Raw genomic sequence first — 72,089 nt, forward strand, 5'->3', positions numbered from 1 at the left:
AGACCGTTAAAAAAGTCAGAATTGACCCATGCTTTTAGAGATGGTGAGAGGGGCAGATTGAAAAATGAGGAATGTGTGAGTGGCATCTCCTGGCTAGAACAATCTTTCAGGAGGTGATACATATAACAAGGAATAAAAATTGAGGAATAGGGGTACAAATATATTAAATGTGAATAAAGTGATTTTTTTCTCTAAATTTCATTAGTTTGGATTTTCATTTTTTTTCTAAATTTTCATTAGCTTGGATTCTCATTTTAATAAGTAAACTAATTAAAGGTAAATGTACTATTTTTAATTTTTTATTACATTTTAATAATTTAGGATTTCCTTATTATAGTAAATTATCTTCTTTTCTAATATTAGTGAATACCAAAAGAAAAATGTATCATCCTCATTGAAGATTAACTCAACATATATAATTTTTCTTCATCACTCCCACATATATCAGCAATCCTCAAACTTACAATTACAACTATACATGTAGAGAGAAATAAATTTGGCACATGCGACGCACAAAAATAAGGTTTTTCTTGGGTAAAGTTATTTGAAAAAAATATACAAAAAACTAATCAACCTTAATTCCTTGAGCAATTCCATGTACAAGCCTCTGGAACGGAAGTTTTAATATCAAAAGCTCAGTAGTCTTCTGATACTTACGGATTTCACTATAAGAAATTACTGTATGATTAGCCTTGGGCAACAACCAGGAAATGATGTTTCAATAATAACATGAATTGATAAATATATAGCGAAGGGCAACTGTTCCAGGGCGGTATCTATGTGGCTTCCTATAGGCACCAGTTGTTAGAGTACGCATACGAGCAACCTGTGATAGAGAACAAGACACAGAAAAGTTAGGAGAAGATATATCAAGTTAGGAGAAGATAGATCATACTGTATTCTATTATAGGCATTTAATAAGATGTAACCTTGTGTGTGAGCTGCTTTTCAGGAACCTTTCCTCCACTAGATTTAGTAGGAGTTATCTTGGTACCGGCCATCTAAAAATTAAAAAAGAATGGTTTTCAATCAATACCTTTGATGAATACTAGATGATATACATATTGTTAGAATTCAAACCCTCGCAGCTGCTTGTCATCTGTAAGTTCTTAAATGAAGCCCTGCAAATAAGGTAGGTTGAGTTGAAGGTTGCACAAAACACAGATGCAGGAACCTAGATATTGAAATTTGATATGCTTGTATTAAATGTATGTCTATGTAAGCAATTAGGTCAGCAACAATATTACTTAAGCAATTAGGTCATCATCTCAGAGCCTATAAATAAGGCATCCCTGCATTCTTGTATACTACACCAATAGTGAAATTCATAGAGAGAAATAAAAAGAGCTGAAGCTCTTGTGAGAGGAAAAAAATAGAAGTGTGTGTAAACACTTATATTTATAAGTTGTATTTCTATTATTAAGAAATAAGAGTAATCTCCTATTACTGTGTAGTTGTATTAATATTATTGTAATATTTTGGTATAAAGCCCATCTACGTTTCCAACAAGTGGTATCCGAGCCAAGGTTACGTTTCTGAAAAATGGCGAGCATGATACAACCGCAAATTCCGAAGTTGACGACAACAAATTATGGAAACTGGAGCATACAAATGAAGCTGTTACTCTGGTCTCAAGATATTTGGGATCTAGTTGAAAGTGGGTATACTGAACCAGATGCAGCTGCTGAAGCAGGCTTATCAAATGACCAGAAATCAATTTTAAAGGAGACACGGAAAAGAGACAAGAAGGCTTTATTTTTAATTATTCAAGGTGTTGACGAATCAACCTTTGAAAAAATCTCGGAGGCAAAAACATCCAAGCAAGCGTGGGAGATTCTGCAGAAATCATTCCAGGGTGTCGAGAAAGTCAAAAAGGTGCGACTCCAGGTGTTGTATGGTGAGTTTGAAAATTTAAACATAAAATCCTCAGAAAATATTGGTGAATTTGTTACGCGTTTGAAAATGGTGACAAATGAGATGAAAAGAAATGGTGACAGTCTTGATGATGTACGGGTCATGGAAAAGTTGCTTCGTTTGTTGATAAGAAAATTTGATTATGTTGTTACTTCTATCGAGGAGTCAAAAGATTTGTCAAAAATTTCGATTGACGAGCTGGTTGGTTCGCTTCAAGCTCACGAGCAGCGGATGAACCAGTATGATGATGCAAGCCATCTGGAGAAGGCGTTGCAAAGTAAAGTATCCATTGGCGACAGTTCTGGCAGTAGCGGTTCTATACGTGGCAGAGGTGGCTTTAGAGGTGGCTACCGAGGTGGACGAGGACCTAGAAGGCAGTCTTTCAACAGAGGCTAGAATTCTGAAGGTTTTTAATCATCTGGTCGTGGTCAAAATTTTAGAGGCCGAGGACGAGGTGGATTTCAACGAGGTGACAAATCTCAATTTCAATGTTATAATTGTAATAAATTCGGTCACTTCAGTTATGAGTGTAGAGCCCCAAAGGTGGAAGAAAGAAGTCATTTTGCTGCAGCAAAAGAAGATAAAGACGTTGGCACTGCTACGTTCCTCACTTATAAAGGAGATGAGGAAAACAAGAAGAATGTTTGGTATCTTGACTCAGGAGCCAGCAATCATATGACTGGCCATAAAGATTTATTTACGGAGATAGACGAGACCATCAGTGGAGAAGTTACTTTTGGTGACTCGTCAAAGATTCCGGTCAAAGGGAAAGGTATAATTACAATTGTGTCAAAGAATGGTGAGAAAAAGTATATAAATGATGTTTATTATATACCTGCTTTGAAAAATAATATCATCAGTCTTGGCCAACTTGTGGAGAAAGGGTATAATATTCAGATGTAGGATAATTCTCTCATCATCAGAAATCAGGTTCGAGAATTAATTGCAGAGATGTCAAAGAATCGCCTGTTTACACTTGATATGCAGACGAAAGTGCAGAAGTGCTTGAAATCAGTCATTAAAAATGACTCATGGTTATGGCATTTAAGATTTGGTCATCTTGTATTTTCTGGCTTAAAATTTTTGGCAAAGACAAAGATGGTGGACGGTTTGCCAGAAATCGACGAACCGGAAAATTTGTGTGAAGCATGTGTCAAAGGGAAGCAACATCGACAAAGCTTTCCGGTTGTAAAATCGTGGAGAGCCAGGAGGCCATTGGAGATTGTTCACACATATATAGCTGGTCCATTTATATTCCATCACTTGGAGGTAATAGGTATTACCTAACTTTTATTGATGATTTTAGCAGGAAAAATTGGGTCTATATCATAAAAGAAAAGTCGGAGGCTCTTGATAAATTCAAGGAGTTCAAAGCACTGGCAGAAAAGCAAAGTGCTCATTATTTGAAGGTACTCAGATTAGACAGAGGAGGCGAGTATACTTCTAATCTGTTTAGAAGCTTTTGTAGAGCACATGAAATCAATCATCAGTTGACAACGACCTATACTCCTCAACAAAATGGCGTTGCAGAAAGAAAGAATCACACTATTCTTGACATGGCAAGGAGCATGGTAAAAGTAAAGCACTTGTCGAGAACCTTTTGGGCCGAAGCCGTTTTATGTGCAGTTTATTTGTTGAATCGCTGTCCAACAAAAAGTGTCAGAAACAAAACTCCAAATGAAGCATGGAGTGGTAGCAAACCATCAGTGGGACATCTCAGAATTTTTGGGTGTATTGCATATGCCCATGTTCCTGATCAGAAAAGAAAGAAGTTGGATGATAAAGGCGAGAAGTGCATATTTACCGGATATGACAAAAGGAGCAAGGCGTACAGACTTTGCAATCCCCTGACGAAGAAATTAATCATTTCTCGAGATGTTGAGTTCGATGAATCAGATTACTGGAGTTGGAGCGAGGATGAAAGAAAAGTTGCTGGTTTATTTTTCAATGGAGATGACGATGATGCTGATAACCAGAACATTGAAGATGACGGAGATGATGATCAAACTCCTCTACCAAGTCCAAATCAACAAACTCCTGGATCGACACCATCCACAGGAGGAAGCAGCAGTTCTGGGGAAGAACCACGAAAGATGTGGAGTCTGGATAATATCTACGAAGCTACAGGTCCGGTACAAACATCCTTTGATTATTCCTTATTTTGCTTAATGGCTGAATGTGATCCAGTTACATTTGAGGAAGCTTCTAAAGAAAGCAAATGGAACAAAGCCATGGATGAGGAAATTGGTGCAATTACGAAGAATGATACTTGGGAGCTCACATATCTTCCAAAAGGACACAAAGCAATTGGTGTCAAATGGGTCTACAAGACCAAGACGAATCAAGATGGAGAAGTGGAGAAATAGAAGGCAAGGTTGGTGGCTAAAGGCTACAAGCAATGATACGGAATTGACTATGATGAAGTGTTTGCTCCAGTTGCACAAGTTGACACAATCAGACTTCTTACAGCAATTGCCGCTCAGAATCAGTGGAAGATTTATTAGATGGATGTGAAGTCAGCGTTTTTAAATTGTTATCTCGAAGAAGAAGTTTACATCGAGCAACCTCTAGGATATGTTCAAAAAGGCCAGGAGAATAAAGTCTACAAACTAAAGAAAGCACTATACGGGTTAAAGCAAGCCCCGAGAGCGTGGAACACAAAGGTTGATGAATACTTCCAGAAAAATGGTTTTGTGAAGAGTCCATATGAGCATGCTCTCTACACGAAAACAAATTCAGGGGGAGATATAATGATCGTTTGCTTATAAGTGGGACATGATCTTTACCGGAAATAACCCTGATATGTTTGATAATTTTAAGAAAGTTATGACTAATGAATTTGATATGACAGATATTGGTCAAATGTCATACTTTCTTGGAGTCGAGGTGAAGCAAAGTAAAGAGGGGATTTTTATGTGTCAGAAAAAATATGCGGAGCAGATTTTAAAGAAGTTTAGAATGGAGGAATGCAAGCCAGTGAGCACGCCAGCAGAAGCAAGTATAAAGCTCAGAATTGATTCAACGATAGAGTCGGTAAATCTGACATTGTTCAAGAGTTTGGTTGGAAGTGTGAGGTACCTAACTTTCACTCGTCCAGATATTATGTATGCATTTGGATTGGTTAGTAGGTACATGGAGAAACCGAAGCAAGATCACTTTATGGCATCTAAAAGAATCTTGAGGTACATAAAAGGTACACTTGATCATGGTCTGTTTTACATGCATTCTCAACATTCAAAATTAGTTGGCTATTCAGATAGTGATTATGGTGGTGATTTGGATGATGAAAAAAGCACTTAAGGGTATGCTTTTCATATCGGTTCAGCGATATTTTTATGGTCATCAAAGAAGCAACAGACAGTTGCCCTCTCAACATGTGAGGCGGAGTACATTACAGCAGCAGCGTGCACATGTCAAGCTATGTGGCTAGGCAACATATTGAGCGAATTAACTCTCGCATATGAAGATCCGGTTACTATTTATGTGGATAATAAATCCGCTATTTCCCTCGCGAAAAATCCAGTATCCCACAGTCGAAGTAAGAACATTAATATTAAATATCCTTTTCTTCGAGAAAAGGTAAACGATAAAATTGTGAAATTGGTGCACTGCAGAATAGAATAAAATTTAGCCGATATTTTCACAAAGCCATTGAAGCCAGAGATATTTCTGAAAATGAAAAAGAAACTCAGAATGCAGAATCGGGTTTGAGGGGGAGTGTTAGAATTCAAACCCTCATATGTATAAGTACAAGTTGGCATCTAGAATTTGCAAAATAAAAAGTCAGCTATTAAATAAGTATCCAGCTGTGTGTACCAGATAATAAGGAAGAGTACGTAAAATGTAATTGCAGCAGCACAACTATATATTTTCAGGATAAGAGTTGAATGAGGAAGAGTCGAGCAAGATGTCAAACTATTCATATTGTCTAGAAGGATGGCAGCTGCTTGTCATCTGTAAGTTCTTAAATGAAGCCTTGCAAATAAGGTAGGCTAAGTTGAAGATTGCACAAAACACAGATGCAGGAACCTAGATATTGAAATTTGATATGCTTGTATTAAATGTATGTCTATGTAAGCAATTAGGTGAGCAACAATATTACTTAAGAAATTAGCTCATCATCTCAGAGCCTATAAATAAGGCATCCCTGCATTCTTGTATACTACACCAATAGTGAAATTCATAGAAAGAAATAAAAAGAGCTGAAACTCTTGTGAGAGGAAAAAAATAGCAGTGTGTGTAAACACTTATATTTATAAGTTGTATTTCTATTATTAAGAAATAAGAGTAATCTCCAATTACTGTGTTGTTGTATTAATATTATTGTAATATTTTGGTATAAAGCCCATCCACGTTTCCAACACATATAATTAGATAGATTAGAATTCCTCGGAAGAACTTTAAACTGTGCTTCATATAGAGGAAAAAAATAAAGAGAAATGGTCACTTAATAAATTACCTAACTATAATTCTTCTTCAAATATTTTGAGGTTTATTTTCTCTTTATCACTTTCTAGTGAAGATGAATATAAAAGTTTGAAGAAACAAATGGGGAGGGGGAAACTGTGTTTATACATCGGGCAGGGGGATTATGTTTTGATTTAACAGTTATAAGTTGCTAATGATGTGCCTTGTAGTTTCTACATGAATTGACGGCTCTTAGGTGTAGTTTTGTGAGTTCCTCGCAGTTAGGTGCTGATCATAAACCCTACTCAACGTGTTCTTATTGGAGTGTTCAAAAATATTTGGATTGAGGATTTTTTATACATAAAATAGTAATAATTCTAAAATTAATAAAAATCTAGTTGATTGTGTGCAAAATATGCAAATATTTAAAAAGAATATTTTAATTTCTAAAAATAAGAGCAGATTTTTACAAATGGGCTTACTAATAACTAGACTAAATTCATCTGAGTAATCACACTCTACCAATAAATTTTGATTATAAAATCTTGTACAAACTTTTTTATGTACAAACTTTTTTGGTTATTACATATATCACTGGAATTTAACATCATTTAACAATAAATGAGTAAATTTTGGTTATTACATATATCACTTGAATTAAACATCATTTAACAATAAATGAGTAATTTTTTTAAAAACATTTACTATATACCTACAACATTTTCATAACATTACATAATTTATGACAAAGTTGCAAAAATTTCTACGAAAGCCTCATATTTTCTTATAGCTATGCTCAACAAATACAAAACTAGAGTTCAAACTAGTTATGCATGTGTTAAAATCATATAATATATATCATTTTAAATTGATATTATTAAAAAAATCAAAATAAACTAACAATATTTTATAATTTTTGTACCCAATATTTTTTGGGTGAACTGATAAAGAAAATTGAAAAGTATATAATATTAATTTAACAAAATTTTAGTAACGGCTAAGCACACTTCTATATTAAAGAAATAAAATTTTGGTTTTTTGAAGAAAAATAAAATATCATATTATGTGCCCTAATTTAATATTGGTGAATGAGAAGGATATCGAAGAAATAAATTACGTTTATTTATTAAAATTTAAGTTATTAGTGAATAAATGATGTTTAACCCAATTATATAAGTAGAATCAAAAAAATTGTAATCTTGTACTTAAAAATTTTGTATTTGATGTTGAACCTATATATTCATATATAGATATATATATAGTTGCATGCAAATTGTCTTTAACTATAAAATTATAAAAAAAACTCATATAAAACTTTGGTTAACACATATATTTAACTTAAATTAAAATGCAATTACATATATTTTGAGGCAATTAATTTTAAAAATTCATCAAAAGCACGTGTAAATTCATATGTATTTATGTTCTAATATGGTACAAAGACTATAATCTTACTATATGATAGGGAGCTTAGTAGTTACATTTGCAAATCAACTCAAACTCATCTATGTGCAAACAAGTCAAGTTCTCTCAACCAAGGCGAGGTTAATTATTTTTAAAAAAATGAAACTAGCTGATCAGAGTTTAACGACCGAAAGAATAGTAATGTTCAATATCGATTAATAAACTTTTTTCTTATAATGATATCAACATTGTCGATCTACACTTGTTTCTTAAATCTATATATATTTATTTTTGACTTCGAGGTTTAAGAATATGTTCAATTTTATTTTACACTATTTAGAAAATGCTAATTTTAGAAATCGTACATTACTTTTTAAAATATAGATGTCAAAATTTTATTATATTCTAATATTTTACTAAAATCGGGTGTATGTAAATTACATGTTATTTAATGATATTCATGAAATTATGAAAAAATTGGAGACAAATAAATCATGATGACAATGTTTGATAGTTCTCTTATGAAAAAGTTAAGCATTAAATTTTGAAATATTAACGACATTTCCATAATAACTAAATTATTAATTAACGACGAGAAAAATATATTTATAAATATATTAGTGATTAGTAATAATTTATCATTTGTAATATATATCATTATAAATAATTTATTATAACCAAATTTTAACTGAGTTCGAGCTTATTCCGAGCTCAATTATTACCGACACCGGACTGAGTCCAAGCGATTTAGAGTTTAACGAGCGGAGTACTAGTTTAAAAGAAAAAAAGCTTGGCTTCACTCGTTTACTCATCCCAACTCATTTTCATGTTTAAGATAGTTTTGACTAAGGAGACCAGACGAACTGAGTTCACTTCAAAGAGCTGATCTCCACTATTGTTCATATTAACTCTGTTTATTTGTAGCCCTACTCATGAATAACTATCGTATCAAGTTTTTCTTTTGTTAAGGTGGTTAGTGTGTGTGAGCAGATCTTTAAAAATTGACATTTGATTGCATGAGCAATATTGTGCTAAATTCAAAATTAAACTATTTAAGTTTACTAACTAAGACTCACAGATCCAAAATTTTTTTACTTTATTTCTTCTCTAAATTATATTGTATTTTTATATTTATAAAAGACTATTTATAAAAGACTGGTAGTAGTAGACTCGGTCAAAAACCCAATTTTTCACCAAATAAAATCTGAAGGAATAATAATTTGAAAAAATGTTCAAAAAATATTATAGTTCATGTCCAAATTCTAAACACAACATATGTTTTCAAGATCGCCATCCTATGTTTTCATATTTGAACCATGCTTCTATTAGAGATGCTGGTGTAGGAGAGGGGCAAATGGGAAAATAAGAAATATGTAGTGCCAGACCAAAGAAAGGAGGAGTAAATGAATGGCATCTCATGGCTGTAGGAGAAGAGGAGCTAGAACAAGCTTAGAGTAAGGAATAAAAATGGAGGAACAAGTGGGAAAAATATATTAATTAGATCTGAATAAAGTGATTTTTTTTTAAAAAAAATTATTAGTTTGGATTCTCATTTTTCACGTGTCTCTTATAAAAAAAACTTATTTAAGGTAAATATACTATTTTTAATTTCATAATACATTTTAAAAATTTCAGATTTGGTGATTGTGATAAATAATCCTCTTTCCTAATATTATTGAATACCAAAAGGAAAAAACATGTCCTTATTGAAGATTAAGTCAACATATATATTTTTTCTTCATAACTCCCACATAAATCATCAATCCTCAAACTTACAATTATAGAAAAGTTAGGAGAAGATAGATCATACTGAATTCTATTATATGCATTTAATAAGATATGTAACCTTGTGTGCGAGCTGCTTTCTTTTAACCTTTCATCCACTAGATTTACTAGGGGGTTTGCTTGGTATCAGCCATCTAGAAATAAAATAAGAATGGTTTTCAATCAATACCTCTTATGAATACTAAATGAAATACGAATAATTAGATAAATCAAAATGCCTAGGAAGAACTTTAAACTGTACTTCATATACACCAAAAAAATTAAAAGATAAATAATCACTTAAATTACCTAGTTATAATTCTTCTTCAAAAATTTTGAGATTTATTTCTTGTTTATCACTTCCTAATGAAGATGTATAAAAAAGTTTGAACGAACAAATGGGGATGGGGAAACCTCCATCTGACCGTCTATAATCAATCTTAAAGCTAGGGTAGGGATGATAAACTCCCTCCAATCAACGTGTTTTTATTGGAGTCTTCAAAAATATTTGGATTGTGGATCTTTTTTTAATAAAATGGTAATAATTCTAAGATTAAAGAAAATATAGATGATTGTGTGCAAAATATACTAAGATTTATGCATGGTACAAAGATTTTTGGTTATTACATATATCACTTGAGTTTAACATCATTTAACAATAAATGAGTAAATTTTTTAAAAACATTTATTATCAACAAATACATAACTAGAGTTCACATTTGTGTGTGTTAAAGAACAGTTATACATGTGTTCAATTCATATAATATATATAATTTTAGATTGATATTATTAAGAAAATTATAATAAATTAACAGTATTTCATAATTTTGTACCCAATGGGTGAGTTGATAAAGAAAATTAAGAAGTATATAATATTAATTAAAAAAAATTAGTAACGGCTAAGCACACATCTATATTAAAGAAATGATTTTTTTAAGAAAAATAAAAGATCATATTACAATACAAGAAAAACGGGTATTTCCTACCGAGAAATTGGTAGGAAATGCCCCAAAATCGATAGGATATGACGAAATTCCTAGGTAATGACGAAATCCTTTGGATTGGTTTGGTAATGAAAATTATGTATTGGTTAATCAAATGCAATACTATTGGTTGGTTTTTGATTTTATCTATTTTTTTGTATGTATATAATTTAATCAGCCAAATATTTAACATCAGTTAATATAACTATAAATTATGTATAAAATGTTTATCTACATAACAAATATTTTTTAAAAATTGATATAAAAAGCCCATTCTCTACAGCTACGAAAACATCAGTTTTTAAATAACCAGACATTAGTTTATAGTTGATGTATATTAACCAGATATCGCCTAAAACCGATGTTTATGTACATATTTGACATCATTATTTGCAAGGAGCTGATGCCTGGGGTGATTTTTGACAACGGTTCTGGACCGATGTGAAATCAAAGGAACTGATATCTGGGATAACATTTCATATCAGTTTTGGACCCATATGAAAAAAATACTTTTCTCTACACCCGTGTAGACATTTGTTTTGAAGGAAATAAACATGAGTTCAGAACTGGTGTATATTGACCTTTTTCTAGTAGTATTTCAGGACCTTCACAGGCAAGTAAGCTTTGTAAGTCAAATCCTGATTTAAAGCTCAAAGGCATAGTTCCTGACACTGATTTTGATGTTCCTGAGAAATCTTCTGGTGATGATACTGAGTCTGATGATTCTGATGATGATGATAATCCAGATGATGGTGCTCTGAAAGCTGGAATAGAAGCATCTAAATTATCTATTTTTGGTTCATCATCTGGTCATGCTCCGACTCTTAATACTCATAGGGTTATGAATGGAATCACTTTTGGGACTACCAAGTGAGAAGATCTCTCTGAACACTATAAGAAAAAAGGATAAAAGCCACCGGTTTAAAATCGGTTGCTTTTACCTATAAACAACTGAAATCGGTAGAATTTAGTACAAAGTCGACCGCATTCTATCGGTGGCTTTTAACCTGGTCGAAATTATTTTTTGCGGTGGAATTTATATAAAAGCGACCGCTTTGACGGTTGCTTTTAATTCAAGTCAAAGTTTCACACAGCCCCTTTAACATTTTGGTGAAAATTTAAACTTCCCGTTTCTTGATTGTCACTGAATTTTAAATTTCCCGCTTACTTATTAAAGCCACTGAAGACGGTGGATTTTATATGGTCAATTTCAAACACAAAAATGGCCAGGAGCCATATATTCTTAATTCTTTAAATTTGAAACCTGTCTCATTCATTTATCAATTTAAGTAACCATTCACATTTAATAACTTGCGTCAAAACAGAAAAAATGAACAACCAAAAATGAAAAGACATAATTACATTCCCCACAAATCCATTAAAAACTATCAAATAAGTACCAAACAGCAGCTGCTACACCAAATAGCAGCCGCTACATCAAGTTTAAGTTAACTGCTACATAGTTTGCTTAAAAGTATCAGCCAACAAAAGTAATTAAACTTATAAAAATTACTCATAAAGAGGACAATAGAACAAATTCGGGTCGAGATCGTGCTCGTCATTCATTTCTAGTAAAAGCCTGGTATGCTCCCCTGGAACTTTTTCTGGTGTATCATCCTACATAGACAAAAATTAACGTGTGTTTAACTAATTAATTAAGCTGTTGAAATTCAAATTTCATGTTCCAGAAAGTAGCTGCTTCTGTACAGGTAAAGTAACTGCCCCATATATATATATATAAGTTTATTTAATCAGAATCAAGTTAGCTAAGTTGAAGAAAAAATGTTAGCATAACTTCTTCACTTCACAACTTACATCAATGTCATAAAGTAGAACAAATACACTAAGCACAAAATGAGTCTGTTAACCTCATATCTCACTTAATAAATGTTTATAATCTTTCTATACAAGATAAAATACCAATAAAAAACATAATTGATATGTATAGAACCCCTCGCTTACGGGTGGAAAAGAAACATCTTTTGACAGTTTAAGCGTAAAAGCCTTGGGCAGGTCAGTAACACAGAACTTGGAAGATCAATATGGAAGAAAACAGACTCTTATCTAAATCAAGATTGTGACACTAAAAACAACAAATACAGCTTCCAAAAAGGCTCTACTTATTCTCGTGAATAGAAATCTGAAGTTAACAACACTTATCAAATCTACAATCCACAATTAACACTACCATTATCTCAAACAAGTAAACATCACTAGATTCATCATTGTAAATGTTCCATAACATTCCATGTACATAAAAAATATAATCCATACAAAAAATCAGAGAATTATCCCTCAAATCGGATAACAAAACCAGATGCAAGATCCAGCATCCAATTAACTTTATCGAGATTGTATTTCCAATTACACCTAAAAAACCTTAACACAATTGAAACAAAATTATCGAGAAATGAGAACATAGAGTTTCAAATTAAAGAGGAGTTAAATTTATAAAATATTTCAAACAGATGTGAAAATAATTAATTAACTAATTACACAAACCCTAATTTTGATTTAGCTGAAATTATTCTAATCACAACCACACAGAGCAAGAAATAAAGATTCAGATGTGTAATACTAAGAAATAAAGATTCAGATGTGTATTACTATAAACCCTAAATCTCCTAATCTGATACATCAATTGCTGAAATTAAACTTCACAATTAAAGTTAAAGTGTTACCTCCACAATAACTTTCTCAAAATTCTGCATCATTTGATCAATGATCTCATTTGCAATCCGCATATATTGGTCCCATGATGATTTTTGCACCCGATTGGTATTGTCTGGAAAAGCTATAGTGGCTGATTTTTCAATCAATTCATTAAGTTTTGCACGAGGAACTCGATCCATGCCGTCTAAAGACTTCACCATATTAGTCACTTCGGATAGAACCCTGCGGATAAGTGAGTATGCATTATCTGGAATGCTTGTTTGAGAGGCCTGAGCGGACTGAGATGTCTTTAATCTATCTGCCTCATCAGCTCCCAATAACTCCGATAAAGAACTTCGAGGATACAATACGACTCTGTTTTTCTTTGGCGTTCTTGCCTTTATAAGTAGTTCCAAGTCTCGCTTCCTTTGGCTAGCCGGTGATAGAGGTTCCTCATGGGCTGATTACTCCAATAAGAAATGGTTCAACGTGTTCTTATTGGAGTTTTCAAAAATATTTGGATTGAGGATTTTTTATACATAAAATAGTAATAATACTAAAATTAATAAAAATCTAGTTGATTGTGTGCAAAATATGCAAATATTTAAAAAGAATATTTTAATTTCTAAAAATAAGAGCAGATTTTTACAAATGGGCTTACTAATAACTAGACTAAATTCATCGGAGTAATCACACTCTACCAATAAATTTTGATTATAAAATCTTGTACAAACTTTTTTATGTACAAACGTTTTTGGTTATTACATATATCACTGGAATTTAACATCATTTAACAATAAATGAGTAAATTTTGGTTATTACATATATCACTTGAATTAAACATCATTTAACAATAAATGAGTAATTTTTTTAAAAAATATTTACTATATACCTACAACATTTTCATAACATTACATAATTTATGACAAAGTTGCAAAAATTTCTACGAAAGCTTCATATTTTCTTATAGCTATGATCAACAAATACAAAACTAGAGTTCAAACTAGTTATGCATGTGTTGAAATCATATAATATATATCATTTTAAATTGATATTATTAAGAAAATCAAAATAAACTAACAATATTTTATAATTTTTGTACCCAATATTTTTTGGGTGAACTGATAAAGAAAATTGAAAAGTATATAATATTAATTTAACAAAATTTTAGTAACGGCTAAGCACACTTCTATATTAAAGAAATAAAATTTTGGTTTTTTGAAGAAAAATAAAATATCATATTATGTGCCCTAATTTAATATTGGTGAATGAGAAGGATATCGAAGAAATAAATTACGTTTATTTATTAAAATTTAAGTTATTAGTGAATAAATGATGTTTAACCCAATTATATAAGTAGAATCAAAAAAATTGTAATCTTGTACTTAAAAATTTTGTATTTGATGTTGAACCTATATATTCATATATAGATATATATATAGTTGCATGCAAATTGTCTTTAACTACAAAATTATAAAAAAAAACTCATATAAAACTTTGGTTAACACATATATATAACTTAAATTAAAATGCAATTACATATATTTTGAGGCAATTAATTTTAAAAATTCATAAAAAGCACGTGTAAATTCATATGTATTTATGTTCTAATATGGTACAAAGACTATAATCTTACTATATGATAGGGAGCTTAGTAGTTACATTTGCAAATCAACTCAAACTCATCTATCTGCAAACAAGTCAAGTTCTCTCAACCAAGCCGAGGTTAATTATTTTTAAAAAAATGAAACTAGCTGATCAGAGTTTAACGACCGAAAGAATAGTAATGTTCAATATCAATTAATAAACTTTTTTCTTATAATGATATCAACATTGTCCATCTACACTTGTTTCTTAAATCTATATATATTTATTTTTGACTTCGAGGTTTAAGAATATGTCCAATTTTATTTTACACTATTTAGAAAATGCTAATTTTAGAAATCGTACATTACTTTTTAAAATATAGATGTCAAAATTTTATTATGTTATAATATTTTACTAAAATCGGGTGTATGTAAATTACATGTTATTTAATGATATTCATGAAATTATGAAAAAATTGGAGACAAATAAATCATGATGACAATGTTTGATAGTTCCCTTATGAAAAAGTTAAGCATTAAATTTTGAAATATGAACGACATTTCCATAATAACTAAATTATTAATTAACGACGAGAAAAATATATTTATAAATATATTAGTGATTAGTAATAATTTATCATTTGTAATATATATCATTATAAATAATTTATTATAACCAAATTTTAATTGAGTTCGAGCTTATTCCGAGCTCAATTATTACCGACACCGGACTGAGTCCAAGCGATTTAGAGTTTAACGAGCCGAGTACTAGTTTAAAAGAAAAAAAGCTTGGCTTCACTCGTTTACTCATCCCAACTCATTTTCATGTTTAAGATCGTTTTGACTAAGGAGACCAGACGAACTGAGTTCACTTCAAAGAGCCGATCTCCAGTATTGTTCATATTAACTCTGTTTATTTGTAGCCCTACTCATGAATAACTATCGTATCAAGTTTTTCTTTTGTTAAGGTGGTTAGTGTGTGTGAGCAGATCTTTACAAATTGACATTTGATTGCATGAGCAATATTGTGCTAAATTCAAAATTAAACTATTTAAGTTTACTAACTAAGACTCACAGATCCAAAATTTTTTTACTTTATTTCTTCTCTAAATTATATTGTATTTTTATATTTATAAAAGACTATTTATAAAAGACTGGTAGTAGTAGACTCGGTCAAAAACCCAATTTTTCACCAAATAAAATCTGAAGGAATAATAATTTGAAAAAATGTTCAAAAAATATTATAGTTCATGTCCAAATTCTAAACACAACATATGTTTTCAAGATCGCCATCCTATGTTTTCATATTTGAACCATGCTTCTATTAGAGATGCTCGTGTAGGAGAGGGGCAAATCGGAAAATAAGAAATATGTAGTGGCAGACCAAAGAAAGGAGGAGTAAATGAATTGCATCTCATGGCTGTAGGAGAAGAGGAGCTAGAACAAGCTTAGAGTAAGGAATAAAAATGGAGGAACAAGTGGGAAAAATATATTGATTAGATCTGAATAAAGTGATTTTTTTTTTAAAGAAATTATTAGTTTGGATTCTCATTTTTCACGTGTCTCTTATCAAAAAAAACTTATTTAAGGTAAATATACTATTTTTAATTTCATAATACATTTTAACAATTTCAGATTTGGTGATTGTGATAAATAATCCTCTTTCCTAATATTATTGAATACCAAAAGGAAAAAACATGTCCTCATTGAAGATTAACTCAACATATATATTTTTTCTTCATAACTCCCACATAAATCATCAATCCTCAAACTTACAATTATAGAAAAGTTAGGAAAAGATAGATCATACTGAATTCTATTATATGCATTTAATAAGATATGTAACCTTGTGTGCCAGCTGCTTTCTTTTAACCTTTCATCCACTAGATTTACTAGGGGGTTTGCTTGGTATCAGCCATCTAGAAATAAAATAAGAATGATTTTCAATCAATACCTCTTATGAATACTAAATGAAATACAAATAATTAGATAAATCAAAATGCCTAGGAAGAACTTTAAACTGTACTTCATATACACCAAAAAAATTAAAAGATAAATAATCACTTAAATTACCTAGTTATAATTTTTCTTCAAAAATTTTGAGATTTATTTCTTGTTTATCACTTCCTAATGAAGATGTATAAAAAAGTTTGAACGAACAAATGGGGATGGGGAAACCTCCATCTGACCGTCTATGATCAATCTTAAAGCTAGGGTAGGGATCATAAACTCCCTTCAATCAAGGTGTTTTTATTGGAGTCTTCAAAAATATTTGGATTGTGGATCTTTTTTTAATAAAATGGTAATAATTCTAAAATTAAAGAAAATATAGATGATTGTGTGCAAAATATACTAAGATTTATACATGGTACAAAGATTTTTGGTTATTACATATATCACTTGAGTTTAACATCATTTAACAATAAATGAGTAAATTTTTTAAAAACATTTATTATCAACAAATACATAACTAGAGTTCACATTTGTGTGTGTTAAAGAACAGTTATACATGTGTTCAATTCATATAATATATATAATTTTAGATTGATATTATTAAGAAAATTATAATAAATTAACAGTATTTCATAATTTTGTACCCAATGGGTGAATTGATAAAGAAAATTAAGAAGTATATAATATTAATTAAAAAAAATTAGTAACGGCTAAGCACACATCTATATTAAAGAAATGATTTTTTTAAGAAAAATATAAGATCATATTACAATACAAGAAAAACGGGTATTTCCTACCGAGAAATTGGTAGGAAATGTCCCAAAATCGATAGGATATGACGAAATTCCTAGGTAATGACGAAATCCTTTGGATTGGTTTGGTAATGAAAATTATGTATTGGTTAATCAAATGCAATACTATTGGTTGGTTTTTGATTTTATCTATTTTTTTGTATGTATATAATTTAATCAGCCAAATATTTAACATCAGTTAATATAACTATAAATTATGTATAAAATGTTTATCTACATAACAAATATTTTTTAAAAATTGATATAAAAAGCCCATTCTCTACAACTACGAAAACATCAGTTTTTAAATAACCAGACATTAGTTTATAGCTGATGTATATTAACCAGATATCGCCTAAAACCGATGTTTATGTACATATTTGACATCATTATTTGCAAGGAGCTAATGCCTGGGGTGATTTTTGACAACGGTTCTGGACCGATGTGAAATCAAAGGAACTGATATCTGGGATAACATTTCATATCAGTTTTGGACCCATATAAAAAATACTTTTCTCTACACCCGTGTAGACATTGGTTTTGAAGGAAATAAACATCAGTTCAGAACTGGTGTATATTGACCTTTTTCTAGTAGTATTTCAGGACCTTCACAGGCAAGTAAGCTTTCTAAGTCAAATCCTGATTTAAAGCTCAAAGGCATAGTTCCTGACACTGATTTTGATGTTCCTGAGAAATCTTCTGGTGATGATACTGAGTCTGATGATTCTGATGATGATGATAATCCAGATGATGGTGCTCTGAAAGCTGGAATAGAAGCATCTAAATTATCTATTTTTGGTTCATCATCTGGTCATGCTCCGACTCTTAATACTCATAGGGTTATGAATGGAATCACTTTTGGGACTACCAAGTGAGAAGATCTCTCTGAACACTACAATAAAAAAGGCTAAAAGCCACCGGTTTAAAATCGGTTGCTTTTACTTATAAACAACTGAAATCGGTGGAATTTAGTACAAAATCGACGGCCTTCTATCAGTGGCTTTTAACCTGGTCGAAATTATTTTTTACGGTGGAATTTATATAAAAGCGACCGCTTTGACGGTTGCTTTTAATTCAAGTCAAAGTTTCACACAACCCCTTTAACATTTTGGTGAAAATTTAAACTTCCCATTTCTTGATTGTCACTGAATTTTAAATTTCCCGCTTACTTATTAAAGCCACTGAAGACGGTGGATTTTATATGGTCAATTTCAAACACAAAAATGGCCAGGAGCCATATATTCTTAATTCTTTAAATTTGAAACCTGTCCCATTCATTTATCAATTTAAGTAACCATTCATATTTAATAACTTGCGTCAAAACAGAAAAAATGAACAACCAAAAATGAAAAGACATAATTACATTCCCCACAAATCCATTAAAAACTATCAAATAAGTACCAAACAGCAGCTGCTACACCAAATAGCAGTCGCTACATCAAGTTTAAGTTAACTGCTACATAGTTTGCTTAAAAGTATCAGCTAACAAAAGTAATTAAACTTATAAAAATTACTCATAAAGAGGACAATAGAACAAATTCGGGTCGAGATCGTGCTCGTCATTCATTTCTAGTAAAAGCCTGGTATGCTCCCCTGGAACTTTTTCTGGTGTATCATCCTACATAGACAAAAATTAACGTGCGTTTAAGTAATTATTTAAGCTGTTGAAATTCAAATTTCATGTTCCAGAAAGCAGCTGCTTCTCTACAGGTAAAGTAACTGCCCCATATATATATATATAAGTTTATTTAATCAGAATCAAGTTAGCTAAGTTGAAGAAAAAATGTTAGCATAACTTCTTCACTTCACAACTTACATCAATGTCATAAAGTAGAACAAATACACTAAGCATAAAATCAGTCTGTTAACCTCATATCTCACTTAATAAATGTTTATAAACTTTTTATACAAGATAAAATACCAACAAAAAACATAATTGATATGTATAGAACCCCTCGCTTACGGGCGGAAAAGAAACATCTTTTGGCAGTTTAAGCGTAAAAGCCTTGGGCAGGTCAGTAACACAGAACTTGGAAGATCAATATGGAAGAAAACAGACTCTTATCTAAATCAAGATTGTGACACCAAAAACAACAAATACAGCTTCCAAAAAGGCTCTACTTATTCTCGTGAATAGAAATCTGAAGTTAACAACACTTATCAAATCTACAATCCACAATTAACACTACCATTATCTCAAACAAGTAAACATCACTAGATTCATTATTGTAAATGTTCCTTAACATTCCATGTACATAAAAAATATAATCCATACAAAAAAGCAGAGAATTATCCCTCAAATCGGATAACAAAACCAGATGCAAGATCCAGCATCCAATTAACTTTATCGAGATTCTATTTCCAATTACACCTAAAAAACCTTAACACAATTGAAACAAAATTATCGAGAAATGAGAACATAGAGTTTCAAATTAAAGAGGAGTTAAATTTATAAAACATTTCAAATAGATGTGAAAATAATTAATTCACTAATTACACAAACCCTAATTTTGATTTAGCTGAAATTATTCTAATCACAACCACACAGAGCAAGAAATAAAGATTCAGATGTGTAATACTAAGAAATAAAGATTCAGATGTGTACTACTATAAACCCTAAATCTCCTAATCTGATACATCAATTGCTGAAATTAAACTTCACAATTAAAGTTAAAGTGTTACCTCCACAATAACTTTCTCAAAATTCTCCATCACTTGATCAATGATCTCATTTGCAATCCGCATATATTGGTCCCATGATGATTTTTGCACCGGATTGGTATTGTCTGGAAAAGCTATAGTGGCTGATTTTTCAATCAATTCATTAAGTTTTGCACGAGGAACTCGATCCATGCCGTCTAAAGACTTCACCATATTAGTCACTTCGGATAGAACCCTGCGGATAAGTGAGTATGCATTATCTGGAATGCTTGTTTGAGAGGCCTGAGCGGACTGAGATGTCTTTAATCTATCTGCCTCATCAGCTCCCAATAACTCCGATAAAGAACTTCGAGGATACAATACGACTCTGTTTTTCTTTGGCGTTCTTGCCTTTATAGGTAGTTCCAAGTCTCGCTTCCTTTGGCTAGCCGGTGATAGAGGTTCCTCATGGGCTGATTGACTAAAGATTCCTACATAATACAATTTATTACAAACAGTCCAAACACAAAGAAAAGAAACCATAATAAATATATATTAGTGCAAAAATTCAATTGACTGAATAAAGTTTGCAACAAACCATTATTTTTTTAATTGTTGGCTCATCGATGTTGTAGACATATTTAAAAAATTCCAGATCAGTCATAGGTGTCTCCAAATTAGCATCCAATTCCTACAATAAATAGAAAACAAGTGAAAATTATAAAAGGTGTAATAAAAAGCAAAGTTGACAATTTAATCTCAAACTAATATGTAGTGCTATTTTTCTAACTCCCTAACGGAAACTAATTTATGCCTAAGTATTGACTGACTTTCATAATTTAGTATAAATTTTTTATATGTCCTGACTTTTAATCAGTTGCTAACTAAAAAAATAGTCGATTTACTGCAATTTAAGTCGTTGCCATTTTTGGTATTTAAATGGTTCATAGTATTGAATAAACAGAGTATGATATAAACTCTCCTGAACGCTAAACTGTAACTTATAAGTCACTGAAATTTTAACCATATAGTAACAAAAGTAAAATTTCAATTTTAACTTTACTTATTTAACTCGGAAAATACTGATTCTACCACAAATATTACTGCAAGGACTGATACGAAATAAAACCAATTCCAAACTCCCTACTTATTTGACTATATTGGACTGCATTAATATGATTATAAAAAACATTCATATACGCCTATATTGGAACCAGGATTAAATACCAACCTTAATCAAATAATTAAAATCACAAAATAAAGCATCATAAAAATATTATGAATTTATAATCCATAATAATCTAAAGAGGATTAAAATCATAAAACAAAGCATCATAAAAATATTTTTATAAATATAATTCACCAAAAGTTAATTTTGCAAAAACTTTTAAATTGAAAAGGTATTTTAGAAAAAATATATATTTAGAATCAACTAGTGAAAGTTTAATTCAGTAAATTCATATTGCCACTAGAACTAATCATAATTTGGATAAGAAAATACAAACAATATTATGCTCTTATTTTATAAAGATATTTTTAGTTATTCAACTTACGGAATTTTTATTTTTTTTGAATATAATAGCAAACATAAAAAATTATTATTACCGAAAATATATTACTGTGATATTAAATATATTTTATTTGTTCATGATTTGAGTTTCTCTGTATATAATATTTTCTTTTTTACTGATACTAAATAAGTTGTAAAAAATATCTAAATTTTAACTTTTTTAGTTGTATTTAGGTGCTTGCTTATAAAAATATGGTCCACTAATTATTAAATTCAAAATATATGGCATTAATTAATTTTGCAGTACCATAATGCTATGCCATAAAATAGATTATTACTATCCACTCAGGCCAAATTGCAGAAGGCTGATAGTGCTAATTCGAGCTCGGTTCACCCAATGAGGACATTAGATAATGATCATGATTATAATAGTAATGCTAGTTCATCTAACTTTGAATTCCCTAAAGGCGAAAAAACCATTCACAATTCATTTGGACGGTCATTATCTAGGCCTACGTCTTCTAAATGGAATGATGCAGAAAAGTGGATAAGGAATAAGCAAACAGGACCATCTAATCATTCTAAAAGGAGCAATGTGCGAAGCCAGGTGACTCGCGTGCCAATAATGAATGGGATTAAAGTTGTTCCAGAGTATGTAAATTACGATAACAAGTCATCTGTTAAGCAAGTTGATTTATATCAACCTACACCTCAGCTCAGTTTGGAGAAGTTTTCTTTTACTTTAAACAGACCTCATTCCGTTGCTGATCAAGGGAATGATACTAATGTTGCGATTGATCTGTGTCCTCATAGTAAAGATTTGACAGAAGTGGATAGTGAGATCCATCTTGTTTAACGAGTTCTTTTGAAGAACCAAAAGGTATTCACTCCCGACAAATATATTTTCACTAATGCTGTTTCGTTTTTCTAACTATATATAGTAAATTAGATAAAAAATTATTATTATTATTTTATTACTAAATTTTAAGCAGGTATTCTAAATTTTATTACTAATTCAAGGTCGAAATAGATTCAAATTTTAAGGCCTGCATTTTAGAGCTCAAACCAAGGAAGACACTGTAAATTTTGTTTCCGCAACAAATTCAAGCTAAAGCCAATGTACCAACTTGTATGAAAAATTAAAAGAACACAAACAAAAAAAGTCCAAAATAAATAAGGCACACTGGTTTAAAACTCATTCCTCCTTGACATCATTGAAATCTATAGTTACATGACATCCACTCATCCACTTTTTGACTATAATTAAAATGTTGAATACAGATGGAGCTTTTATTATCCATTTTCTTGGCCTTTTCCCACCAAACTTATTGTTTACTAACCTCAAGATCACGAGTTTGACAAGCAGAGACAGAGCATGTACAAGACAGTGCATCAAAATGTACAAAATAGCTTGTAAAAAATTGCACATGTATAAATGCATAACAAAAGGGATTAGAGTGTACCCATCTTCTCACACAGAAGGGAAAACCCCACTTTTGTGATTGAAGTCCAACTTAGCACGATTATTTCTCCCTATCTCTGAAACCTTCTTAAATTTTTCGGTCTCCCAATGCTTAGTGATGCTTTCCCAAGCACCCTCGTTAAAATAATGTGGCTTCACCATAAGTCTGGTTGCATGAGTGTAACCTAGTCTTATGGCTAATTTCACTCTCTCATCCGCGCGATTCTTCTCCTTACTCAGAAGTTGCTTGCAGTTATTTTGAATATGAGCTTTAGTATATCTATCTCCTTCTTCATCTGTACACTCGTAGTTGTAATAAACCTGCCAAACAAAATAAACACAATTCTTAGCCTAAATTCAAACTCTTAATTTACCAACTCGTAAGTACTTAAATTCCCTGTAAAGCACAACTATCCAGAAAAACTTCTCTTGTTTTGCCACTTGTATTGATGGTATCTTTTCCAAAAGAGATCGAACAATGGCCAGTAGAGTCTTTTTATAATGAGCCTCGTTGATACTGTAATAGTTAAAATAACACAAAAATTCAAGTTCTGACCAAAAAAAACAAATAACAAGACTATAAAAATTTTAGCAAAATAAATATTAAGTTACATTACCATCCGTCAACAAAGTGAACAGTCCCAAGTTTAACTCCATTTACTGGTCTCTTGTGAAAATCGCCCTGTGAAGCTTTCCGCTGAAGACTTTCAACAATAACTGCTATATCCTCATCCTCATCAACTCTGCCACCATTTTCAATATGCATGGTATCACCGCTTCTGCCCTTCCCCTGTCCCCTACATCACTTCTGCCCCTCGCCCCTCCTCGTCCTCTTCCCCTTCCTCTTCCCCTTCCCCTTCCGCCACTACTAGTACATGTTCCCCCACTGCTAGTACTTGCGCCACCCAATGTCATGAGAACCATAAAAACAATCAACAACCAAATTTGACTCCCGATCTGTTACAACAATAAGAATTGAAAGGATCAACACTTCTGTGCCAATTATAAAGACAACTGAAAGGCCTCTATCTGCAAGCCACTGAAGTCTATCTACAAGTTTAATGCCAAATAAAATAGGTTAATATATCTCACAATACTTACTCTTGTTTCAGTATTTTCTCGCGCTTGAGCGTGGTTGAGCAAGCAGCAGAAAGAAAGTGCACGGACCACAAACCGAATCTTGTAGATAAACTGGAATATAAATATAAAAAATTAGAATAAGTTAAACCAGGCTGGGTGATTTGCGCTTAAGAGTGAATCAGTCTATATCAATACAAACATCACCAAGCTAGGAAAGAATATTGATGTTTTGATAATTAAATAGACTGGATCACAAGCAAGAGTTAAACATTCTACATTCTTAAAAGCAAACGAAAAAATTCAGCCAGTACATTAAGAAAGTTAAACATTTCACCAATTTTGTAGTAACTAAATGTAAAAGTTATGCATAAAAACAGCATAGCTAATTGATTTATTGAAAGGCACATTTAATGAGTTTTTCAGATATAAAGACAAAACCTACATATAAGAAATTAATTAATAAGAACCTCAATCCATCTCACATCAAGATTAATTAACTTATTTTAATTTTGATGTAACAATTAATTAATAAGTTAATTTATGCCCAGGCAGCCAGAAACATCAAGTTTGCCCACAAATTAGTCCTTACATAAGAGTAAATATTACTACAAACCGAACCCAAATCCTGAAAAAAAAAATTACAATGAAAGGTAGAAGCTTTATACCATAAATACACTGTTCAATACAAATTAATATAAAAAAGTAATACATACACAAAAGCACATAAAGAATTAAATCCTACCAAGAAAGATCAAAGGTTTAAGGCATAAAACCACTGTTTAATGCCAAGAAAATATGTAATTCATGTAAAAAAACAAATAAAGAATAAAAAAACCCACTGTTTATAAATGATTTTTTTCAAGTAATTTCTGTTCCGACAAGTTAATTCCGGTGAAAAAACACATAAAGCAAGCCGGGCGGTCATGATTGTACATGAGTTTTATAACCAAAGTTCAATAAAAGTTAAGAAAAACAACAAAGGAAAGCAAAGCAGAGAGAATCAAAGAGAAAAAAAAAACCTATCCCCAAATCTCAAAAACCCTAATCCCGAAATCCCAAAACCCTATCCTCAAATCTTAAAAAATCAATAGGCTAATTGAGATTTAATAAAAGAGATTTAACCTGTTGAGATGCAAGCCGAGTTGATATGTGAGAGTATAGAGAGGTGTGACCATTGATTTTTGTCGGATAGTTTTGACCTACCATTGCTGCTTAGCTGAGAGAAAGAGACGAAAGAGATGTAATAAAAGAAAAAGATAATAGTAAAAAGAAATGGGAGCCCGTATATACATTATGTGTAGATTATAAAATCGACCGCTTATGGTCATTTTTAAAAATATAATTTCCACCAAAATAAGTCGCTTTAATTTAATCTCGTTTCCCTCTTCCAGTAGCTACTGCTTCTCTTCCCCTGTCTCAAACATTAACTTTGAAACAACGTTATGTAAACCACATAAAATTAAGAAAAAAATATCTAATTAAATGAATATAATTCAAATAAAATGTTTTACATAAATTCATTCAATTTCAAATTTAATACAATAAAATTAATCATAAAAATTAATCATCATCGTCATCACTATCATTTTCTTCATCAACACTCATATCTTGGTCATTTTGTTGTTCAATATTTTCATATATGGAGTAGTCATCTTCAAAACTTCTCAAATCAATAAAAAAATTTGAAGGATCACGAATAACCACTCTTTCAACTTGTGATGATGAAGCATTTGAAACAATATTTTAAAAAATATCATCATCAAATATGTCATCTTCGATTAATGGAATAACTTCATTAATTTGTTGACTCTTTGTGGTGAGAACCGTATACCATGACGACTTTGCATTTGTTATACTTGGTGCATAATACACTTGATGAGCTTAACTAGCTAACACGAACACATCTTCGGCATTCAACTTTGATTTGATATCAACCGTAGTAATCCGGTTTCTATCCACTTTGACGTGTGTTGTGTGATCAAACCAATGACATTTGAATAAGATAACATGATGACCATTGTGGTAGTAGAGGTCAAGTACTTCTTGGAGTCGTCCATAATAATTTCCAAAACTTTCTTTGTAAGAACTTCCTATTAATCAAACATGGCAAAATTATATATAAATGTTACAAATTAATATAATTTCTATTTTAGGAACTTCTTTAATCTCTTACCAATGACAAGTACACCGGAATTTGAAGAAGTATGTTCATTAGAATGTTCACAATCAAATTTATAACCATTACACTTGCAACCCTTATAAGATTCCACTTCACATGATGGTCCTTTTATTAGGTCCTTGAATTTGTTTTTAAGCTCCATGTCATCTTTTACCTAAATTATTTTAGAAATAAAATATAAGGATGTGTAAGAGTAATAAGATATTGTTACAACAATACACACACCTACACATTTATATATTTATAAACGTACCCTTCTTTCAAACCAACCCGCGAATAGTTCTTTTTGTTTTCCTTCTCGTTGTGCATCATTGAAGTCCGGATGATGCCTACGTACCAACCTTTGAAACTCACTACAATTTAAAATTTTATTAAGTTATAATTCACTAAAATTAAATTTGTCAAATTTAAATTAATAAAGATAGTGAAGTATATAATACCGTAAGTATTGTGCAACCTCCGGTGAATTGATAAGGACATAGTATGTTACCAGTCTATGTTCAGCTCTACTTAAAAGTCTACGCCCATTACGTAATATAGGTTGTGTAGGATACCTATAAACCTCCAAAACACTCGGATCAAGAAACCTTGTAGGCACCTCGTTTCGACGAAGTCAATTATGCACTGTTTCAGCTTTGGATTCAAAATACAATTCACAAAAGTGTACAGCTTCCTCCTGAATATAGCGCTCTGCCATTGAACCTTCTGCCCGTGCTTTATTTTTAACTTTCAATTTCAAGCCGTGCAAGTATCTTTCAATAAAATACATCCACCGGTAATTAGATGGGCCTCCCAGCTTACACTCGGTAGCTAAATGTAAAGGTAGATGCTCCATGGGATTAAAAAAACCTGGAATATAGAAGGTTTCGAGCTTAGACATTATCTTCACTATATCTTTTTCCATCTTCTCCAAATCTGTGTATTTCAAATTTGATGAGCATAAATCTTGAAAGAAGTTAGACAACTCAATAAGAACATCAGCTACATTTTTTGAGAGCAAGTCACGACAAACAATAGGCAATAGCTTTTGCATGAAAATATGACAATCGTGTGATTTCATCCCGCGAATACATCTTTTTTCCATATTTACACACCTAGATATATTCGATACATACCCATCCGGAAGATTCAAACTTTTAATCCAATGGAATAGCTTATTGATTTGCTCTCTCCCAAGCACATATGGTGCATCTGGTGTTGGGCCATCATCTCGAATCCACAACTCACGGTGTACACCTAACTCCTTACAATCATTTCTTGCGCTTGAGTTGTCTTTGGTTTTTTTTCTTATCACCAAGCATTATGTAGAATATGTTATCAAATACATTTTTTTCAGTATGCATGACATCAATATTATGACGAAGGCTCAGTGTCTCATAATACGGTAGCTCAAAAAATGCAGAATAGTGTGTCCAATTATGTGTCACGCCATAATCCCTCGACTTTTGCCTAGTAGTTTTTCCCGGAAGAGGAAACTGTATTTGCTCACAAAGTATCTTTGCCCTTGATCCTGAATGTTGAGTTGTGACTGAATGTCTCTCACATCGTCCAAACTTTGTGCTTCTTCTTAATGGATCATCTTCTTCCAAAAAATAATGAGCTGTACCATAGAATGTAGGTTTACCACCATGCTTGAGCTATTTTGCCTTAACCAGCCCCGTACATACCGGACATGCCAGTTTTCCCTTAGTCGACCATCCACTAATCATACCAAGTGCTGGAAAGTCATTAATTATCCACATCAATGCTACTTTCATTATGAAATTTGAACGTGACACCCTATCATATGTTTCGACCCCGGTACACCACAACAACTTCAATTCATCAATTAGTGGTCGAAGATAAACATGAAAGTCTTTTGTCGGATCATTCGGCCTAGGAATGAGAAGAGGCATAAACATGTATGGAGCTTTTATACACATGGATGGTGGAAGATTGTAAACAACAATAATCACAGGCCACACCGTATAGTCCCTTGCATGTGCATCTTGAAAAGGATCAAATCCATCACTAGCAAGGCCTATTCAGACATTTCGTGTTTCTTTTGCAAATCGAGGAAATCTGTGATTGAATTGTTTCCATTCATCTCTATCAACTGGATGACTTAATTGACCCTCAACTACAGCTCTATCATGATGCCATGTCATACATTTGGCAGTCTTCTCGGACATGAATAATCGTTGTAGTCTCAATGTAAGAGGGAAATATCTCAAAATCTTCTTCGGAATCAACTTTTTCATAGAATCCTTCTGCGCCTTGTATCGACCTTCATCACATATATCACAATATGTTTTCTCACTATTTTCTTTGTAAAATAACATGCAATCATTTACACAAGCATCAATTTTTTTGTATCCCATACTCAACCCACTTACTAACTTCTTCACATCATAGTATCTCATGGGCAACTTGTGATCTTCAGGCAACACCGATCCAATAAGTTCAAGTAGCTCATCGAATCCCTTATTACTACAACCATGTCTATGTTTGAAATTAAGTAGCTTACTCACAAATGATAATGTTGTGAAACTTGTACAATTTGGATAAAGAGGTTCAGTAGCACTGTCAAGCATCTTGTAAAAAGTTTTTGTTGTTGCATTCGGTTCTTCATGCATATTCTCAAAATTATCATTTGCCTCGGCAAAATCTCCAAGCATTTCACGTGCATCATAAAAATCATCATGCGTATTATCAACATTCATGGAACTCGTCCCAATGTCAACCCTTGATCTAGCACTCTTCTCATGAAAATACCATATTGTATATGCGGGCATGATGCCATGTCGATATAAATGTAATATCATATCATCGGGATTTTTTATATAAAAATTTCCACATTCGTTGCATGGACATCTTATTCTCCCCTTTGAATCATCCGTATTTGCAATGGCAAATTTAATGAAACCATCAACACCAATTTTGTACTCTTCCGTTATATTTTTACTTGCATCAAATCGACGATTCATCCAACTACAATCCGACGTCATCTACAAAGTACATAGATAGTATAATAAATAACTTAATATTAATTAACAAAACATACTTAAATAAATTCACTATGTGTACAAGATATTTAGTGACAAGCAATGTACAATAATTATTTTTTTGTTTAATTATTTTGAACACTACATTTAAAATATTAACAACTATATTTCATTTAAATTATTTGAATAAATATTTAATGTATGTGAGAAATCAATAAGCAATAATCATGATAATCACAACATAAATAATTTAAGAATGGTACTTACTTGACTTGAAGTTAATGGATAGTTGACCTTGATGAGAAAGGAAAATGGTAGAAAATAGGAAGGAAAATAGAAAGAAGAGGAAAGTATGGACAGAAACGAAGAAAAAAGGATAAGGCAGGGGCTGTAAATTCTGAAAGAATAAATTCCACCGCAGGCGGTTGTTTTTATAAAAGCCACGAAAATCGGTCATTTTTATAAATTCAACCAACAACGGTCGTTTTTGTTAAAATGACCGTTATGGCCTTATTTAATATTTTTTTGATAAATAATTTAAAAGTGACCGATCGGTCGCTTTTGTTTTCTAGAATTAGACTTTGTTCTGGCGGCAATTTTTCCGCCTATTCTTCAAAATATAAAATCTACCGCTAAATATTGGCGGTTGCTTTTGTTGATAAAAGCCACCGGCTAAAAGCCACCGCTTTCAAATTCCACCGAACAAAAGCGACCGCTCATTAAATTCCAACGAGAGCGATCGCTTTTAATTATGTTTTAAGGACAGGTAAAGTTGACCTTAAAAGCCACCAATTTCGGTGGAATTTATAGTCGGTCGCTTTTATGTGGTCGCTTTTACTTCTTTTTCTTGTAGTGGAAATCTGCTCAGACTTTAGTTGATCATTCTGTTCATTTGGTTTCTAATTCTAATATGAAAGCATCTATCAAGGCCACAACAATTTTAGTTAAAAGATTGCATTCTTCTGTCTTTACACTCAAGAAAAAATATAATGGCTTGATCAAGAATGTTCAACATGGAAGCTAAGCAGAATCAAATTTCTGAGAAGTTGGCAGCTCTGGAAGCAAGTCAGACTACAACAAATTCTAAGTTGGATGTTATTCTCTCTCTTCTACAAAGTCTAGATTCCAAAAAAAAAGGAGATAGTACCAAAGATAAAGTGTCAACCTGAATCAGTTTTGAGGAGAATACCAATTCTGATGACGGTGATAAGCAAGCAAAGAACACCTTTTATTATGTGATAGTTCAAACTGGAACTGGAATTCAAAATTAAATTACACAGTCAACTCAAGTCTCTAAGGGTAGATCACATGGATCTAATTTAGAAACTGCTCTTGTTACTCCAAGTTCAATTCCTGACAACAAAGATACAAGTTTTGATTATTTTCCTGACACTGATAGAGTGATAGTAACTCCTGACTCTGTTAAATAAAGAAAAAGAAATTCTATTTTGAGTGGATTTACAGAGTCTTTCTGCTTATTATGAAACCTTTAATGCTGAAGACTTCAAAGAAGAAGAAATGGTTTTTAGCAGAGAAGACCTAAAATGCGTAAAAGACCTAAAATGAATAGATGGAGGAGTACAGATAAGAAGATGTTACATGAAAGAGCAGAAAGAAAAGCTCAAGTATTTCCAAAAATTAAGAACCAATATAAACTCTTGTTGATAGTCCTGGTCGGGAAGTAATTGTTAATAATCTGGATAGACTTAAAGTTGTGAAGATTATACTTGACAAACATGATGGTTTAGAACCTAAACAGAAGATCTTACTCTTATTGCAAAATGAAATAAATGTAAGATCTTACTCTTATTACAAAATGAAATAAGATCTTCTTTCACTTGATAAATTGATGATTATGTCAACAAAGGAACTGAAATACATTCACTATTTGCTAAGAGTTGAAGATAAAACTTCAAGGTTATGGTTAAACATGATTCTTCATAATATCAGAAAAAAGATATTGGACTATGGTCAATATTAATTTGGATCATATATTCCTATGTACATAAATTTCAAAAGGCAAGAAATCAACATGACGAAAGGAGGAGCTATTATTGAAAATGTTCTTACACATACACATAACCATAAATCCTGATGGTTCTAAAGCTTGTTATATGACACTCGAGGAATTGATGATTGAAAGAATTTACATCATAAACTTAAGGGCTGCTATCTATCAACTGTCAAATAAATCTCAATATGGGAAAAACTAGAATATCAGATTATAAGAGATACTGTTGAAAAAGTTTGATGATAGAGTTAAAGCTTTTGTTCAGAGATATTGTTGAAAAAGTTTGATGATTGAGCACTGCATTGGCTATTTGACCGATTTGATTTTCCAAGGTCTTGATAGAAACAGCCTAACTTTTGCACAACAGCTTGAGTTCCTCCAAATCAGCGCTAGAAGGTGGGGCTGCACCTCCTTGTTGAGGATATGATTACCTTTGAGCATAATGTTTTGGTTGTTGGAATCCAGATGGATTAAACTGTTTACTTATGCCTTGCTGATATGGTTGCTGAATAGCATTCTGATTATTACTCCAGCTGAAATTTGGATGATTTCTGTTGTTAGGATGATAAGTAGCTGGCACAGGCTGCTGCGGTCGCTGATAATTGTTCACATACTGCACATATTCATTAAGAAGAGAACACCGATCTGTAGCATGAGAACCTGCATAAATCTCACAGACCATAGCTATCTCATTGAATCCATAGGTGGCTAAAGAATCGACCTTCATAGACAACACTTGGAGCTGGGCTGCAATAGCTGTAGCTGCATCAACTTCCAGAATACATGCTACCTTCCCAAGCATCATCCTTTGAGTTGGGTTTTGATGCTCATTTACAGCCATAGTCTCAATAAGATTATAAGCCTCAGTATAGCTTTTGGCACACAAGGCGCCTTCAGCTGCAGCATCGACCATGGGACGAGATTGGGCCCTCAAACCATTATAGAAACCAGTGATCACCATCCAATCAAGCATATCATGATGTGGACACTTTCTCAACATCTCCTTATAGCGCTCCCAAGCTTCGCACATGGATTCTGTAGGTTGCTGCGCAAACTGAGTAAGAGCACTCCTCATGAGATCACAACTTTATTACTACTTCCTTCAATAGTTATCGTTATTACCCTTAGCATGCAACAGTGATGATATTAATCGAACAACACGAAACTGATAAAAGCCAACTTTCATTGTACTAATACCATTCTACCAAACATCCACAATTAAGATATAAGTTGAATAGGCATCAATTATGTTGAGACCCTATATGTCTACAGAATTTGACAACATAACTATTTAATCACAAGTTGTTCCTTATGATTACACAGGGCAAGTAAAACAGTTAGAGTTACCCACTAATCATGCATACACATACATGAACCTATGCAAGCATGGCATGTTCTAAACCTCAAGATCCACCGTCGCTTCACAAGAGACTAACACCCTATCTTATATGTTCGCGATGCACATAAGACGAATAAGCATAACCAATACTAGATATCATATAATCATCACACACTAAGGTATTAAACAACTAACTAAAGAATTCTATAGTAAATCCGTTACGACCCCATGATTACAATTAGCCCATGATTAAACTCAACGTCACCATAGGTTCATACGAAAACATGATAATAACACACGAGAATAATAACTAAAACTACTTATATTAAACCAAAGTACGTCACAAGAGTAAATAGGTTTAAAGTAAAGAAAACTAGCATCCAACGTTACAACGAAATAAAGAATCACAAGAAAATATGCTTCCTCTTCATTGTGATGTGCTAAAACGGTCTTCTTCCTTATCTTCTCGCTCCTCGATTAATACTACAATTCAACACCCTGTGAAACGTCTCTGAAAACTACTTATACAGGAGTCCCACAAAACCTAGCTATCTCAGAAGTTGGAAGCTTAACAGAATCAGGAGTCTAAAATAATTATTTTAAATTTCCGTCCCTGAGCGGCCGCTCAGCATTCCTGAGCGGGCGCTCAGCTTCCTGAGCGGTTGCTCAGCAGAGCTGAGCGGGCGCTCAGACCCCTTCTGGAAAATGCTCTATTTTTACTCCCGTTCTTTGCTGCATTCTGCTCCTATCTTCCCACTTGGAATGCCAAACACATACCAAGGCTTATTCTTGATGAAACCTCTCCACAAATGCAAGTAATATCATGAAATGTACAAACACTAGAAAAACGCATCAAATACACAAAATACTTGATTTCAAGACACCAATTCAAGCCATTATAAGATGTTCTAAGTGGTATAAAATGCTGCTTATCAATGAGATGGAGAAGATACGCTCTGAATATCAGACGTTGAAGAAAAAGTTAACCACCGCCAAATCCTGAACTAAGACAGCAATAAAGAAGACGATCCCAATTGTGGTTAGACGTTTGGACATTGATATTGTTGAGGAACAGGATCAACATGAAGGCCCAACGAAGGGTACTGAGGATGTGATTGAGATAGAGGATATAGAGAACGTACCAAATAATGGTGATAACATAGAGAACGTGATGAGCAACGTTATGATGATCCTAAGCATCGAGAAGGGGATAATGATAGAAGGAGATCAGGTGATAGAAGTACAAAGTCTCGAAACCAATTGCAGAGGAATTCAAAAATTATTACATGAAGTGATGGACTTAATTGAAAGAATCATTGGTATTCCGAAGCCATTAGACAAGGAGACTCCTATGAGCTATGCTGATTCAGCTTTTCATGACAACATCGCTTTGGTAGAGATACCGAAACATTTTACGGCGCCGCAAATGAGGCCATATGACGGCACTAGTGAGGCCATATGTGCAAGGGATTTGGTTCTACATTGTCAGGACCATCCTTATAATGGTTCGTGAATCTTCCACACAGGAGTATCAAGACATTTGCCAACCTAGAAGACGCATTTAACATGCAATTTGCTAGTACACTACAGGAAATCTTACATTCACCTACTAGTAATTTAGCTACAATTATGTAATAGTAGATAAATACTAACTTTCATTTACCATTATATAATTGTAACCGTTTTTGGTAGCTAAATGTCGACGTGATGGAAGTTGTTATGCAATTTAACCTATGGACCCACATACATGCTGAGGTGTTTCTATTGCTATAAAGTTTGAGACGCGGTCAATATTCCTCCATGTTAAATTAATTTTCTACTACAAGTGCAAGTCAATGCATTGCTCACCTATAAGATTTGTTTCTTTCTAAATAACAATTATTTTTAATATATAGTTTCTATTATATCCATTACGCCTGTAACTCAGATACTGTATATGTCCGATATAACTTATTTTATTCTTCCAAAAATGAATTGAAAATACTTTTTATAATTTTAATGTAGACTAGAAGATAACAAAGTTGAAATATTTGAAAATAAATTACGAAAGTGCATCAAACTAAAAACTATTTCATCAAACTAGTGAAAGTTATGTTTTTCAGAATTTAAAATACAATTACACATTATACGGCATAAGTTGGTTCTTGAATTTTTCATTATGAATTTATTATTTAGTATAAAAATTGGGAATTTATCATAAAATTGAAAAATTATTTGCGATGTAAATATACGATGTTGTATAAGAAGTTTCATTTAGTGTAAATTATGTTATCATCGTAAAACTGGAATAGTTTTTAAAAAACCCAAAAATATAATATTTGAAAAATATAAGTATTTTTAGATAACTATTTCAAACAGTGTGATTTGTGAATTATTACCATGATGCAAACGGAGGAGTAGAATTTGGGTTCGGAACTGCCTGTGAACGAATTAGATTTCACGTGTATTCTCCCGATTATCTATGAGTATCAGTAATCTCTCCTCGACGGGTTCTGTTCAAGTTTGACTTTACACAATATTAAATCCTACTGATTCTAATTTTAACCGATTTTGTGTGGAGTCTGCCACTCGAAATAATTTATGATAAAACGATTAAAAAGTTAAAACTATTATTTAGCAAAAAATTGTTAAAATTCTTAGTATAGAAATAAATTAAACCAATATACTACTCAATTATGATAATTGTGATGTGTATAATTGGAGAGCAATTCTACATATCCGGAAATGGATCACAAGTTCGTTCTTAAATAACACGTGATGCTTTGTCATCCCTCAAACTCATATGTATGCATTCAGGGTCCAATTATCGAATCCGTTAAATCCAATTATTAAAAAAATGTACTACGAGCCTCTCAAGTTTGAATTTCGTTAAAAACCAATATTTTTATAGTTATTTATAAGAAACTACAAATAAATTTTCAAGTTGCAATCCAACCAACAACAAATATTTACATTATCATTTATAGATTTACAAATTAGATTGATGGTTTAAATATGTCAATCATAAACTATTTTACAACATTTTAAGAAAAAATTTCAAAAATATAATTTTTCTAATTTTTTTGTTTTACAAATTTACTATATTATGAAAATTATTTACAAAAACACGGTGCAAACAAAGTCTAACTATACATGCAACTAGCTAGATATAGTTTTTGGTTGGGTTCGAGGTTAATATTCATTACATTATACGTTATATCTAATTGTAAGGATTTGCAAAAATCGTCGAATTTGCATTTATTTGCATCTAACTAATTGCTAGAAAAAATCGTATCTTTTTAAAAGAAATTTGAAAATTTAACATTTTAAAAATTAAAATTAAAAAATATATTTTTTTGCAATTTTTTTAAAAACCAATAGTATTTTGAGAAATTACCAAAAATACTATTTTTTTTGAATGTGGTTGCAATTTAATGATCTTTTAAAAAAATGCAAAAATACGGTTTTCAACTGAAAGCAACCACGTATACAATTTCTCTGAAGAAGTGCCAAAAAATACTTTTAGTTAAAATTGTGATTGCGCTGAGTTGCATTTGATCTTATATCTGGTTGCAATGGGTTGCAAAATCGTATTTTCGTAAAAAAAATTGAAAAATCATATTTTTGCAAAACAAAAATTATAAAATTGGATTTTTGTAAAAACCTCTAATATATTTACAAAACAAGTTTTGAATTTTGAATTTTCAAAAAAAAATCTTTTTCTAAGCAATACATATCCCTATAATTGTTAGAGTACAAATTAAAGAAATGTGCGAACAGTAAAAAAAAATTAGCGGGCAAACATCGATAAATAATTAATGAATTTTTTAAAATTAAGCACCTAAAATTCCCCCATAAATTTGAACTGTTTTCAAACTGTATAATGATACAACAAACCACCACATACACGTAATATATATAGGAGAGTACAAAACTAACAAGTAGGGTAATACTATCAGTTCTTTACCTCCAAGACCTCCCCTCACCATAACTTGCCATAGTATCATCTATATAGATTTGATAAAGTTTTGAATAGTTCTATCTTTAAGTACTTAAACACGTACCAACGACTCTTTTAACGAATGTGGCAAGGATCAATATTTCGTATAGAACTTATTTTATGTCCAATTTTTAGTCTGCCGTAGGTTGACAATATAGTGGTCCATTATTGAAAAGATGGTGAAGGTAGTTGTCTAATTATCTTTTTATTGAACACCTTTATAGTTTTAATATTTTACTAGATGCTTTATGAACACCTTTCTCATGTATTTTTTGAAATGTGTATCATTTGTTTGATGCATTACCTATCTATGAACCATGCTTAGTCTTTGTAAAACACGAGCATGTCCTTAATTCTTTTAACACTCGCATAAAACTATACATTCATTGCACTTTTCTTGTTCAATTTATTTCAGGAAAAGGTGAGAAGTGATCAAAAGTTGAGGTCGATATACGAAGAATTATCATATAAGTTCAAGTTCCACCTGCATTTGGGTGTCGAAGTGGATGAAAAATTGCTGGAAAGATGGGTATAGTCAAGTACTACATACTCCCGTTGTTGCGGTTCTTTTCGACTTTAACACCGACGTTTAAGAAAATAAACAAATGGTTTGTACTTGGTATTGTGTTCCCTTACCTGTTAGACATTGTGGCAACTAGAAGCAGCCGTCAATAAACATATCAGGTGTTGATAGCTATGCAATAAGTGCCCCGCGTGAACAATTTAAACAAAGCAGCTTTCGATAGCTTAATTTTCTGAGGCGCTTCTTGCAAATTTCTGTGTAATTTATACATTTTTTAATTTTTAAATTGTACGAACTGACATGAAACAAAATTTTTTGAATGTATTTTTAATTTGGTATTATATTTATTAATTTTATAAAAATATTGTTTGTTGAACGGATTAATTTGTTATGGATCAAAATTCTAATATTAACAAATCATTTAAAAAAAATTAGAATATTATTATATTATGAAAATATTAAGAATAAAATTTAATATTATGTTTAATTATATAGAAGACGCAATCAACATGCAATTTGCTAGTACGGTACAATAAATTTTATATTTACCTACCAGTAATTTAGCTACAATTATGTAATAGTAGATAAAGATTAACTTTAATTTACCATTATATAAATGTAACCATTTTTGGAAGCTAAATGTAGATATGATGGAAGTTGTTATACACTTTAACCTTTGGACCCACAGACATGCTGAGGTGTTTCTATTGCTTTAAAGTTTGAGCTGCGGTTAATATTCATCCATGTTAAATAAATTTTGTACTTCAAGTGCAAGTCCATGCGTTGCATACGTGTAAGATTTATTTCTTTCTAAATAACAATAATTTTTAATTATATAGTTTCTATTATATCCACTACGCTCGTAACTCGGATACCGTATATGTCTAATATAACTTATTTTATTCTTCCAAAAAAGTATAGAGAAATACTTTTTATAATTTTATTATAGACTAGAAGATAATAAAGTTGAAATATTTGAAAATAAATTATGAAAGTGCATCAAACTAAAAACTATTTCATCAAACTAGTAAAAGTTAATTTTTTGAGAATTTGAAATAAAATTACACATTATACGGCATAAGTTGGTTCTTCCATTTTTCATTATGAATTTATTATTTAGTATAAAAATTGGGAATTTATCAAAAAGAATTGAAAAATTATTTGCGATTTTATCAATTTTTTTACATAAAAATGCTATATATTCTGAAAATATGTGTAAAAATACGATGTTGTATAAGAAGTTGCATTTAGTCTAAATTATGGTATCAACGTAAAACTTTAATAGTTTTTAAAAAACCCAAAAAATACAATATTTGAAAAATATGAGTATTTTTAGATAACTATTGCAAATAGTGTGATTTGTGAATTATTGCCATGATGCAACCGGAGGAGTAGAATTTGGTTAGGGAACTACCTAAAACTTTTCGTCTGAGCTACGAATAAGATTTTACGGGTATTCTCCCGCTTATCTATAAGTATCAGTTATCTCCCCTTGACAGTTTCTATTCAAGTTTGACTTTGCACATTATTAAATCCTACGGATTCTAATTATAACCGGGTTTGTGGGGAGTCTGCCACTCGAGATAATTTATGATAACACGATTAAAAAGTAAAAATTGTTATTTAGCAAAAAAACCTTAAAAATGATAGTATAGAAATAAAGTTAAATCTGTATAATACTCAATTATAATAATTGTGATGTGTATAAGTGGAGAGCAATTCTACATATCCGTAAATGGATCAAAAGTTCGTTCCTAAATAACACGTGATACTTTGTCATTCCTCAGACTCATATGTATACATTAAGGGTCCATTTAATTTAAGTTTTATCAAAAATACAAATAAGTTTTCAGGTTGTAATCCAACCAATAAGAAATATTTACATTATCATTTATAGATTTACAAATTAGATTGATGGTTTAAATATGTCAATCATAACCTATATTACAACATTTTAAGAAAAATTATCAAAAAAATAATTTTTCTAATTTTTACGTTTTACAAATTTACTATATTATGAAAATATTTACAAAAATACGATGCAAGTATGCTTAAATATTCATAGGTTAACACTATTAGGACTTCCAGTAAAAATGGTAGGCTACAAATAAAACCAGAGACGTGCATATATATGAAAGATTGCAAGTCCATGATTAACCAACTTTTTCTTCCATTTTAAAACTTTTATTTGTGCTTAACACTCTAAACACTCTTATTTGTGCTTTCTCCATTATCAACCAACTTTCCCTTCCATTTTGAATCATTCTTCCTTCAATAACTGCACTCTATCTCATAATCTTTTCCATCATGGACCGATTTCTCATATGATCTCGATTCATCCCCAATCTCATCATGATGAGATTCATTTCTGCAAGTCTCATCTTCGGATCCTTTAATATCATCTTCACTAGAGGAATCAGACAATTCCTTATCCGCTACCAAATCTTTGAACTTGATCTCCTCTATGTGACAGTTAAATTTATAAAGATTAAAAAATAACTCTGAGTTTAGATTTAGATGTACTTTTTTAGAAAAAAACTCTGGTATTATATAGGCAACTTCTTACTAAATTTACTATAACTTTAGCATTTTTTCCTATCTATTATAATCATCATGATTGCAAATATAAAGGTCTTAATTATGGACGTGCTTATGTAAAAGTCGAAACAATTAGTATTTCTTGGTTCATCGCAGGAAAAAATTGATAACAACCTATGTAGACGGATATTAAGTTGATATAAAGCTATTTGGATTCTCTTTAGTTTCTGTTATATTCATATTTTTAGTCATGACATGATATGGTCAGAAGAAGGATGACAAGGAACACGATAGACGAGATGGGAAGAGTAAAAAGGCATTCGGGATACCAACAAATGCAATGACAATTACCAGAAAAACCAAAAGACTATGTCAATCTATAGTCCGAATTTGATGGAGTAACAGTCGGGCAATATAACAAGAATGGCAACCATATTGGAAAGTGGGAGAAAAAAGTAGGAAGTTAGAGAAAAAGAGAGGAACAAACTAGAAGATAAGGAAGCCAATTTGAGGAATAAGGGGGATAACGAAGACAGGGGTGGATATAAAGCATGCATCAATGAAATACAACAACACACAAATACAACTCACAGACTTCATCGAAGAAGTACATCCCCAAGCTCCAAGACTACACTAACCTAGCATGAAGGCTACAAATACGAGAGTAGCACTGATCATAGAAAGAGAAAGAAATAATATATCATGTGAAATCCATTGTAATCATTATAAATCATTTAGTGGATCGAATTTAGGTTGGGTAATGAATCTCACCCGTGATTTTTTCCCATTTACGGGTTTTCTGCGTCACCAATTCTTTGTGTTACTTTACTTTTTTTAGTTAAATTGTTCCTAATCTAATAACATCTCTGAAACAAAACAATCAACCAACCTTAGCATTAGACCTATAAATTTTGGTAAAAATAATTGGCATTGTCTATGGGAATCTTGTTAAGGATCCGGTTGGTTCACTATGATGGCAATCGATGATATTGAAAAACATGTTACAAATCAAGGGGCTGAGGCTGAGAGCAATAAAGAAATTGCAGCAACGTTGAAAAAAACTACTAGATGAGATGGAGAAGATACGCTCTGAATATGAGACGTTGAAGAAAGAGTTAACCACGACAAAATCCAGAACTAAGACAGCAACAAAGAAGACGATCCCAAGTGTGGTTAGACGCTTGGACATTGATATTGTTGAGAAACAGGATTAACATGAAGGGCCAACGAAGGGTACTGAGGATGTGATTGAGATAGAGGATATAGAGAACGTACCAAATAATGGTGATAACATAGAAAGACAACGTGATGAGCAATGTTATGATGATCCTGAGCATCGAGAAAGGGATAATGATAGAAGGAGATCACACGATAGAAGTACAAGGTCTCGAAACCAATTGCAGAGGAATTTAAAAATATTACATGAAGTGAGGGACTTAATTGAAATAATCGTTGGTATTCCGAAGCCATTGGAAAAGGAGACTCCTATGAGCTATGTTGATTCACCTTTTCATGATAACATCGCTTTGGTAGAGATACCGAAACGCTTTACGGTGCCGCAAATGAGGCCATATGACGGTACTAGTGATCCATTTGAACACATCGCACAATATAAGCAACGAATGTTTACGGTACCTATCATACATGACTTAAAAGAAGTTTGTATGTGCAAGGGATTTGGTTCTACATTGTCAGGACCATCCTTATAACTGTTCGTGAATCTTCCACACAGGAGTATCAAGATATTTGCCAACCTAAAAGAGGCATTTAACAGGCAATTTGCTAGTACACTACAAGAAATCTTACATTTACCTACCAGTAATTTAGCTAGAATTATATAATAGTAGATAAAGACTAACTTTCATTTACCATTATATAATTGTAACCGTTTTTGGTAGCTAAATATCGACGTGATGGAAGTTATGCACTTTAACCTACGGACCCACATACATGCTGAGGTGTTTCTATTGCTTTTAAGTTTGAGCCGCAGTCAATATTCCTCCATGTTAAATTAATTTTCTACTTCAAGTGCAAGTCAATGTGTTGCTTACCTGTAAGATTTGTTTCTTTCTAAATATCAATTATTTTTAATTATATAGTTTCTATTATATCCATTGCTCCTGTAACTAAGATACCGTATATGTCTAATATAACTTATTTTATTCTTCCAAAAACGAATAGAGTTATACTTTTTATAATTTTATTGTATTCTAGAAGATAACAAAGTTGAAATATTTGAAAATAAATTATAAAATTGCATCAAACTAAAAACTATTTCATTAAACTAGTGAAAGTTAATTTTTTCAGAATTTAAAATAAAATTACACATTATACGGCATAAGTTGGTTCTTGAATTTTTCATTATGAATTTATTATGTAGTATACAAATTTATTATTATTATACGGCATAATTTGCGATGTTACCAATTTGTTTTTTACAAAAATACTATTTATTCTGAAAATATGTGTAAATATACGATGTTGTATAAGAAGTTGCATTTAGTGTAAACTATGTTATCATCGTAAGACTTGAATAGTTTTTAAAACACCCAAAAATATAATATTTGAAAAATATGAGTATTTTTAGATAACTATTTCAAACAATGTGATTTGTGAATTATTACCATGATGCAAACGGAGGAGTAGAATTTGGGTACGGAACTACCTAAAACTTTTCCTGTGAACGAATAAGATTTCATGGGTATTCTCCCGATCTATGAGTATCCGTTATCTCTCCTCGACGGGTTTAGTTCAAGTTTGACTTTACACAATATTAAATCCTACTGATTCTAATTTTAACCGGTTTTGTGGGGAGTCTGCCACTCGAAATAATTTATGATAACACGATTAAAAAGTTAAAACTGTTATTTGGCAAAAAAATGTTAAAATTGTTAGTATAGAAATAAAATTAAATCAATATACTACTCAATTATGATAATTGTGATGTGTATAATTGGAGAGCAATTCTACGTATCCGGAAATGGACCACAAGTTTGTTCCTAAATAACACATGATACTTTGTCATTCCTCAAACTCATATGTATACACTCAGGGTCTAATTATCGAATCCGCTAAATCCAATTATTAAAAAAATGTACTACGAGACTCTCAAGTTCGAATTTTGTTAAACCCAATATTTTTATAGTTATTTATAAGAAACTACAAATAAGTTTTCAAGTTGTAATCCAACCAACAACAAATATTTACATTATCATTTATAGATTTACAAATTAGATTGATGGTTTAAATATGTCAATCATAAACTATTTTACAACATTTTAGGAAAAATTATCCAAAATATAATTTTTCTTTTTTTTTTTTACAAATTTACTATATTATGAAATTATTTACAAAAACACGGTGCAAACAAAGTCTAACTATACATTATTAGCTAATTGCAAACAAAGTCTAACTATACATTATTAGCTACACGGTGAAAATTATTAGCTAGATATAGTTTTTTGGTTGGGTTCGAGGTTAATATTCATTACATTCTACATTATATCTAATTGTGAGGAGTTGCAAAAATCGTCGAATTTGCATTTATTTACATCTAACTAATTGCAGAAAAATCGCATCTTTTTAAAAGAAATTTGAAAATATAACATTTTAAAAATTAAAATTAAAAAATATACTTTTTTTGTAATTTTTTTAAAAACCAATAGTATTTTGAGAAATTACAAAAAATACTATTTTTTCTAAATGTGTTTGCAATTTTACGATCTTCAAAAAAATGCAAAAATACGGTTTGCAACTAAAAGCAACCACGTATACAATTTCTCTGAAGAAGTGCCAGGAAATACTTTTAGTTGAAATTGTGGTTTGATCTTATATCTGGTTGCAATGGGTTGCAAAATCGTATTTTTGTAAAAAAAATAGAAAAATCGTATTTTTGCAAAACAAAAATTAAAAAATTGTATTTTTGTAAAAACCTCTAATATATTTATAAAACAAATTTTAAATTTTGAATTTTCAAAAAAAAATCTATTTATAAGCATTACATAGCCTAATAATTGTTAGAGTACAAATTAAAGAAATGTGCGAACTGTAAAAGGAATTAGCGGGCAAACATCGATAAATAATTTATGAATTTTTAAAATTAAGCGCCTAAAATTCTCCCATAAATTTAAACGGATTTCAAACTGTATAATGATACAACAAACCACTACATAGACGTAATCTATATCGGAAAGTACAAAACTAACCAGTAGCGTAATACTCCCCTCACCATAACTTGCCATAGTATCATCCATATAGATTTGATAAAGTTTAGAATAGTTCTATCTTTAAGTACTTCTTTTCACAATTGAAATATCATACTTAAACACATATGAACAACTCTTTTAACGAATGTGGCAAGGATCAATCTTTCGTATAGAACTTATTTTATATCCATATTTTAGTCTGCCGCGGGTTTACTATATGGCGGTCCATTATTGAAAAGACGGTGAAGGTAGTTATTTAATTATCTTTTTATTGAACACTATTATAGTTTTAATATTTTAGTAGATGCTCTACGAACACCTTTCTCATGTATTTAATTGAAATGTGTATCATTTGTTTGATGCATTACCTATCTATGAACCTTGCTTAGTCTTTGTAAAACACGAGCATATGCTTAATTCTTTTAACACTCGCATAAAACTATACATTCATTGCACTTTTCTTGTTCAATTTATTTCAGGAAAAGGTGAGAACTGATCAAAAGATTACCTTTTTGTTCAGAAGAAGTCACTTGGTGATGATGTTGACTATTTGTTGGATCGTTGGAACAACTCAGGTATAACAATTACCTCTTTTCTTGCTTAATTTCTATTTATTATTGCTTTTATTTTCATAGATTACCGTTAACTGCTATTGCATGTCTTTTACTCGGTATAGACCCAATCAGTCATGTAGACCATGCTTTGAGTGCTAAATTTACATAAGTCCCTACCTCTTCGATATCATTAGTTGTCGATCTGTTGTCATTTTATTAGCATTACATTTCCATTTTCGTGTAGTTAAACTCGTATTATACATATATGTAAAGATTTGTATACAAAAGTTCTATTATACTACACACACGCCATTATGTATTATACAAACTAATTTTAATTTTATAAATAAAATCAGTGGCTAGGATGAAGATCTCTAGTTCTCTTGATAGAGAGGTTCTCTCTAGATGTATATAATAAAAGTAAGGACACATAAACACCTAAAATTGTAATCAAAAAATTTACACTGATTTGAGGGTAATAATAGTCAAAGATATCAAGCTCAAAACATTATTTAGGATTGAATTTAAACCAACAAAGATGAAAAATAAAGAATTTATGAGTGATGATTCATGCATATAATAAACGTTATAAATCGATTATGGTTACTAGGAGAGACGTTCAACTAAAATTGCAAATAAAGCCACTGAATGAGCATTTTAATAAAATTATAAAGGAATATACTAATGGTTTTATAGAAAATAAAGTCAAATAAATATTTCCGTAAGATACCACAATCCCAAGTTTGGTGTTCCCTTCAAAAATTTGAAAATCCTCTTGATAGCCATTAAGTGTGATTCTTTAGGATTTGCTTGAAATTTAGCATACAAACATGTGGAAAAAATGATGTCTGGTCTAATTGCGGTTAAGTAAAGAAAAGATCCAATCACTCCTTTGTAACTTGATATATCTACACTTTTTTCTTTCTTACCTTCATCCAACTTGGTAGCTATAGACATAAGAGTTGATGCAGGTGAGCAGTCCACTATTCCAAATTTCGTCAAAAGATCTTTGACATACTTGGTTTAACTTCTAAAGATTCCATCAGTTCCTCTTAGAATCAAAAAAATTCCAAGTTAAATTTTATTTGAAAAAATAATATACGGGGAATTCTAAAATATTTAGAGATCATATTTCAGCTAATTTCTAGTTAAATTAAATTATTTTTGATTTATCAGGAATTAATCTGCTGCAACTAGTTAGCGGAGTTCTTGCCTTTAGGTCGAAGAATTTAACATACCAATTTCACTTATAAGTCTCGTGAAAGTTGCTTCATCTAAAGGTTTAGTGAAAATTTCAGTTAACTATTTTTCCGTTGGAACAAAAATAAGTTTAATAGTACCTTAATGAATATGCTTAGTTCTAGAATGATTGACTGGATTAGCCATAATAGATATTGCTCCAGTATTGTCACACATGATTCAAATCTTTTGTAACATTAGGCCATAATCCATCAGTTGGTTTCAAACCCAAAGCACTTGAGAACAACAACTTTCAGCAGCTACATATAGAGCTTCACTTTCATCAAGTCATTCCAAATCTGGATACTTGTTCCAAGTCTGGATACTTGTCATCATCAAATGTTGCATCTATGATTTCTATTATTTTCTTTGCTCTAGCACATAGACTCTGTTGGCAATCCAAATATCCCTGAAAAATAGCTTCAAATACTTTAAAGTCAAATTTTTCAACATATTCAGAGTTGTCTTTTAGCATAACGCATTTGCTTCCAAACACATGAAGATGTTTAACGGTAGGCTTCCTTTTTGACAAAATTGAGTAGGGTGACTTGCCAATATTTTTGTTGAGTAGATATCTATTTTGAGTGTAACATGTTATGTTAAAAGCTTCTTTTCAAAAACTTGTTGGCAGTTTGGCATCTTGCTAGCTAGCAGCCTCAACTAGAGTTCGATTTTTCCTTTCAACCATACCATTTTGTTGAGGTGTTCTTGTAGCTGAGAACTCTTGAACAATGCCTTTATCTTTATAAAATTCACCTAGAATTACATTCCTGAATATTTTGACACATTTTTTATCTTCAGCCTACTTCTCAATTTATTTGATATGTTCAATGATGAAGTGTGGAGTTTCATCTTTTGAATGCATAAATTCCACCCAAGTGTATCTTGAGTAGTCATGCACCATCACCAAAGCATACTTCTTTGTGGATAAAGACATGACATTTACATGTCCAAATAAATCCATGTGGATAAACTGTAGTGGTGCATTAATATAATTCACAGTTTTGCTCCTGTGACCGGGCCTCTTCATTTGCAAATTAATATGATAGGGAGCTTAGTAGTTACATTTGCAAATTAACTCAAACTCATCTATCTGCAAACAAGTCAAGTTCTCTGAACCAAGCCAAGGTTAATTATTTTAAAAAAAATGAAACGAGCTGATCAGAGTGTAACGACCGAAAGAATAGTAATGTTCAATATCGATTAATAAACTTTTTTCTTATAATGATATCAACATTGTCGATCTACACTTGTTTCTTAAATCTATATATATTTATTTTTGACTTCGAGGTTTAAGAATATGTCCAATTTTATTTTACACTATTTAGAAAATGCTAATTTTAGAAATCGTACATTACTTTTTAAAATATAGATGTCAAAATTTTATTATGTTCTAATATTTTACTAAAATTGGGTGTATGTAAATTATAGGTTATTTAATGATATTCATGAAATTATGAAAAAATTGGAGACAAATAAATCATGATTACAATGTTTGATAGTTCTCTTATGAAAAAATTAAGCATTAAATTTTGAAATATGAACGACATTTCCATAATAAGTAAATTATTAATTAACGACGAGAAAAATATATTTAGAAATATATTAGTGATTAGTAATAATTTATCATTTGTAATATATATCATTATAAATAATTTATTATAACCAAATTTTAACTGAGTTCGAGCTGATTTCGAGCTCAATTATTACCGACACCGGACTGAGTCCAAGCGATTTAGAGTTTAACGAGCCGAGTACTAGTTTAAAAGAAAAAAAGCTCTGCTTCACTCGTTTACTCATCCCAACTCATTTTCATGTTTAAGATCGTTTTGACTAAGGAGACGAGACGAACTGAGTTCAGTTCAAAGAGCCGATCTCCAATATTGTTCATAATAACTCTATTTATTTGTAGCCCTACTCATGAATAACTATCGTATCAAGTTTTTCTTTTGTTAAGGTGGTTAGTGTGTGTGAGCAAATCTTTACAAATTGACATTTGATTGCATGAGCAATATTGTGCTAAATTCAAAATTAAACTATTTAAGTTTACTAACTAAGACTCACGATCCAAAATTTTTTTACGTTATTTCTTCTCTAAATTATATTGTATTTTTATATTTATAAAACACTGGTAGTAGTAGACTCGGTCAAAAACCCAATTTTTCACCAAATAAAATCTGAAGGAATAATAATTTGAAAAAAATGTTCAAAAAATATTTTAGTTCATGTCCAAATTCTAAACACAACATATGTTTTCAAGATCGCCATCCTATGTTTTCATATTTGAACCATGCTTCTATTAGAGATGCTGGTGTACACTACACCATAGATGGCCTATAGCAACAACAAGAAAATGTTACAACAGGCCCAAAAAAATGTTACCACAGCCAAAAAAAGCTCTAAGGTAACATAAAAATTAAGTTGCTTTTTTTTCGAGTTACCTTTGACCCCTAAGGTAACATTCCTTTTGCCCTGATGCAACCTTGAATTTTGTGTTACAATAGACTTCAAAGGTGACATTAATATATGTCTATATTATCACAGTATACATGTTACCTTTGCACTTAGAATTTGTAAAAAAAAAGGGACCCCACATGTAGGGCCGCTGTGGCCCCACATGGGGTCACCAAATCATTATAATTTTTTTTCCCTACTGTAACAACTTTTTAATAATTTATATTATATTATACTAATTTGTTTGTAATATTGAAGTACCTAATCTAACATATTTCTCAAAAAAATTGACATGATTTGTTTGTAAATTGAACATGCCATAAACCTGTTTTCATACAAGTCAATAAAATAAAAAAAATCAAACCACCAAACTTCAAATCGGTACAATCCCCCCCCAAATACTACTTCCGTTTTCACACAATCACCATCAACTCCACATAATCAAAAAAATAGGTACGTAGTCTATAATCTAGGACGATATCAACTAAAATTTGATAATCAGTTTGACAATAATTTAGCAAGGCACGAGCTATTCTGATATGTTCCTGCTCATCATTATTTTCTGTTTCAGAGGATAAAGTAGCATCATATTTCACCGTTCCAGGATCAATACACCTATAGGTAACTGCAACTCCATCAGGATTGGAGCGTGGAATGTAGAATGAAGTAATGCCACAAACCTTACAGAAAGTGTGTTGCGCTGTATGAGTGTTGAAAGTGTAAGTTATGAGGAAGTCTGTTGAGTCTCCTAGAAGTTCAAATCTTTCGGCAGGGACAATAAGGTGGGTTTTTTTCTCATGTAACTGATAGAACAATTACAATCCCGGACTAATATACTTGCTGGTGCATGTACTTTCCATCTCACTCTTTTACAATGACATCCACCGCTATGAAGGAATTCTGTAGGCGCCCATTAATCTGTGTCCCTGTATCCCAGTAAATAAAAATTTAAAAAATAAAATCACACAAAAGGTTGCTGCAAAGGAGGATTAACTTCAGGATGCTTAAACAATCTATACATTTACCTCAGGAATACTTAAACATGTGTGAATAGCGGATTCCAAGTCATTACCTGAGTGAACAGCCTGTATGAATCCAGCTAGAAGTCGAGCATCTTCTTGGACTAAACATTGACCGACTCTCTGCTTCCGTTTAAACATCTGTGACTCGAGGTAAGATTAAGTAACATAAATATATGTATGTGCATATATTTCTTCAATGATTCATTAAAGACATCAAACCTTGTAAAATAGATCCTCAACTTTGTGTATGATATTGTGACTGTTAATATCTAGTCAAGATAAGGTTTATAAGCAATCATGGTTAATCATAAATAGGTTGTACATGATAAATTTACAGGCACCGACTCTCCTCAAGGAGTTGATGATGATAGAAACAGTTATACTAACATTTCCAATATTTTATACATTTTATTATGCTTGTATCTGCAGCCATTTCTTTTTAATTTTGATGTTAGGATACTAGACCGGATTTTATAAGATAAGTTCAGACTCCATGATTTTCAAGATAGCATAGGTTGTACAATGTTACTCATAGTGTGGATATTATCATCATCTCGGTTCCACTTCTCACACTTTACCTGACCATCAACTGCAGAGTAACAACGAGTTGATTGAAGTGGTGAGTACTAATAAAGTAACAAGTGGAATCTGAATTTTTATATTATGAAATCTGCAATTAATTAAAATAACACATATATAATATCCACTAGTAACTTGCAGTTTAAAAAGAAACATGTTTCATATCCAGAAGACATATGGTTTATGTCTTCCATACTTAACAAAACTAACCTAGGTTTATTAAAACTCAAATCAGTTAGTGACATTATCATCGAAAGCTACAAGAGGCTCGGAGATTTCAAACCTGATCGTTAATCGCAATGTCATCGGGAGAGTCCTGATTTTGAGTAAGGTGTGAGAACATATTAGGTGTGAGACGAAACACCTTGAAAAAATGACTGCTGCGGTAGCTGCTGCGATCGAAGCTTAGAAGCATCTTGACTTCTCCCGAAAATCAAAGACTCAACGCCAGTATTAGCAACATTAGATCTCCTTCCATCACTAAAACACAACAATCAGCATACAATTAATCACACATAATCATAAATTCATCTCCATCACTCGCACTAAACACAATAACAATCATCATATAAACAATAATTGAAAATTCAGCTCTGTTGCTCAATATTCGATTTCATTTTATCATGAAAACACAATAAACATAATCAAAAATTCATCTACATCACTCATAGTAAATACAATAATCATTATCATATATATACATAATAGAAAATTCATTTCCATCAGTTGTAATAAGCACAATAATCATCATCACATATACACATAATCACCGATGCTCAATATTAGATCTCAACTCATTGCGAAAACACAAAAATCATCATATAAACAATCATATACATAAATAATCAAACATTTATCTAGTCAATCACAGTAATTAGCAAAAGACAATCATATATAAACACAGAGGCGTGTATCTAAATATATAGAACCTGGCTTGAGGAGGAAGAACAGAGATAGAGCTGAGATTACAAGCTTTATTCATCTTCATCTTCATTCACTCCTAACAAACTAAGGATTTGGCCCTCGAAACTCAGGTCCCAGCTGAGGATCCTGCAAAGACCGTCCAAGAGCACGTGGCCGAGACTGTTACCCAGGTAATTAGTTAAGTTAACTATTCCTTTAGTTTAGATTTTATGCATTATATTTTTATATGATAACTAATAAAACAAAAACGTATCGTATTTAAATATACCTTAATTCCTTGCAATACCAATCAGTTGATTTCATTTTCACATATATAAAGCAGGAGATCAATGGCGGAGAGGAAAAGAAAGGGGAACCTCTGGTAGATGTTTCTGCTCCAGCTGATGAGGCTCCCAAGGCCGAGGAGGTGAAAACTGCTGAGCCAGAAACTATATCCGAGATAACGACAGAGGAGAAGCCAAAGGAGGAAGCAGCTGTGGAGAAAGTGGTAGAACCTGTCAAGGAAACAACAGCTGAGGAAGTTGCACAAAAATCCGATATAAAAACTGAGGTTGTCCCTACCCAAGTTGTTTGAGCATTCTTATATTTAACTACATGAATTAGAGGGGAGTTTCTTACAGTTATTTAGGTTTGCATCTAACCTACACACCATTTCTCCAGGCCCATTGAGAAGCTGTGTTGCAAAAGCAATTGGATTCATAGATATGATGATATTACATCTATGAAAAATGAAATTTTAATATATATCCAAGAAAGCCCAATTTCACAAACAACACAAAACTCGAAATTACTAAGAATTAAAACAGAATATCTCATACACTACAAAAAAGTTCCTAAAATTCACAATGAAAGTCAAATTTAGCAAAAAACTTAGATCTTGAAACTACCTGAGCAAGGAGCTAATCAACAAGAGCACACCCACTACAATCCGAAAACTCAAACGACAACTCATCTCCCCTTTGGCCCACATCAATCTTCTCAGACCTCTTTTCAACATTCTGGGTTTGCAAATTCAAGTCCTTCAAGGTGTTTGACAAAAGTTCCCAACGAGAAAGCTCAGCTTGGTACTTCTCTTTAAGTTTTAACAGAGCATTTCTTCTCCGAATCTTTCGATTGTTGTCCTCAACAAGTGGATCTGGAGGGGGAGCAGAAGTGGCGGCAGTGATATCGAGGCGAGGGCGCTTGTTGCGCTTGTAGACGAAGCCATCACCGTTGATGAGCTCCCCTTGGTCTTCTTCTGATAAAGAAATTGCGCACAAGCGGGAAGACCCGTGAAGCCTCAAACCAATTGTGTTGAATCCTTTTACAGTGAAGCCCTAAATTGATACGACGTGAATCGATTGAAAACTGAGATAGATATGTTTAGAGTGTGATAGAGCGGCTGAGAGCCCGCTTCTCCAAAATTTTGAGCCCGCTCTCTAAAATTTTTGAAGCCTAACCAGACTCCAAAAAACCATTACTACTCACTTTTATTTTTTAATTTTTAACTTTTAATAAATTTTTAAGTTTAAATAATATTCAATTTTTTTATTAATAAAAATTATCAGTTACTAATTAGTACTGTTAACAAAATTTAACAAAAAAATCATTTTATCAATCTTAGCTAATATTAATATTATTATTTAATTATATTATCAAAATTGATTAATTTTCAAGTCAACTAATTATATATATTTAATTTTTTTGTAAAATGTTACTTTTTTTTATCTATTAACACTCTATTGTAACATAAGTTTCCACGTGTTACCGTTTGTACCACTTTGAAGCTACAGTAACATATTACAAAGGCTATGGTAACATAAAAAATACTACGTTGCGGTAGGCTAAGATGAGTATAGCTAAGGTAACATAATTTTGTAACACACATGATTAAACCATTGCGATAGGCCATCTATGGCGTAGTGGTAGGAGAGGGGCAAATGGGAAAATAAGAAATATGTAGTGACAGACCAAAGAAATGAGCAGTAAATGAATGGCGTCTCATGGCTGTAGGAGAAGAGGAGCTAGAACAAGCTTACAGTAAGGAATAAAAATGGAGGAATAAGTGGAAAAAATATATTGATTAGATCTGAATAAAGTGAATTTTTTTTTAAAAAAATTATTAATTTGGATTCTCATTTTTCACGTGTCTCTTATCAAAAAAATACTTATTTAAGGTAAATATACTATTTTTAATTTCATAATATATTCTAACAATTTAAGATTTCGTGATTGTGATAAATAATCCTCTTTCCTAATATTATTGAATACCAAAAGGAAAAAACATGTCCTCATTGAAGATTAACTGAACATATATATTTTTTCTTCATAACTCCCACATAAATCATCAATCCTCAAACTTACAATTATAGAAAAGTTAGGAGAAGATAGATCATACTGAATTCTATTATATGCATTTAATAAGATATGTAACCTTGTGTGCCAGCTACTTTCTTTTAACCTTTCATCCACAAGATTTACTAGGGGGTTTGCTTGGTATCAGCCATCTACAAATTAAATAAGAATGGTTTTCAATCAATAGCTCTTATGAATACTAAATGACATACAAATAATTAGATAAATCAAAATGCCTTGGAAGAACTTTAAACTGTACTTCATATACAGGAAAAAAATTAAAAGATAAATAATCACTTAAATTACCTAGTTATAATTCTTCTTCAAAAATTTTGAGATTTATTTCTTGTTTATCACTTCCTAATGAAGATGTATAAAAAAGTTTGAAGGAACAAATGGGGATGGGGAAACCTCCATTTGACCGTCTATAATCAATCTTAAAGCTAGGGTAGGGATCATAAACTCCCTCCAATCAACGTGTTTTTATTGGAATCTTCAAAAATATTTGGATTGTGGATCTTTTTTTAATAAAATGGTAATAATTCTAAAATTAAAGAAAATATAGATGATTGTGTGCAAAATATACTAAGATTTATACATGGTACAAAGATTTTTGGTTATTACATATATCACTTGAGTTTAACATCATTTAACAATAAATGAGTAAAATTTTTAAAAACATTTATTTTATACATACAACATTTTTAGAATATTCCATAATTTATTAAAAAATTGCAAAACTTTCTACGAAATTATGATATTTTCTTATAGCTAGTGATCAACAAATACATAACTAGAGTTCACATTTGTGTGTGTTAAAGAACAGTTATACATGTGTTCAATTCTAATATATATAATTTTAGATTGGTATTATTAAGAAAATTATAATAAATTAACAATATTTCATAATTTTGTACCCAATGGGTGAATAGATAAAGAAAATTAAGAAGTATATAATATTAATTAAAAAAAATTAGTAACGGCTAAGCACACATCTATATTAAAGAAATGATTTTTTTAAGAAAAATAAAAGATCATATTACAATACAAAAAAAAACGGGTATTTCCTACCGAGAAATTGGTTGGAAATGCCCCAAAATCGATAGGAAATGACGAAATTCCTAGGTAATGACGAAATCCTTTCGATTGGTTTGGTAATGAAAATTATGTATTGGGTAATCAAATGCAATACTATTTGTTGGTTTTTGATTTTATCTATTTTTTTGTATGTGTATAATTTAATCATCTAAATATTTAACATCAGTTAATATAACTATAAATTATGTATAAAATGTTTATCTACATAACAAATATTTTTAAAAAATTGATATAAAAAGTCCATTCTCTACAGCTACGAAAACATCAGTTTTTAAATAACCAGACATTAGTTTATAGCTGATGTATATTAACCAGATATCGCCTAAAACCGATGTTTATGTACATATTTGACATTAGTATTTGCAAGGAGCTGATGCCTGGGGTGATTTTTGACAACGGTTCTGGACCGATATGAAATCAAAGGAACTGATATCTGGGATGATATTTCATATTAGTTTTGGACCGATATGAAAAAAAAAACTTTTCTCTACACCCGTGTAGACATTGGGTTTGAAGAAATAAACATCAGTTCAGAACTGGTGTATATTGACCTTTTTCTAGTAGTATTTCAGGACCTTCACAGGCAAGTAAGCTTTCTAAGTCAAATCCTGATTTAAAGCTCAAAGGCATAGTTCCTGACACTGATTTTGATGTTCCTGAGAAATCTTCTGGTGATGATGCTGAGTCTGATGATTCTGATGATGATGATAATCCAGATGATGGTGCTCTGAAAGCTGGAATAGAAGCATCTAAATTATCTATTTTTGGTTCATCATCTGGTCATGCTCCCACTCTTAATACTCATAGGGTTATGAATGGAATCACTTTTGGGACTACCAAGTGAGAAGATCTCTCTGAACACTACAAGAAAAAAGGCTAAAAGCCACTGGTTTAAAATCAGTTGCTTTTACCTATAAACGACTGAAATCGGTGGAATTTAGTACAAAATTTATATAAAAGACCGCTTTGACGGTTGCTTTTAATTCAAGTCAAAGTTTCACACAACCCCTTTAACATTTTCGTGAAAATTTAAACTTCCCGCTTCTTGATTTTCACCGAATTTTAAATTTCCCGCTTACATATTAAAGTCACTGAAGACGGTGGATTTTATATGGTCAATTTCAAACACAAAAATGGCCTGGAGCCATATATTCTTAATTCTTTAAAATTGAAACCTGTCTCATTCATTTATCAATTTAACTAACCATTCACATTTAATAACTTGCGTCAAAACAGAAAAAATGAACAACCAAAAATGAAAAGACATAATTACATTCCACACAAATCCTTTAAAAACTATTAGCAGCCGCTACACCAAATAGCAGCCGCTACATCAAGTTTAAGTTAACTGCTACATAGTTTGCTTAAAAGTATCAGCTAACAAAAGTAATTAACTTATAAAAATTACTCATAAAGAGGACAGTAGAACAAATTCGGGTCTAGATCGTGCTCGTCATTCATTTCTAGTAAAAGCCTGGTATGCTCCCCTGGAACTTTTTCTAGTGTATCATCCTACATAGACAAAAAATAACGTGCGTTTAAGTAATTATTTAAGCTGTTGAAATTCAAATTTCATGTTCCAAAAAGTAGCTGCTTCTGTACAGCTAAAGTAACTGCACTATATATATATATATATATAAGTTTATTTAATCAGAATCAAGTTAGCTAAGTTGAAGAAAAAATGTTAGCATAACTTCTTCACTTCACAACTTACATCAATGTCATAAAGTAGAACAAATACACTAAGCACAAAATGAGTCTGTTAACCTCATATCTCACTTAATAAATGTTTATAAACTATATATACAAGATAAAATACCAACAAAAAACATAATTGATATGTATAGAACCCCTCGCTTACGGGTGGAAAAGAAACATCTTTTGACAGTTTAAGCGTAAAAGCCTTGGGCAGGTCAGTAACACAGAACTTGGAAGTTCAATATGGAAGAAAACAGAATCTTATCTAAATCAAGATTGTGACACCAAAAACAACAAATACAGCTTCCAAAAAGGCTCTACTTATTCCCGTGAATAGAAATCTGAAGTTAACAACACTTATCAAATCTACAATCCACAATTAACACTACCATTATCTCAAACAAGTAAACATCACTAGATTCATCATTGTAAATGTTCCTTAACATTCCATGTACATAAAAAATATAATCCATACAAAAAAGCAGAGAATTATCCCTCAAATCGGATAACAAAACCAGATGCAAGATCCAGCATCCAATTAACTTTATCGAGATTGTATTTCCAATTACATCTAAAAAACCTTAACACAATTGAAACAAAATTATCGAGAAATGAGAACATAGAGTTTGAAATTAAACAGGAGTTAAATTTATAAAACATTTCAAACAGATGTGAAAATAATTAATTTACTAATTACACAAACCCTAATTTTGATTTAGCTGAAATTATTCTAATCACAACCACACAGAGCAAGAAATAAAGATTCAGATGTGTAATACTAAGAAATAAAGATTCAGATGTGTAATACTATAAACCCTAAATCTGCTAATCTGATACATCAATTGCTGAAATTAAACTTCACAATTAAAGTTAAAGTCTTACGTCCACAATAACTTTCTCAAAATTCTGCATCACTTGATCAATGATTTCATTTGCAATCCGCATATATTGGTCCCATGATGATTGTTGCACCGGATTGGTATTGTCCGGAAAACCTATAGTGGCTGATTTTTCAATCAATTCATTAAGTTTTGCATGAGGAACTCAATCCATGCCGTCTAAAGACTTCACCATATTGGTCACTTCGGATAGAACCCTGCGGATAAGTGAGTATGCATTATCTGGAATGCTTGTTTGAGAGACCTGAGCGGACTGAGATGTCTTTAATCTAGCTGCCTCATCAGCTCCCAATAACTCCGATAAAGAACTTCGAGGATACAATACGACTCTGTTTTTCTTTGGCGTTCTTGCCTTTATAAGTAGTTCCAAGTCTCGTTTCCTTTGGCTAGCCGGTGATACACGTTCCTCATGGGCTGATTGAGTGCTGACCATGGCCTCTAAAGATTCCTACATAATACAATTTATAACAAACAGTCCAAACACAAAGAAAAGAAACCATAATAAATATATATTAGTGCAAAAATTCAATTGACTGAATAAAGTTTGCAACAAACCATTATTTTTTTAATTGTTGGCTCATCGATGTTGTAGACATATTTAAAAAATTCCAGATCAGTCATAGGTGTCTCCAAATTAGCATCCAATTCCTACAATAAATAGAAAACAAGTGGAAATTATATAAGGTGTAATAAAAAGCAAAGTCGACAATTTAATCTCAAACTAATATTCTGCACAGTAGTGCTATTTTTCTAACTCGCTAACGGAAACTAACTTATGCCTAAGTATCGATTGACTTTCATAATTTAGTATAAATTTTTTATATGTCCTGACTTTTAATCACACTACAACAAAACTGGCCTTTTACGACGGTTAACTTACGACGGAAATACTTACGACGATAACTGTAATCCGTCGTAAGTTTATTATTTTATTATTAAACTTACAGTCAATTGTGGCAATCAGTCAACCCGAAAAAAATCCGCGCAAAACTTACGACGGAAATACTTGTTTGTCGTAATTATTTACGACGAAAAATATTGTCCGTCGTAAGTTAATTATTTTATTATTAAAACTATCAACAATTGAATAAAAAACGATGGAGTAATCCATGTGGAAGAACAACGCCATTCAACCTACGACAGAAATCTAATTCCGTCGTAAGTTAATTATCTTATTATAATTATCTCCCTATAAAAATTAATAACAAAAAAAATTCAGCGTTTGATGATTTAAGTATAACTAACGACGGAAATTCCGTCGTAATGAAGCGTACCTTACGACGGAAATTCTGTCGTAATTGTTCCCACCAACCACAATAAATGCCATCTATACTAGTATTTGTTAGCCGTTCGAAAATAATATTTTTTTACAGAAACTTACGACGGTTGGATCATTGAAATCCATACGGTTACTTGTATATATTAGTGATAATATTTTTTTACAGAAAATAATATATGTATTTATTGAAATCCATACGGTTGGATCATTGAAAAATATTTTTAAAATGATCGAAACACCAGTTCGGGATTAAACAGTAGTTACTTGTACAAGTCAAACTGATGCTTGACTGTTAAAATGACAAGCCAAATAAAATTATTTTGATAAGAAATTTTGGTTATATCACTAATATATGTATCTATTGAAATCCATATGGTTGGATCGTTGAAAAATATTTTTAAAATAATCGAAACACCAGTTCGGGATTAAACACTAGTTAGCTGTACAAGTCAAACTGATGTTTGACTGTTAAAATGGAAAACCAAATAAATATTTTGATATGAAATTTTGGTTATATCACTAATATATGTATCTATTGAAATCCATACGGTTGGATCATTGAAAAATATTTTTAAAATGATCGAAACACCATTTCAGGATTAAACACTAGTTAGCTATACAAGTCAAACTGATGTTTGACTGTTAAAATGACAAACCAAATAAAATTATTTTGATAAGAAATTTTGGTTATATCACTAATATATGTATCTATTGAAATCCATACGGTTGGATCGTTGAAAAATATTTTTAAAATAATCGAAACACCAGTTCAGGATTAAACACTAGTTAGCTGTACAAGTCAAACTGATGTTTGACTGTTAAAATGACAAACCAAATAAAATTATTTTGATATGAAATTTTGGTTATATCACTAATATATATATATATATATATATATATCTATTGAAATCCATACGGTTAAACACTAGTTAACTGTACGAGTCAAATTGATACTTGACTGTTAAAATGACAAACCAAATAAAATTATCTTGATAAGAAATTTTGGTTATATCACTAATATATGTATTTATTGAAATCCATACGGTTGGATCGTTGAAAAATATTTTTAAAATAATTGAAACACCAGTTCGGGATTAAACACTAGTTAGCTGTTCAAGTCAAACTGATGTTTGACTGTTAAAATGACAAACCCAATAAAATTATTTTAATATGAAATTTTGGTTATATCACTAATATATATATATATTGAAATCCATATGGTTGGGTCGCTGAAAAATATTTTTAAAATAAACCAAACACTAATTCAGGATTAAACACTAGTTAGTTGTACTAGTCAAACTAATGCTTGATTGTTAAAATGGCAAACCAAATGAAATTATTTTGATATGAAATTTTAGTTATATCACTAATATATATCTATTAGTGTTGCGTGTTGCGGTACATGAAATATTAAAATAACTTTAGATTTTTATGTATTTATATATTTATTTATTTAAATATTTATTTTATTTTTAAATTAAAGAATTTTATATATTCTTTTTTAAAAATTACTTATTTAAACAGGGTTAAATGATAAAAAAAATAAAATTTAAAGTTGATCAACAAATATTTAATAAAACATACATTAAAAAAATTGAATTATTTTTGAAAGAAAAATTAAATAAAATTAGAAAAATTAAAATTGAAGGGAGGAAAATGAGGGGCAAAAACCCCGCCTTCTACGAAAATATTGGAAAAGTCTTTAAGTTGTTCTCCCTCTTCCAAACTCTATCAATTGTGGCAGGCTTAATTAGGGTTTCTAGTTGAAGGGTTGGAGCTTTGATTTATAAGCTGAATTAAGGCTTTGATTTAGGTCAAGCTTGGGCTAGGGTTTGCCGATCTAGATTCAAGCTTCGAGTTACAATTACGGTTTAAGGTGTTGTTCTCCTCTGACTTCGATTTTTATTTAGGGGGTTTAGTTTGTGCTTTGGTTGAACCAAATTTTTGTATGTTATTTGTTGTATATGTATGTGTATATATGTATATCTCTCTTCACGCCTCTCTCCATCAGTCCATGTCTCATTTTCTTTTCTTCGATCTCCTTATATCTCTCCCTCTGTATCTCTCTGTCCCCTCTCTCTTTGTAATAGTTGTTTTTGTGTAAAAGGATTCATTTTATGATTTTAAATTGATTCATTGTGTGAGTCTGTGAATCTATGCGTGTGTGTTTAGCTTTGATTTGTAGTTATTTGAGCTTGTTTTAGTAAAAAGTATAATGTAAAAGGTTAACCTACTTATTATGACATTTATCATATATAACGGAATAAACAGAGCTTTAAGTCACATAAACACTGAACTCGACTGGTAAGCAACAGACTCAAAGGATAGGCTAGAAATTTGTATATAAATTGTTTTCATACAAGCCATCTCCACCTCTTTTACTTATTTTCTATTGCACTATCCCTACTCCAAGCTAACCTTGACATAGAAGTCATGAACTTATTGCCATTGGTCAGTAATTATTTGAACTGGGGATAGAGGTTTTTAGACATGAAACTTTTGCTAATTTGCAAGAAAGAATACATGTTTAATATTTCACAGGTTCTAATGAATCTTAAACTGTTTTAAAATGAATCTACAAGATGAACAGTTTTAATGAAGTCAATGTTGTTGTTATGTCAGGGTACCTTTGTTATGCTTACCAAATGGTCAAAACATTCATTATTGTAAGTTTGGTTTATGTCATCTAATACGGTTAGGAGACAGGAAATTGCAGTTTTTTGAAAGATATGAATTTCGTGGAATATCATTTGAGCAGACTTATAGCCTAATACTCATTTTTTTGCAGCAGCCACAAATAGAAATTGGTTATAAAAGCGATTCATCGATCTCTGTCTTCTATTTTTTTCTCATGATTTATGTACCAGACTGATTATCTTTACTTTCTATTTCAGTTTTAACCAAACTAAGATTCCAGTTTGAATGAATATAAGATTAGTGGTTTAGAGTATACATTGTGAAGCACTGGAATATATTACGAGTAAGCCCTTGCTAGTTTTGCTTTCTGGGGTAATGGATATGTTGTAAATATTTCTTTTTTTCCATTTTTTGCTTTATTTCCGTTCCCAATATGAAATGCCTACTATTATTTTACCAATTTATAGAGAACCACTGTTGTGGATAACTTATTGAACAGTGATGATGTCCATTATATGCTTGGTGCATTAAGAATGCTTGGCTTACGAGTGGAATAGGATAGTGCAAATAAAAGAGCAATAATTGAAGGTTCCTCTGGTCTATTTCCAGCAGGAAAGGAATCTAAAGATGAAATCGAGCTTTTCCTGGGAAATACCGGCACTGGATGCGTCTATGGACTGCTGCCGTTACTGTAGCTGGAGGAAATTCTAGGTATTTATATCAAAAAATAAGTTCACACTTGTAAGTATAGTAGCGTGGTGCCTATGAAGGTTGTAATGCACTCATCTAGGAGCCATGAGGCAGTAAGCAGTTTACCCTTAAGCTTACTGCCAGTACACTTAGGGAATGCCTTTCCAAAGTATTTAGATAAACACACTTTTAGGTGCAAAATGTTATGTCTAATACCTGTGGCCTGAAAAGAAAAATAAAATATTCCAGTCCTTTAGACTCTTCTGGAAGTTGCAGTGGAGGCCGCTGGTTTCTTAAATCATCAATCTACATTCGGTGGACGATATACAAGCATTTATGCTTAAATCCGTTAATACACAAGTCTTGCTTATATTTTTACTTGTTAGTGTTTTTTATGTTTGCAAGATGGTGCCTTTTAGGTGGAAGCAAATGTAATATATTTTATTTTTGTTTTTTATAGGAAGCATTTCAAATTGAAATTTATTATAGGTGGTATGCGTATATGCCTCTCTGGATTTCCTCAGCTCTTTTGAAACTTATTTGTTGCATATTTAAGTGTTAAAACAAGCATGAGCTCATTATATCATTATGGTTACTAATTACATACTATCTTTTATAGGTTCATATATCAATGGAATACTTGGCAATGTAAACACTGATAGACCTAGTGCACCAAAGTATTCAACAGCAAAATGGGTAAATGAATTTTGTATTAATCTTTGTTGAATCAGAATCATGGAAAGATGGGTTTGTTTATTTGGCTTTGAGAAGAAAAGAATTGTGTGCAACAACGTACAACCAATTGCTCAAGGACATTATATTTTGTTGGATTTAGTGGCTTCGACTTAAGTTTTGTAATGTATTGTACAATTCAAATGACTTTGTTAGCTAATTTTTAATATTTTTATGTAATTTTTTTGTACTTTATAATATTTGAATATTATTCCAATTATAGTGAAATAATATGAGTTTTTCCACTAGTTTTGATTGTTTTTTTGTTTAGCATTGTATTGAATTTAAAAAATGGCTGGAAACTGGGAAGTCAAAAATTTGCTATTTTGGAAATACAAACTTACGACGGTTATTCATCACATATTCCGTCATAAGTTACTAATTTACGACGCATTTTTCCGTCGTAAAATTATCTTTTATCTTATTAAAAGTGGGTTCCGTAAAGTAATATAAGACATTTTTTCCGTCATAAGTATATAAATTACGACATTATTATTAGTCGTAAGTACATAACTTACGACGTTATTATTCGTCGTATTAATATATCTTACGACGAAAAATTCCGTCGTAAGTAGATTTATTATTTTATTAGGTATGTGGGCCCCGACTTCCTAACTTGCGATGCAATTTTATCTTGTGACGAAAAAACGAACTTACTACTCGACCAAAAACGACGATTTTTTTCCGTCGTAAATGGCTCAATTACGACGATTTCAGTTCAAAAAAACCGTCGTAAATGCCCAGATTTCTTGTAGTGTCAGTTGCTAACTAAAAAAACAGTCGATTTACTGCAATTTAAGTCATTGCCATTTTTGGTATTTAAATGGTTCATAGTATTGAATAAACAGAATATGATATAAACTCTCCTGAACGCTAAACTGTATAAGTCACTGAAATTTTAACCATATAGTAACAAAAGTAAAATTTCAATTTTAACTTTACTTATTTAACTCGGAAAATACTGATTCTACCACAACTATTACTGCAAGGACTGATACGAAATAAAACCAATTCTAAACTCCCTACTGATTGGACTGCATTAATATGATTATAAAAAACATTCATATACACCTATATTGGAACGAGGATTAAATACCAACGTTAATCAAATAATTAAAATCACAAAATAAAGCATCATAAAAATATTATGAATTTACAATCCATAATAATCTAAAGAGGATTAAAATAATAAAACAAAGCATCATAAAAATATTTTTATAAATATAATTCACCAAAAGTTAATTTTGCAAAAACTTTTAAATTGAAAAGGTATTTTAGAAAAAATATATATTTAGAATCAACTAGTGAAAGTTTAATTCAGTAAATTCATATTGTGACAAGAACTAATCATAATTTGGATAAGAAAATAGAAACAATATTATGCTCTTATTTTATAAAGATATTTTTAGTTATTCAACTTACGGAATTTTTATTTTTTTTGAATATAATAGCAAACATAAAAAATTATTATTACCGAAAATATATTACTGTGATATTAAATATATTTTATTAGTTCATGATTTGAGTTTCTCCGTATATAATATTTTCTTTTTTACTGATACTAAATAAATTGTAAAAAAATATCTAAATTTTAACTTTCTTAGTTGTATTTAGGTGCTTGCTTATAAAAATATGGTCCACTAATTATTAAATTCAAAATATGTGGCATTAATTAATTTTGCAGTACCATAATGCTATGCCATAAAATAGATTATTACTATCCACTCAGGCCAAATTGCAGAAGGCTGATAGTGCTAATTCCAGCTCGGTTCACCCAATGAGGACATTAGATAATGATCATGATTATAATAGTAATGCTAGTTCATCTAACTTTGAATTCCCTAAAGGCGAAAAAACCATTCAGAATTCATTTGGACGGTCATTATCTAGGCCTACGTCTTCTAAATGGAATGATGCAGAAAAGTGGATAAGGAATAAGCAAACAGGACCATCTAATCATTCTAAAAGGAGCAATGTGCGAAGCCAGGTGACTCGCGTGCCAATAATGAATGGGATTAAAGTTGTTCCAGAGTATGTAAATTACGATAACAAGTCATCTGTTAAGCAAGTTGATTTATATCAACCTACACCTCAGCTCAGTTTGGAGAAGTTTTCTTTTACTTTAAACAGACCTCATTCCGTTGCTGATCAAGGGAATGATACTAATGTTGCGATTGATCTGTGTCCTCATAGTAAAGATTTGACAGAAGTGGATAGTGAGATCCATCTTGTTTAACGAGTTCTTTTGAAGAACCAAAAGGTATTCACTCCCGACAAATATATTTTCACTAATGCTGTTTCGTTTTTCTAACTATATATAGTAAATTAGATAAAAAATTATTATTATTATTTTATTACTAAATTTTAAGCAGGTAATCTAAATTTTATTACTAATTCAAGGTCGAAATAGATTCAAATTTTAAGGCCTGCATTTTACAGCTGAAACCAACAGCCAAACCGAAGACACTGCAAATTTTGTTTCCGCAGCAAATTCAAGCTAAATCCAATGTACCAACTTGTATCAAAAATTAAAAGGACACAAACAAAAAAAGTCCAAAATAAATAAGGCACACTGGTTTAAAACTCATTCCTCCTTGACATCATTGAAATCTACAGTTACATGACATCCACTCATCCACTTTTTGACTATCATTAAAATGTTGAATACAGATGGAGCTTTTATTATCCATTTTCTTGGCCTTTTCCCACCAAACTTATTGTTTACTAACCTCAAGATCAGGAGTTTGACAAGCAGAGAGAGAGACAGAGCATGTACAAGACAGTGCATCAAAATGTACAAAATAGCTTGTAAAAAATTGCACATGTATAAATGCATAACAAAAGGGATTAGAGTGTACCCATCTTCTCACACAGAAGGGAACATCCCTACTTTTGTGATTGAAGTCCAACTTAGCACGATTATTTCTCCCTATCTCCGAAGCCTTCTTAAATTTTTCGGTCTCCCAATGCTTAGTGATGCTTTCCCAAGCACCCTTGTTAAAATAATGTGGCTTCACCATAAGTATGGTTGCATGAGTGTAGCCTAGTCTTATGGCTAATTTCACTCTCACATCCGCGGGACTCTTCTCCTTACTCAGAAGTTGCTTGCAGTTATTTTGAATACGAGCTTTAGCATATCTATCTCCTTTTTCATCTGTACACTCATAGTTGTAATAAACCTGCCAAACAAAATAAACACAATTCTTAGCCTAAATTCAAACTCTTAATTTACCAACTGGTAAGTACTTAAATACCCTGTAATCAATTGCACAACTATCCAGAAAAACTTCTCTTGTTTTGCCACATGTATTGATGGTATCTTTGTCCAAAAGAGATCGAACAATGGCCAGTAGAGTCTTTTTATAATGAGCATCTTTGATATTGTAATAGTTAAAATAACACAAAAATTCAAGTTCTGACCAAAAAAAACAAATAACAAGACTATAAAAATTTTAGGAAAATAAATATTAAGTTACATTACCATCCGTCAACAAAGTGAACAGTCCCAAGTTTAACCACATTTACCGGTCTCTTGTGAAAATTGCCCTGTGAAGCTTTCCGCTGAAGACTTTCAACAATAACTGCTATATCCTCATCCTCATCAACTCTGCCACCATTTTCAATATGCATGGTATCACCCCCATCACCCCTTCCCATTGCTTCTGCCCTTCCCCTGTCCCCTACATCACTTCTGCCCGTGGCCCCTCCTCGTCATCTTCCCCTTCCTCTTCCCCTTCCTCTTCCCCTTCCCCTTCCCCTTCCGCCACTACTACTACCTGTTCCCCCACTGCTAGTACTTGCGCCACCCAATGTCATGAGAACCATAAAAATAATCAACAACCAAATTTGACTCCCGATCTCTTACAACAATAAGAATTGAAAGGATCAGCACTTCTGTGCCAATTATAAAGACAACTGAAAGGCCTCTATCTGCAAGCCACTGAAGTCTATCTACAAGTTTAATGCCAAATAAAATAGGTCAATATATCTCACAATACTTACTCTTGTTTCAGTATTTTCTCGCGCTTGAGCGTAGTTGAGCAACCAGCAGAAAGAAAGTGCACGGACCACAAACCGAATCTTGTAGATAAACTGGAATATAAATATAAAAAATTAGAATAAGTTAAACCAGGATGGGTGATTTGCGCTTAAGAGTGAATCAGTCTATATCAATACAAACATCACCAAGCTGGGAAAAAATATTGATGTTTTGATAATTAAATAGACTGGATCACAAGCAAGAGTTAAACATTCTACATTCTTAAAAGCAAACGAAAAAATTCAGCCAGTACATTAAGAAAGTTAAACATTTCACCAATTTTGTAGTAACTAAATATAAAAGTTATGCATAAAAACAGCATAGCTAATTGATTTATTGAAAGGCACATTTAATCACTTTTTCAGATATAAAGACAAAACCTACATATAAGAAATTAATTAACAAGAACCTCAATCCATCTCACATCAAGATTAATTAACTTATTTTAATTTTGATGTAACAATTAATTAATAAGTTAATTTATGCCCAGGCAGCCAGAAACATCAAGTTTGCCCACAAATTAGTCGTTACATCAGAGTAAATATTACTACAAACCGAACCCAAATCCTGAAAAAACAAAATTACAATGAAAGGTACAAGTTTTATACCATAAATACACTGTTCAATACAAATTAATATAAAAAAGTAATACATACACAAAAGCACATAAAGAATTAAATCCTATCAAGAAAGATCAAAGCTTTAAGGCATAAAACCATTGTTTAATGCCAAGAAAATATGTAATTCATGTAAAAAAACAAATAAAGAATAAAAAAATCCACTGTTTATACATGATTTTTTCAAGTAATTTCTGTTCCGACAAGTTAATTCCGCTGAAAAAACATATAAAGCAAGCGGGGCGGTCATGATTGTACATGAGTTTTATAACAAAAGTTGAATAAAAGTTATGAAAAACAACAAAGGAAAGCAAAGCAGAGAGAATCAAAGAGAAAAAAAAAACTATCCCCAAATCTCAAAAACCCTAATCCCGAAATCCCAAAACCCTATCCTCAAATCTTAAAGAATTAATAGACTAATTGAGATTTAATAAAAGAGATTTAACCTGTTGAGATGCAAGCCGAGTTGATATGTGAGAGTATAGAGAGGTGTGACCATCGATTTTTGTCGGATAGTTTTGACCTACCATTGCTGCTTTTAGCTGAGAGAAAGAGACGAAAGAGATGTAATAAAAGAAAAAGATAATAGTAAAAAGAAATGGGAGCCCGTATATACATTATGTGTAGATTATAAAATCGACCGCTTATGGTCATTTTTAAAAATATAATTTCCATCAAAATCAGTCGCTTTTAATTTAATCTCGTTTCCCTCTTCCAGTAGCCACTGCTTCTTTTCCCCTGTCTCAAACATTAACTTTGAAACAACATTATGTAAACCACATAAAATTAAGTAAAAAATATCTATTTAAATGAATATAATTCAAATAAAATGTTTTACATAAATTCATTCAATTTCAAATTTAATACAATAAAATTAATCATAAAAATTAATCGTCATCGTCATTACTATCATTTTCTTCATCAACACTCATATCTTGGTCATTTTGTAGTTCAATATCTTCATATATGGAGTAGTCATCTTCAAAACTTCTCAAATCAATAAAAAAATTAGAAGGATCACGAATAACCACTCTTTCAACTTGTGATGATGAAGCATTAGAAACATCATTTTAAAAAATATCATCATCAAATGTGTCATCTTCGGTTAATGGAATAACTTCATTAATTTGTCGACTCTTTGTGGTGAGAACCGTATACCATGACGACTTTGCATTTGTAATACTTGGTGCATAATACACTTGATAAGCTTGACTAGCTAACACGAACACATCTTCGGCATTCAACTTTGATTTGATATCAACCGTAGTAATCCAGTTTCTATCCACTTTGACGTGTGTTGTGTGATCAAACCAATGACATTTGAATAAGATAACATGATGACCATTGTGGTAGTAGAGGTCAAGTACTTCTTGGAGTCGTCCATAATAATTTCCAAAACTTTTTTTGTAAGAACTTCCTATTAATCAAACATGGCAAAATTATATATAAATGTTACAAATTAATATAATTTCTATTTTAGGAACTTCTTTAATCTCTTACCAATGACAAGTACACCGGAATTTGAAGAAGTACGTTCATTAGAATGTCCACAATCAAATTATAACCATTACACTTGCAACCCTTATAAGATTCCACTTCACATGATGGTCCTTTTATTAGGTCCTTGAATTTGTTTTTAAGGTCCATGTCATCTTTTACCTAAATTATTTTAGAAATGAAATATAAGGATGTGTAAGAGTAATAAGATATTGTTGCAACAATACACACACCTACACATTTATATATTTATAAACGTACCCTTCTTCCAAACCAACCCGCGAATAGTTCTTTTTGTTTTTCTTCTCGTTGTGCATCATTGAAGTCCGGATGATGCCTACGTACCAACCTTTGAAACTCACTACAATTTAAAATTTTATTAAGTTATAATTCACTAAAATTAAATTTGTCAAATTTAAATTAATAAAGATAGTGAAGTATATAATACCGTAAGTATTGTACAACCTCCGGTGAATTGATAACGACATAGTATGTTACCAGTCTATATGCAGCTCTACTTAAAAGTCTACGCCCATTACGTAATATAGGTTGTGTAGGATACCTATAAACCTCCAAAACACTCGGATCAAGAAACCTTGTAGGCACCTCGTTTCGACGAAGTCGATTATGCACTGTTTCAGCTTTGGATTCAAAATACAATTCACAAAAGTGTACAGCTTCCTCCTCAATATAGCGCTCTGCCATTGAACCTTTTGCCCGTGCTTTATTTTTAACTTTCAATTTCAAGCCGTGCAAGTATCTTTCAATAAAATACATCCACCGGTAATAAGATGGGCCTCCCAGCTTATACTCGGTAGCTAAATGTAAAGGTAGATGCTCCATGGGATTAAAAAAACCTGGAATATAGATGGTTTCGAGCTTAGACATTATCTTCACTATATCTTATTCCATCTTCTCCAAATCTGTGTATTTCAAATTTGATGAGCATAAATCTTGAAAGAAGTTAGACAACTCAATAAGAACATCAGCTACATTTTTTAGGAGCAAGTCACGACAAACAATAGGCAATAGCTTTTGCATGAAAATATGACAATCGTGTGATTTCATCCCGCGAATACATCTTTTTTCCATATTTACACACCTAGATATATTCGATACATACCCATCCGGAAGATTCAAACTTTTAATCCAATGGAATAGCTTATTGATTTGCTCTCTCCCAAGCACATATGGTGCATCTGGTGTTGGGCCATCATCTCGAATCCACAACTCACGGTGTACACCTAACTCCTTATAATCATTTCTTGCGCTTGAGTTGTCTTTGGTTTTTTTCTTATCACCAAGCATTGTGTAGAATATGTTATCAAATACATTTTTTTCAGTATGCATGACATCAATATTATGACGAAGGCTCGGTGTCTTTTAATACGGTAGCTCAAAAAATGGAGAATAGTGTGTCCAATTATGTTTCACGCCATAATCCCTCGGCTTGTGCCTAGTAGTTTTTCCCGGAAGAGGAAACTGTATTTGCTCACAAAGTATCTTTTCCCTTGATCCTGAATGTTGAGTTATGACTGAATGTCTCTCACATCGTCCAAACTTTGTGCTTCTTCTTAATGGATCATCTTCTTCCAAAAAATAACGAGTTGTACCATAGAATGTAGGTTTACCACCATGCTTGAGCTGTTTTTCCTTAACCAGCCCCATACATACTGGACATGCCAGTTTTCCCTTAGTCGACCATCCACTAATCATACCAAGTGCTGGAAAGTCATTAATTGTCCACATCAATGCTACTTTCATTGTGAAATTTGAACGTGACACCGTATCATATGTTTCCACCCCGGTACACCACAACATCTTCAATTCATCAATTAGTGGTCGAAGATAAACATGAAAGTCTTTTGTCGGATTATTCGGCCCAGGAATGAGAAGAGGCATAAATATGTATGGAGCTTTTGTACACATGGATGGTGGAAGATTGTAAACAACAATAATCACAGGCCACACCGTATAGTCCCTTGCATGTGCATCTCGAAAAGGATCAAATCCATCACTAGCAAGGCCTATTCGGACATTTCGTGTTTCTTTTGCAAATCGAGGAAATCTGTGATTGAATTGTTTCCATTCATCTCCATCAACTGGATGACTTAATTGACCCTCAACTGCAGCTCTATCATGATGCCATGTCATACATTTGGTAGTCTTCTCGGACATGAATAATCGTTGTAGTCTCAATGTAAGAGGGAAGTATCTAAAAATCTTCTTCGGAATCAACTTTTTCATAGAATCCTTCTGCGCCTTGTATCAACCTTCGTCACATATATCATAATGTGTTTTCTCACTATTTTCTTTGTAAAATAACATGTAATCATTCACACAAGCATCAATTTTTTTTTATCCCATACTCAACCCACTTACTAACTTCTTCACATCATAGTAACTCATGGGCAACTTGTGATCTTCAGGAAACACTGGTCCAATAAGTTCAAGTAGCTCATCGAATCCCTTATTACTACAACCATGTCTATGTTTGAAATTAAGTAGCTTACTCACAAATGATAATGTTGTGAAACTTGTACAATTTGGATAAAGAGGTTCAGTAGCACTGTCAAGCATCTTGTAAAAACTTTTTGCTGTTGCATTCGGTTCTTCATGCATATTCTCAAAATTATTATTTGCCTCGGCAAAATCTCCAAGCATTTCACGTGCATCATAAAAATCATCATGCGTCTTATCAACATTCATGGAACTCGTCCCAATGTCAACCCAACCCTTGATCTAGCACTCTTCTCATGAAAATACCATGTTGCATATGCGGGCATGATGCCATGTCGATATAAATGTAATATCACATCATCGGGATTTTTATATAAAAATTTCCACATTCGTTGCATGGACATCTTATTCTCCCCTTTGAATCATCCGTATTTGCAATGACAAATTTAATGAAACCATCAACACCAATTTTGTACTCTTCCGTTATATTTTTACTTGCATCAAATCGACGATTCATCTAACTACAATCCGACGTCATCTACAAAGTACATAGATAGTATAATAAATAACTTAATACTAATTAACAAAACATACTTAAATAAATTCACTATGTGTACAAGATATTTAGTGACAAGCAATGTACAATAATTATTTTTTTGTTTAATTATTTTGAACACTACATTTAAAATATTAACAACTATATTTCATTTAAATTATTTGAATAAATATTTAATGTATGTGAGAAATCAATAAACAATAATCATGATAATCACAACATAAGTAATTTAAGAATGGTACTTACTTGACTTGAAGTTAATTGATAGTTGTGCTTGATGAGAAAGGAAAATGGTAGAAAATAGGAAGGAAAATAGAAAGAAGAGGAAAGTATGGTCAAAAACAAAGAAAAAAGGATAAGGCAGGGGCTGTAAATTCTGAAAGAATAAATTCCACCGCAGGCGGTTGTTTTTATAAAAGCCACGAAAATCGGTCATTTTTATAAATTCAACCAACAACGGTCATTTTTATTAAAATGACCGTTCTGGCCTTATTTAATATTTTTTTGATAAATAATTTAAAAGCGACCGATCGGTCGCTTTCAATTTCCAGAATTAGACTTTGTTCTGGCGGCAATTTTCCCGCCTATTCTTCAAAATATAAAATCGACCGCTAAATATTGGCGGTTGCTTTTGTTGATAAAAGCCACCGGCTAAAAGTGACCGCTCATTAAATTCCACCGAACAAAAGCGACCGCTCATTAAATTCCACCGAGAGCGGTCGCTTTTAATTATGTTTTAAGGACATGTAAAGTTGACCTTAAAAGCCACCAATTTTGGTGGATTTTATAGTGGGTCACTTTTATGTGGTCACTTTTACTTCTTTTTCTTGTAGTGGAAATCTGCTCAGACTTTAGTTGATCATTTTGTTCATTTGGT

General features: G+C 31.6%; 3 protein-coding genes, 3 long non-coding RNA genes and 1 other non-coding gene across 7 annotated transcripts; 3 read left to right on the forward strand and 4 right to left on the reverse strand.

The window, feature by feature from the left end:
* Window positions 1-1,542: 1,542 nt before the first annotated feature.
* LOC141674220 (uncharacterized) lies at window positions 1,543-2,310 on the forward strand. The gene has a single exon (XM_074480942.1). It carries the CDS (start codon window positions 1,543-1,545, stop codon window positions 2,308-2,310), a length of 768 nt encoding a protein of 255 aa, XP_074337043.1.
* An 18,170-nt stretch (window positions 2,311-20,480) lies between these two features.
* Window positions 20,481-23,549, reverse strand: LOC141671159 (uncharacterized). The gene is made up of 3 exons (XR_012554981.1): window positions 23,068-23,549; window positions 20,693-20,785; window positions 20,481-20,585 (listed from the first exon to the last, which is right to left on the reverse strand). It is a non-coding gene; the product is annotated as an uncharacterized LOC141671159 (long non-coding RNA).
* Window positions 23,550-23,938: 389 nt separating this feature from the next.
* LOC141671458 (uncharacterized) lies at window positions 23,939-25,389 on the reverse strand. Its single transcript, XR_012555141.1, has 3 exons — window positions 25,269-25,389; window positions 24,168-24,257; window positions 23,939-24,023 (listed from the first exon to the last, which is right to left on the reverse strand). It is a non-coding gene; the product is annotated as an uncharacterized LOC141671458 (long non-coding RNA).
* A 2,186-nt stretch (window positions 25,390-27,575) lies between these two features.
* On the reverse strand, window positions 27,576-29,312 carry LOC141674221 (uncharacterized). The gene is made up of 3 exons (XM_074480943.1): window positions 28,439-29,312; window positions 28,037-28,345; window positions 27,576-27,925 (listed from the first exon to the last, which is right to left on the reverse strand). Exons 1-3 carry the CDS (start codon window positions 29,310-29,312, stop codon window positions 27,576-27,578), a joined length of 1,533 nt encoding a protein of 510 aa, XP_074337044.1.
* Window positions 29,313-32,291: 2,979 nt separating this feature from the next.
* LOC141675905 (small nucleolar RNA R71) lies at window positions 32,292-32,401 on the forward strand. Its single transcript, XR_012556532.1, has one exon. It is a non-coding gene; the product is annotated as a small nucleolar RNA R71 (small nucleolar RNA).
* A 19,174-nt stretch (window positions 32,402-51,575) lies between these two features.
* On the reverse strand, window positions 51,576-52,133 carry LOC141674222 (uncharacterized). Its single transcript, XM_074480944.1, has 2 exons — window positions 52,116-52,133; window positions 51,576-51,992 (listed from the first exon to the last, which is right to left on the reverse strand). Exons 1-2 carry the CDS (start codon window positions 52,131-52,133, stop codon window positions 51,576-51,578), a joined length of 435 nt encoding a protein of 144 aa, XP_074337045.1.
* Window positions 52,134-59,734: 7,601 nt separating this feature from the next.
* On the forward strand, window positions 59,735-62,145 carry LOC141675152 (uncharacterized). Its single transcript, XR_012555920.1, has 3 exons — window positions 59,735-59,860; window positions 61,121-61,332; window positions 61,931-62,145. It is a non-coding gene; the product is annotated as an uncharacterized LOC141675152 (long non-coding RNA).
* The last annotated feature ends 9,944 nt before the right edge of the window (window positions 62,146-72,089 follow it).

This window comes from Apium graveolens, chromosome 7 (genome assembly GCF_009905375.1).
Source record: "Apium graveolens cultivar Ventura chromosome 7, ASM990537v1, whole genome shotgun sequence".
NCBI lineage: Eukaryota > Viridiplantae > Streptophyta > Magnoliopsida > Apiales > Apiaceae > Apium > Apium graveolens.

Coding starts and splice junctions, on each gene's coding strand:
- LOC141674221 (XM_074480943.1), bottom strand. CDS start 29,312: ATGACGTCGGATTGTAGTTGGATGAATCGTCGATTTGATGCAAGTAAA. Junction 28,346..28,438: donor TGATAGAGCTGTAGTTGAGG/GTCAATTAAGTC, acceptor ATGTCTGAATAG/GCCTTGCTAGTGATGGATTT. Junction 27,926..28,036: donor TAATGACTTTCCAGCACTTG/GTATGATTAGTG, acceptor TCTATGGTACAG/CTCATTATTTTTTGGAAGAA.
- LOC141674220 (XM_074480942.1), top strand. CDS start 1,543: ATGGCGAGCATGATACAACCGCAAATTCCGAAGTTGACGACAACAAAT.